The 51,531-nt window shown below is 37.3% G+C and overlaps 7 protein-coding genes across 9 annotated transcripts; 4 read left to right on the top strand and 3 right to left on the bottom strand.

Annotated features, from left to right (window-relative positions):
* Positions 1 to 11,279: 11,279 nt before the first annotated feature.
* On the top strand, positions 11,280 to 15,286 carry LOC137713228 (ubiquitin-conjugating enzyme E2-23 kDa-like). 2 transcript variants are annotated; one of them, XM_068452507.1, is made up of 7 exons: positions 11,280 to 11,418; positions 12,918 to 12,990; positions 13,206 to 13,285; positions 13,543 to 13,657; positions 13,963 to 14,015; positions 14,216 to 14,344; positions 14,899 to 15,286. In XM_068452507.1, exons 2-7 carry the CDS (start codon positions 12,947 to 12,949, stop codon positions 15,030 to 15,032), a joined length of 555 nt encoding a protein of 184 aa, XP_068308608.1. In that variant the 5' UTR covers positions 11,280 to 11,418; positions 12,918 to 12,946; the 3' UTR covers positions 15,033 to 15,286. The 2 variants fall into 2 exon arrangements, with proteins under 2 accessions (XP_068308608.1, XP_068308607.1); XM_068452506.1 differs by having other exon boundaries at positions 11,287 to 11,445.
* A 1,694-nt stretch (positions 15,287 to 16,980) lies between these two features.
* LOC137713226 (probable inactive receptor kinase At2g26730) lies at positions 16,981 to 19,090 on the top strand. Its single transcript, XM_068452504.1, has 2 exons — positions 16,981 to 18,307; positions 18,498 to 19,090. The coding sequence occupies exons 1-2, from the start codon at positions 16,981 to 16,983 to the stop codon at positions 19,088 to 19,090; spliced, it is 1,920 nt and encodes a 639-aa protein (XP_068308605.1).
* A 2,743-nt stretch (positions 19,091 to 21,833) lies between these two features.
* Positions 21,834 to 23,462, top strand: LOC137713227 (RING-H2 finger protein ATL46-like). Its single transcript, XM_068452505.1, has one exon. The coding sequence runs from the start codon at positions 22,301 to 22,303 to the stop codon at positions 23,360 to 23,362; it is 1,062 nt and encodes a 353-aa protein (XP_068308606.1). The 5' UTR covers positions 21,834 to 22,300; the 3' UTR covers positions 23,363 to 23,462.
* A 1,115-nt stretch (positions 23,463 to 24,577) lies between these two features.
* Positions 24,578 to 30,612, top strand: LOC137713009 (RNA-dependent RNA polymerase 2). Its single transcript, XM_068452237.1, has 4 exons — positions 24,578 to 25,189; positions 25,443 to 27,346; positions 29,243 to 29,393; positions 29,545 to 30,612. The coding sequence occupies exons 1-4, from the start codon at positions 24,656 to 24,658 to the stop codon at positions 30,304 to 30,306; spliced, it is 3,351 nt and encodes a 1,116-aa protein (XP_068308338.1). The 5' UTR covers positions 24,578 to 24,655; the 3' UTR covers positions 30,307 to 30,612.
* Positions 30,613 to 32,243: 1,631 nt separating this feature from the next.
* On the bottom strand, positions 32,244 to 32,669 carry LOC137712371 (uncharacterized). The gene has a single exon (XM_068451459.1). The coding sequence runs from the start codon at positions 32,667 to 32,669 to the stop codon at positions 32,244 to 32,246; it is 426 nt and encodes a 141-aa protein (XP_068307560.1).
* Positions 32,670 to 34,737: 2,068 nt separating this feature from the next.
* On the bottom strand, positions 34,738 to 36,381 carry LOC137713824 (protein NUCLEAR FUSION DEFECTIVE 2). Its single transcript, XM_068453181.1, has 3 exons — positions 36,165 to 36,381; positions 35,942 to 36,021; positions 34,738 to 35,409 (listed from the first exon to the last, which is right to left on the bottom strand). Exons 1-3 carry the CDS (start codon positions 36,225 to 36,227, stop codon positions 35,004 to 35,006), a joined length of 549 nt encoding a protein of 182 aa, XP_068309282.1. The 5' UTR covers positions 36,228 to 36,381; the 3' UTR covers positions 34,738 to 35,003.
* A 404-nt stretch (positions 36,382 to 36,785) lies between these two features.
* LOC137713823 (probable alpha,alpha-trehalose-phosphate synthase [UDP-forming] 9) lies at positions 36,786 to 41,683 on the bottom strand. 2 transcript variants are annotated; one of them, XM_068453179.1, is made up of 5 exons: positions 41,442 to 41,683; positions 41,183 to 41,244; positions 37,972 to 40,046; positions 37,585 to 37,858; positions 36,786 to 37,502 (listed from the first exon to the last, which is right to left on the bottom strand). In XM_068453179.1, the coding sequence occupies exons 3-5, from the start codon at positions 39,960 to 39,962 to the stop codon at positions 37,179 to 37,181; spliced, it is 2,589 nt and encodes an 862-aa protein (XP_068309280.1). In that variant the 5' UTR covers positions 39,963 to 40,046; positions 41,183 to 41,244; positions 41,442 to 41,683; the 3' UTR covers positions 36,786 to 37,178. The 2 variants fall into 2 exon arrangements, with proteins under 2 accessions (XP_068309280.1, XP_068309281.1); XM_068453180.1 differs by having other exon boundaries at positions 37,972 to 40,015.
* Between the last annotated feature and the right edge of the window lie 9,848 nt (positions 41,684 to 51,531).

Raw genomic sequence — 51,531 nt, 5'->3', positions numbered from 1 at the left:
GGCCCACCTTAGGGTGATCGGAACCGGATTCCTCATGACGACATCCATCGCTTGCCTATTCCTTGCCCTCTCTTGTACTTTGCAGATGCAGTTTATGTTAAGCGTTGGTTTCTTTGCTGGATGCTGGTCGTCGATCCTCATCATTAGTGTGCTTATTGGATCGGTCCCTATCCCTGGGTTCAACCAAGCTTTCCTTCCTTTCTTTCTTTATCCCTTGATTTTTAAAATTGAAATAATAGAAAAATAATATAAACTAATAGTGGGGCCTCCTGCCTGCATATCTTGGGAAGAGAATCAAACTGCGTGTAGTTCGTGTTATCTTTTATTTTACTTGATTTGGAGGCGCTGGCGGGGGCCCACCTTAGGGTGATCCGGACCAGATTCCTCATGACTACATCCATCGCTTGCCTATTCCTTGCCCTCTCTTGTACTTTGCAGATGCAGTTTATGTTAAGCGTTGGTTTCTTTGCTGGATGCTGGTCGTCGATCCTCGTCATGTGCTTATTGGATCGGTCCTGATCCCTGGGTTCGACCGAGCTTTCCTTCCTTTCTTTCTTTATCCCTTGATTTTTAAAATTGAAATAATAGAAAAATAATATAAACTAATAGCGGGGCCTCCAATGAGATTTGTGTAGAATTATCAAAGAGACGGGTCATACGGCCCACTTCCAACAACACCGATAATGTCCCCAACTTGGTAATTACCACATGCACAATCCATTAGGTGTGGGGTTTTATCACAAAAGGCCTCGATATTAGTTGGAGTGGGGTTATGATATTTAAACTCTTCTATTCTCATTGATTCGGTTGATGTGGGACACGTTAACAATTTGTAAGTGTCGAAAATCTTTGGAATGTCCTGAATATATTTTAGAAAACATGTGGTGCGACTAGAATGACTCAAATTTTGGCTTGTAATGAATCTTGTAAAAGTTTTTTAAATTGATTGGAAAACATGGGTTATATAACTCACATTTTTGTGAAAAAATTGAAATTTTTAGTTTTAGGAAATATTTTGCATGGGAATTAACAAAAATGTTGCAAGACCTTTAGATGTGGTTTTATCCTTTATTAGGTATTGAAACTAATTTTTATTGATTTTAAAGTTGAAAATATTAAAAATAATGAAAGCTAATAGCGGGGCTCCCAAAAAGATTTGTAGGTGTCTGAAATCTTGGGAATGTCCTAAATTAGTTTTAGGAAGCATGTGGTGCGAATATAATGACTCTAACTTTTGCTTATAATGAATGTTCTAAAAGTTCTCAAAATTGATCGGAAAATTGTGGGTTATACATATAACTCACAATTTTTGTGAAAAAAAATTGACATTTCTAGCCTTCGGAAATATTTTGCATCGGAGTTAAGAAAAATATTAATAGACATTTGGACGTGATCCAACCATTTATTAGGTCCCGAAACTATTTTTATTGATTTTTAAAGTTGAAAAATAAAAAAATATATGTAAATTTAGGTTTTAAATCGTTAATTTCAAATATATAAATATGAATTATAATAGATTTTGTACGGAAAAAAATATATTTTAAAAAATATGAATGTTATAGTTTGTTGTTATGGTAAAATAAATAAAAGAAAAAAATATTGAAAAGGGAGGATCGGTATGAAACTAGCGACTTTAACCAGATAAAGGCGCTAGCGTGATAGCGACAACCTTAAAAAATGATCGGTATCAAAGTATCGATCATATCATTTTTTTTTCTTCTTTTTTCTTTTTTCATTGAATTTTTTTTCTTCTTCTTACATTACTTTATTTAGATTCAAATACCTATAGATTTATATCCTTGTTTTTGAATTTTTTGATATGAAAATTTTCACCAAAAATACATTTTGTAGAACATGAAGATGATAGTTTAATATTGTCGTATGGGAAAAATGAAAATTTAACAAAAGTTAAAAAATAAAACATAAAAGATAAAAAAAATTAATGCTTGAGGCGCAGGGAGACGGAAGCCCAAACTCATGCCCTCGGGAAGGCCCAAGGCATAGCAGAAGTAGTAGAGGCCTGTGAGATTAAAACTAAACCCTACTCCATATTGATAGAGGCTTATATATGCTCCACCCCTGGCACCAATGCTTCGTGGGCAACAATGGTGGACCTGTGCGCTCGACCCGCATTGTTTTGCATAGTCGGCCACCTCGTTTTGCATGCACCGACATGTCTCGTTTTTCGTGCATCGGCCCATTTTGCATGCTAGAAGTCTGTCTCGTTTTTTTCGCCCCGTTCTCCGGGCATGAGTTGGCTGGATCTAGATGGGTTAGCCGTTGTTATTAATCGGGCTCAGCATTTAACTCAAATAACCCGCAATTCGGACCCACACCTACCGCGACCGACCGCATCCACCACCATTACTTCTATTTTCCTCCACTTCCTCGGTCTCTGCTTTCTTCTTCTTCTGGTTTCAAATTTAGGGTTCGCGATCCCCAAATTGATTTGACCATTTTCTTCAATTCTCGCGTTCTGTGTATGGAGAAGATGAGCGAGGCAGAGCCCACTTTAGAAGTATCTTACGAGTTGGGAACATTCTCTGCCTGCAGTGGCTATGTCTTCATTTGGCAATGACAGTTAAATATTAGGGTAGAATTGTGGAACCTATGTCTTTTGTTGAAATGCAACAAAGTTTTGATACTTTGAAATGATACGGGCTCCTTGTTACTTGCTCTTGAAGCCTCAAGCGATAATGTTGGCAATGAAAGTGAGGATTTGGTGACCTCACCTGCTCCTATTTCAAAGCCTCCGGGAAAAGATAAGCAAAACAAAGCAAAGAGAAAAGAGATGCAAGGTCCGACTGGTGTCAAGCTTTCTTCCACAACTAAACAATTTATTGAAGGCGGAAGGGAGGCCAAAATGGTCCAAATGCGCTTGCTCTTTGAGAAGCAAGCGGATTTAAAGCAAGAAAGGTTTGAAATTGAGTTAATGATGGAGGACCTCAACAAGTACACTCCAAATAGGAAAAAGTACTTGCGTGATAAGTAAAAAGAAATCTTGCAAAGGCATGCCGCAAGGAATATCTTTGAGAATGATGATACATAATCTCATGTCTATTTCCCAGGTACACCATGAAATCCACCACGAATTTCACCACCAACTCAACCAAATTATGATGAGTATTACTATAATTAGTAATTGTAGTAATTTTTATGTAATGTTTTAATTATCGTTTTTAATTTTTATTTAGTGTTTTAATTATCGTTTGTATTAGTAATTGTTGTAAGATTGAAGTATATTTGATGAATTTTCATTATTTATTGGAATATAAATATTTTTAGGCTAAAATGTTCTTCAAAATAAATTAAGACAATATACATAAATTTTATTGTAAGAAAAAAAATTACGGAAAAAGAAATTTAGGCAAAATTCATTCTTTAATTATCTTGGACTAAAATTTTAAGCTAAAATTATTGTGAGAAAAAAAATTTCTATTTTTGGGTTAAAACCTAAATTTTATGAGTTAAAAATTTAGGTTTTAACACCAACTATTAGAGTTGGTCTAAATGAGTGATTGCTAGTGTGCTAAAAAACTATTCAAAGAAATTTCTTTTGGTAGGACTTCACATCTAGCTTAAATATACTGACTTTCGGTTTTCCCCAAAATTTCTTCAAAAAAGTTTCTTGTTGCATATGTGATCTCTTTTTAAGAAAGCAACTTACTTGGAACATATTTAATGATACGTAGCGCCTCATGCTATGTAAGTTTTTATCTTCTTTTTGGAGGTAGTTATGCCATTTCATGAAGAACAACATATTTGACACGAGTAGACTTTAATTATGATATTGCATGTCAATGCTATGACAATGTGTAAACTTTTACCTATAGAACATTGTAAGGACACAAGAATGGGGTGCGTTCACCAAATTTTTCTCCACAGGATGATTTTTAATAAAACTAACTGTTGAAATTTAGACAGGTGTAACAATCACACTAAAAAGGGCGTGGTTTCAATACTAGTCTGCTACATTATATTTTAATTATTAATTTAATTTTCATATTATTTTCAATCTCAGTCATTCTTTTTTTTTTACGTGTATCATTAAAAAGTTACAGTAAACACTAGCAAATTATCAAATATCAATTTCTTTATTTGAGTAAATACTTTTTTTGCGCGCATGATGTGTTTTGATCAGTGTCTAAAATATCTATGAAATTGTATATTCGTGTCGAAATATCTGAAAAATCAAAGATCAATATGGAAGGCGAGGGTAAAATGCAAACTTTACCTTATTTCAGTGAGGTATAGGAGCCAAAAAATGATCCTTTGTGTATAATCCTGCATAATCTTGAATGTTATCAGTTCCAGTACATATGATACAATGCAAGCAAAAGTTCCTAGATTCATGGAGATATAAAACAACATATAAGTTATCATGCTTGGATATCCACCATTTGAGTCTCCAACAATTATTCCAATAATTACATATCCAATTTGACTTATGGACGAATACTCAATGAGATTCCCCGAAATTCTTAGTATCATACTAAGAATAGTTAGGATTTCCAGAAGGAGATGTCATTCGTTTGATGAGAAATAAAAAGGAATATCAAAAATTCGAGTGCTTGAAGATGAAGCAGCTACTTTCGAAGTAACAAAAAGAAAAACAACTTGGAACATGGGATCGCTTTTTAAGAAAGCAACTTACTTGGAACATGTTCAATGACATGTAGCGTCTTGTGCTATGCAAGTTTTTATCTTCATTTTGGAGGTAGTTAATTATGCCATTTCATGAAGAACAACATACATGACACGAATAGACTTCAATTATGATGTTGCATGTCAATACTATGACAAAGTGTAAAATTTTCTCTATAGAACCTTGCATCATTGGCAAGGACACATGAATGGGGGTGCGTTCACCAAATTTTTCTCTCCATGACAATTTTAATAAAACTAACTGTTGAAATAGATAGACGTGTAACAATCACACTAAAAAGGGTGTGGTTTCAATACTAGTCTGCTACATTATATTTTAATTATTAAATTTAATTTTCATATTATTTTCAATCTCAATCAGTCATTTTTATGTCACCTATCATTAAAAAGTTACAGTAAACACTGGCAAATTATCAAATATCTTTTTCTTTATTTGAGTAAACACTTCTTCTGTGCGGATGATGTGTTTTGATCAGTGTTTAAAATATCCATGAAATTGTATATTCTTGTCGAAATATCTGAAAAATCAAAGATCAATACGGAAAGGGATGGTCAAATGCAAACTTTACCTTATTTCGGCGAGATATAGGAGCCAAAAAAGGATCATTTGTGTATAATCCTGCATAATGTCGAATGTTATCAATTCTGGTACGTATGATACAATGCAAGCAAAAGTTCCTAGATTCATGGAGATATAAAACAACATATAAGTTATCATGCTTGGATATCCACCATTTGAGTCTCCAACAATTATTCCAATAATTACCCAATATGGTTATGATTTCCATAAAGAGATGCGATTCTTTTGATGAAAAATAAAAAGGAATATAAAAAATTCGACTGCCTGAAGCTGAAGCAGCTACTTTCAAAATAACAGAGAAAAAGCAACATCTAGAGTGGGAGAGTTAGAGTTGAAAAAAGGATTCCTCACTTCTTTTTCTCGTTCAAAACCGTGCATGAAACTCTCATCTCGCACGGCTCCTAAGTGATAAAAGAAAGAAGAACTCATCAAGAATATTAATAATACTTACTGATTGACTACAGAAATTTTGTTGTGGTCCATTGCAGATTTTTACTAAATCTGAATAAGTTGATGTATCGATCCCATTGGAAATTTTCATAATTTATGTCGAGGACAACAGATATTAATATCGATATTTCTATAAATTTACATATCGATATTTTTAAACTCTGGTTTTGATTAATAATTTAGAGACGTGCCCCACTAGTTGGGCCTAGGCATGAGTTGGGCGGATCTATATGGGTTAGCGGTTGTCATCAATCGGGCTGAGCTTTTAACTCCAATAACCCGCGAATCGGACCCCACACTTAACCGCCACCGACCGCATCCACCATCTTTACTTCCATCTTCCTCCACTCTCTCGGTCTCTGCTTTCTTCTTCTTCTGATTTCCAATTTAGGGTTCGCGATCCCAAATTGATTTGACCATTTTCTGCAATTCTCGCTTTCTGCGCATGGAGAAGATGAGTGAGGTGGATCCCACGTTAGAAGTATTTTACGAGGAGAAGAAGCGGGTCCGCAACCCTTGGGTACCAGTTGGTAAATTCCCACTTTGATTCTTTCACTGTCTTTCGGCAATTTGTTTCCTGTGATTGTTTTGTTCAAATTGTGAGGTTTGATATGAGTTGATTTATGCATATGTGATCGTAAAGTCTCGTGCTTGTTTGAATTTTTGGTGATTTGGGATTTTATATAAAGCTAATAATTTGGAAAAGTTAATTAATTAGATGATTAAATTCTGGTGAAAGGGTATTTGTAAAGCTTCTTTCTTGGTTAATCTATCATTAGAAATTAAAATCAACTATATATTTATAAATTTCGAAATTTATTTGAACTTCATTGCTTTAACTGTGGAAAATAGAGCTAATTCTTATCTGGGTTAGGTTAGTGGAAGTTAAAGTAGGAGCTAATTTACTCTGGTTTTTGAATTGTTGGCCATTTGGATAGAATGTAGAATATAGTTTTCAGTTTAATGTCAATCGTCTCTCGTAAATTCTCTGTCTGCTGTCTATGAATTTGGAGAAGTCTTCGGACATTTTTGTTAGTATCCAGCGCAGTGGCAACGTCTTCATTTGGCAATGACAGGTGAGTATTACAGTAGAATTATGGAACCTATGTCTTTTGTCGAGATGCAACAGAGTTTTGTTATTTTGAAACGTCACGGGGTCCTTGTTATTGGGGTGCTGACCGAGTGAAGGTTAGGTATGAGACTGACATTTAGTCTAGTCTTAAAAATGAGATATTACGAGAAAATTGAAGAGAATGCAGAAGTTTTCCAAGGAGAAGTGCTACTTGGATTGCGAATTGGGAGTCACTTGGGTCCTAGAAAACTGTAGTGGTGGAGATGAAAACAACTAGGGACATTTGTATGCTGGATATTATGGTACGGGTCTGGTTCAAACTTCAGAGTGTATTCTTAATCCGGAGCTTATGGATTGTCTTTTCGTTTTAAATTTTCCTTTGAACTTGATTAAACGGAGAGAAAAATGTTTTCTTTTGTGTATGGTTTCAAGCGATAAATGTGGGAATCAGATCATCTCCGGATCTGTGTCCTTCGGATCATGCGAATCAAGTTTTCTTGGCCGTTTGATTCAAATCCTGTGCTCAGAAATCTATTTTTCTCCCCTCTTTTCTTTCCCTTCTTCCTATGGTGCAAACATCTTTCTTCTTCCTCTTTCTTTCCCTTTCCTCTTCCTCTTTTTCCTTCCTCTTCCTCATCCTCAAAGATTGCAACCTTAGAGTTGTTTCTTAAGATGTCGGCAAGAATGGCGCCCCAACCGCCGCCATCATAGTACATCTGAAAATGGAGGATCTGAACAGAACAAACACAGGCCTTGCCGGTCCGACCATCTCTCTCTCTAAAATCACGGGAATGTACGAGGAGGAGGAAGAAGATGAGCGGAAGGGAATCTGCACCAGAGGAATAGGAAGGGAGAGAAAAGGGGCGCGCGCGGGGGGGGGGGGGGGGGGGGTGGTGGAAGAAATATTTCGGACTGCATGATTTGAATCAAACAGCTAAGATAACTTGGTCTGCAGGAACCGGAGAGGATCTGAACCCATAAATGTTTAATTGCAACATTTTGATAGTTGAATGATGCCAAATGGGTGTGCTTTCTGCTTCCTTGTCTGTCAAAATTATTCTTGCAGATTATTCCCTAGTGTTGAAGCTGTGATTTGTGTTGCTTTTATTAGTTAAAATGAGATTCATTTCGGTTAATTCTTTAAAACTAAACTTTTCAGGTGCGATGTTGACTGCTGGTGTGCTCACCGCCGGCTTAATCAGTTTCAGGCAAGGCAATTCTCAGTTGGGCCAGAAGCTAATGAGAGCTCGTGTCGTTGTCCAAGGTGCCACTGTGGCTCTTATGGTTGGCAGTGCATACTACTACGGGGATAATCCGTGGAAAAAGCCAAGTTAAATTATTCGATGGTATTATTGTTCTTCGTTATTGCAATTACATTGTTGTTTCATCCATGTTGAAGCGAAATTAGGTGTCCATGAGTTGCATAGCTTGCGCTAAATAAATAACATTTTTCGAAGGAAAAGTATGGAGGATCATTGTGTTGTATTTGTAAGCCTTGTTCACCTTGAATGTCCATATAACAATCAAATAGTCGACATTCAAGTCTTCAATGTTCTTATGCTCGCGGGTCACTCGAGCAGTTTACGCATCTGGTGCATGTTCGAGTTTTCCAGGTGTATGATATCCACACATCTCATTTTACTTCTCAGACATTTTTTTAATTTTCGACCGTCGGATCGAATGAATTGAAGAAGATCAACGGACAGAAATTATTAAGGGGTGTGTGAAAAGTAAAATGAGGTGTGTAGATAGCACACCTCTTCCATCAATCGTCCGTTTTCAAGCCTAAGGATCGGATGCTCGATGTAAACTCAAGGATGTGAAAACTTTTGGCAATTGGGTTACAAAGATTAGTCGACAAACTTTTCATTGTAACCTAACACGAAGGCGTAATGTTACCGATCTAACACGACTGCGTAATGTTATCGATCTAACACCACCGCGTAATGTTACCAACTCATTCATGTGCAGTAAAGATCTTTTGTAATATTTTTCAACGAGGAAAAGATTTGGGAAAGAAAATATAAATGCAAACCAAATCAAGTAAGGACTTTGTTTACTCATTTCACTAAAATTAGAATCAAGAATTGAATTAATTAAGTTATTATTGGATAAGAATATATATGGACGTCCTAATATTTTTAACAAATTAAAATATTTTAAACAAAAAAAAAATCGTGAATATTTTCATTATACTAATCTAATAAGAACACTATAATATATTCCATTTTCATTTTGTCAATGTAAATTATATTAGTTTTGCTTTTATTGCAATTGTTTTTGCAATTATGTTGAGATACATGTCTTGTATACATTATTGATGAATGAGGATTGTCACATCACGGACTCGATTCTACCATAGAACGATATTGTCTGCTTTGGGCCCCGGCTACGCCCTCACGGTTTTGTTTCTAGGAACTCACATGATAACTTCCTAGTGAGTGGTAATTGAAATTGATTTGAAAAGTTTTGTTTCGCTCACTCACATTTTCTATTTTTGCACCCCTCTAGGTTCTAGCAGTAGAGTTCCGTATCGACGAGGATTCATGGCGCCTTTCAGTATAGATGTCTTCTTATGATGGTATAATTATTATTTTACCTTACTGTACTATACATATACTCTGTATCATGCGTGAAATGGATACAGACCCGCTCATCGCACACTCGTGTACTTAAGCACCTTTAGGTTTTAATTTATTCACATTTTATACACTATCACACTTTATGGCTTCGTCACCTTCTAGGTGTCGGCCAGCACAGCTCGATTCGGGATCCTAGTGGACACTCCGGGTCGGGGTGTGTCAAGGATCCTCTTTGTGAGGATCTCGGAGATCCTCTAATCATATTCGTTCATCATACATCGTGCAACCAGTTTTCGTCAGTTATCTTATTGTTTATATTTAATTTTAAATAAAAAGATTTACAATCATTTATGGCCGTACGATATACGATGAACGAATGTGATTGAAGAATTTCTGGAATCCGAAGAGGATCCTCACAAAGAGGATCCTCATTCATTGTTGATGTACTTTGAAATGTTTTATGATAAATTCTTTTATTTAATTATAATAAAACAAACATATAATAAATACTTTTTAAAGATAAAATGATAGCAGTTTTATTATAATATTAAAAGCTAATACAAACATTAACGAGAGCATTCTGATTAAAATTCAAGAGGTCCTCAATCTAAATAGACGATAATAATAGTTAACATAGAGAGTTTTGGAATTAAAAGTTAAAATGGTCCGTATATTTATCAATTTTTGTACAATATTTATGTCACATCCTGGCCCAGGCCGGACCACTTCCCGGTCCCGCTCCACTACCGTAGCACGATATTGTTTGCTTTTGGGCCCCAACCACGTCTTCACGGTTTTGTTTTTGGGAACTCACAAGCAACTTCCCAGTGGGTTACCCATCATGGGATTGCTTTCGTGCACTACTTGCTTAACTTCGGAGTTCCCATGGAATCCGAAGCCAGTGAGCTCCCAAAAGGCCTCGTGCTAGGTAGGGATGAGAATATACATATAAGGATCACTCCCTGGGCAATGTGAGATCTTACAATCCACCTCCTTTAGGGGTCCGACGTCCTTGTTGGCACACACGCGACCAGGGTTAGGCTCTGATACCAATTGTCACATCCCAGCTCAGGCGAGACCACTTCCCGGGCCCGCTCCACCACCGTAGCACGATATTGTCCGCTTTTGGGCCTCGACCACGCCCTCACGGTTTTGTTTTTGGGAACTCACGAGCAACTTCCTGGTGGGTCACCCATCATGGAATTACTCTCGCGCACTACTCACTTAACTTCGAAGTTCTCATAGAACCCGAAGCCAGTGAGCTCCCAGAAGGCCTCGTGCTAGGTAGGGATGAGAATATATATATAAGGATCACTCCCCTGAGCGATGTGGGATCTTACAATTTATCATTGAGTAAACTAAAAAAAAAGTTTTTAAACACTTTCTTTTTCATATTAACAAAACATCCCCTTTTTCTTCGCTCTTCTGGAACCAATAATAAACTTACTTAGTGCTTACGCTAAGGAATTCTATCCAATGTTTTCTACTTTTAAGGAAAAACATACAATGAAAATAATATATATGGTTCAATGAACAAGAAAAAAAAACTATAAAAAATACCATAATTGAGGAGATTTACTTGGTAATTATGAATCGAATTCATGTACCCTAACAATATTAAATTTTAATTTTAATTTAATTTTGAATCAATGTCACAAGATTAGCTTTAATTTTAAAGGAAAACTAATGAAAATGACTTGAAAACTTTGAGTTTTAATGATAAGGAAAAAATAAAGGATAAAGTAAATAGTACCAGAATTGAATTTTTAGTGTAAAAATGTGATTTTTCGTTAAAATTAAGAGTATCGTGAATTTTTCGGTAAAGCTCTTTAATTTTAATTTGAGACCGTGCGTGCCACGTAATAACGCTATTATTTGAACACGTGCGCCTGAACATGTCGACATTCACAACCCCCTTCCCCAACTCTCTCTCTCTCTCTCTCTGCCCCCCTCACCCTCCTCCTCCTCCTCTCCTCCACCGACCCGTTGTTTCTTCCTTTTCTTCTCCAATTCCAAATTTTCTCAATTTTCTGTTCGGTTCTTGGGAATCTTCAGTCAGACAAGAAAAGGTTTGCCCCGTTAAATAAGTAGCTCTTGTAAGATACCCAGTTCCCATCCTCTCTCTCTCTCTCTCTCTCTCTCTCTCTCTCTCTCTCTCTCTCTCTCTACACACACACACACACATTTATCTATTGTTAATTTTATTTTTCATCGACATTCTCAAAGAACAAAACTTTTTCTCTTTCTTTGTATATGATTTTCTGGGTAGGTCTTAGATCTTCAAAAGATTGCAGCTTGCTTTTAATTGTTAGACTTCAGAAGCACTTATGACATTGATTCACAAAATCTCAGTATTGGTTTCATGACAACATTCCAATTTTTATTGAATTTTTGATAGGGGGAGTTGAATTACTATAATGCCTCAACTGGGTGTGTCTAATAAAAGAAGAAAATTTGGAATCCCATTTTGCTCAAAGTTTTTATTTTATGCTGTGGAGATAACAGTTGCATTGCATTTTTTTTTATCAAATTGTGATGACCCAATTATAACTTTTAATCCTGTTGTGTAGTTTAAGATTTCCCATGAGTGTGATAGTTCAATTTTTTTTTGCTTTTTCAATTGTGTGGCATGTCTGTTGTTGTTATAAATTGTTAAGTATGCTTGCATAAACAGACTTTCAGATGATAAGTATGTTAGATTTGCAATGTAGTTTATCGACTTGCGGGGAGCTGGGCTTTAGGCGTTTTGGTTAGACTTAGGGTGAGTGATGAATGGTAAACATTCGTGTTCGACTTGGGAACTGACTCTCCAGGTTGAACTAGTCATTTTGACTGTAGTTTGCTATGGTTATGGTCCAGCTTTACGGGAGGCAATGTCCATTTTAAGGAGAGGCCGTAGTTTGTACATGGTGGCGAGGCATAGTCAATGCATTTAGATTCTGCAATCTGATGTCATTGGCGTATGGTATTAGTATATGTAACAAAAAGCTTTACCTATCAGATGGAAGATGGTTCGGTGACCCTTAAGTTGCAGTTATGGAAATCTAAGCTATAAATCATTTTTTCTTTTCTACTTTGTTTGTACAGTTGATTGATTCTGTGGGACTAATGAACGGAGAAACTGGGTTAGTTTTAATTGAGGTGGCTTTCTTTCTGCTGCATCATCCAATGGGTATAAAAGTCTCTAACAAAACGCACTACTATATATATAGGCTGGTATGGCTGATACTGTAACATATGGCCGTTTCTTTGATGGTCATGGTTTGTGAAGAACGATCCCCCGTTTAAGCAGACTTATAACTTATTTCGGTTGTATCACTAATTTTGCTTATGCAATCTACAGATAAGTGTTTACCTTGATTTTGACATCGATTAAATCTGAGTTTTTGTTACTTCTACTTCTGCTTCACCATTTGTTTTTGCGAATCTTGTTGATTTCCAGAAGGTCAGTGTACCTTGTTTGTTGTAAATTAGACTGTTTTAGTTTCATCCATATGGTTTTAACATATTTAATTTCTTTGAAATTTGTTTCCATGAAAAGTTGATCACTTCGGTACGTTTGTGACAGGTTTGGGATTTTCATTTTAATAAGCTAAGATGTCTTCTCCAAGCAAGCGGAGAGAGATGGATGTCATGAAGTTGTAAGTTGTTTGTTACTTAATACCTCCAACCTTTGCAATGTGGGTCTTATGTTTAATAAGATTGGTTTTCTCCTTTTGGTTTACTGAGCGGGATGCAGTCTTTTAGGTAGAAGTATGTATAATCAGGTTGCTAACTTCATCTCTGGAACGAAATAAAGCTTTTGAACACTATTTCTAATGCTTTTGTTTTCCATTCTTTTCTCAATGATATTCAGGATGATGAGTGACTATAATGTGGAGACAATAAACGATGGGCTGAATGAATTCAATGTGGAATTCCATGGTCCGAAAGAAAGTAATGTCTGACACTCCTGCTTATACTTCATTGCATAAATTTTCTATATGTTTATGTGTGGGCATGGTGGCACACTTTTAACTGAATTTGGTATAAGAACCTGTGCAATCACTCAACTTTGGAAAGTTTTTCATCTTTGTTTGCCTTGTTGTAACTTTATTACAGTTTGCTCTTAGATCGGAACTGCATCTTGCTTCCTTTATTTCCACTAGGCTTTTATCAGCTGAGGCTCTTACAGTGTGATGATATGGTTGCAGGCCTTTATGAAGGAGGGTTTTGGAAAATCCGTGTTGAGCTTCCGGATGCTTATCCATATAAATCTCCTTCTATTGGCTTCATGAACAAGATTTTCCACCCTAATGTTGATGAGCTGTGAGTGTTCTTCAGTTTTAAAATCAAATTCACCTCACGAATAATCCAGTTTAGTTACCTGTAGGAACTTTTAAATTCTAACTGCTACTGGTGGCACGCTGGCAGATTGGGTCAAACAAAGGCAGAAGTATTAAGTTTGTTTAGAAATTTAGAATGCTGTAATACTGCTGTTGATTATCAAATGCTTTGAATTAGTCTCTGGTTTTGAAAAATATGATTTATCTTTAGTAAGCCGCAGGACCTTTATTTTTTGGTTATTAATCTGGTTTGTACTACTGATTTGTTTTTTTTTTGTGTGATTGCAGATCTGGTTCTGTCTGCTTAGATGTAATTAACCAATCATGGAGTCCAATGTTTGGTAATTATCGTCCCGTTTTAGTAAAAATTCTGACTCTCTTTTTTCATTACACTGCTGAATTGTTGGTTTTGTGTCATTATACTCTCTTCCATGAGTCGGTGATGTTTCGCGGTTCTATTATGTTTCACTTTTCTTTTTCTTTCTTCATTTGGTTTTTCTTGGATTTCTCACATATATGGTCATGTTTCTTCTTGATGCAGACCTCTTAAATGTTTTTGAAGTTTTCCTTCCACAACTGTTGCTTTATCCAAATCCTTCAGATCCACTCAATGGTGATGCAGCGTCATTGATGATGAAGGACCGAAAACTCTACGATCAGAAGGTCAAAGGTAAAACTTCATCTGCAAGTAATATACCTTTCTTTCAGTAAATATGCTTTAAACCAATAATGCCTAAATTTTTGAAACTTCACCGCAAACTCTCTCGCAAATAACTTAGGTAAATTAGGAGATGGACCTTCCAAACATGAGCATATGTGTGCAAGAGCTCTTGCTTGTAATTAGATAGTTCCATACTCTTCCTACTTTTTCTTGGTTCCCTTGACGTGTCTTGAGTTGGAATTCCAATACCGTCCCATAGCTGTGAGTGTGACTTCAGCAAGATGGTCCATGGACCATGGCTACTCGAATTACAAGTCTATCTCCGGTCCCTTATTCAGTGCTTTCGGCTAACACTTACATACAAGATTCCACTTAATTTTCATAGTAAGTTAGTTCCTTCAGCTTCGAAGATGTTATACAGGGAATATTCTTAGAACGCAGAAGCTATTTTTCCTTGGTTGCTCACAGAGCATAAGCTAGCAAGGAAAATGTTCTTTATTTTCGCGGGATTTTTATCATGTAAAGTATTCTGTTTACATATTCCCACTGTGATTTGTGGACAGAGTACTGTGAGCGATATGCAAAGAAGGAGCACATTACCAATACAACACCAGACGAGGAGAGCGATGATGAGAACATTAGTGATGAGGAAAGCAATTCAAGCGACGATGATATTGCTGGACATGCAGACCCATAGTGAACTGCAGGTGCAGGGGGAAACTTTACCTATGATTAAAAACCCACTTATAGTTATAGCAGCAGCATTGTAATCCCCCATTACACGCTTACGATTTGAATTAAGTTTACTACCAATATTTGTATGACTAGATTCGAAAAGATTGCGTTTTCTTGTAAAAATTATGAATTGTGTCAAATAATCTACTTCTGTCGTTGGTTACTGAACTATTTTAATGTTATGAAAAGAGTCCGAGTCACATCGGATGATGAACATGTAGAAATGATCAAGACACAACTATTTTTTGTGTTCTTTCCAATTCTATGAGATGCATATAGAATTGTTTGGGTAGACGGACTTTCATCCTTCAGATTGGTCAATTTTCTTAATCAAGACAAACAATAGCATACCAAGTGTACTGTTCTGAAAATCAGCCTAGGTGCTAGGTGATGAAGGCTCAATGTGATTTAGGCCAAAAAGTAGAGGAAGATGTGGTAAGAGCTAGGTGGACTAGGCAATGGTTAGGCGGTTCATGATTTGGGGTTCCATTACTTTTTAATTTAAAAGAACTCTTCTCTCGCCATTTCGTGTTTTCTCTTCTTTCTGTCTCTCTCTCCTAGCCATCGCCTAGTCCACCTAGCTCTTACCACATCTTCCTCTACTTTTTGGCGTAAATCACATTGAGCCTTCATCACCTAGCACCTAGGCCGATTTTTAGAACAGTACACTTGGTATGCTATTGTTTGTCTTGATTAAGAAAATTGACCAATTTGAAGGATGAAAGTCCGTCTACCCAAACAATTCTATATGCATCTCATAGAATTTGAAAGATCTCTTCTCTCGCCATTTCGTGTTTTCTCTTCTTTTTGTCTCTCTCTCTCCCTCCCCCCCCCCAAAAAAAAAAAGAACAGGTGGTTGTGATGATGGCTTAAGGTCAATACACATGTTTTTTTAGTGTAAGTAAGCACCTATTTATATGTTATATAATAAATTGAATTAAATCCGTCTAGTCTAACTTGTCGCCCGACTTGCATCTAGTGTTTTCTATAGACTCGAGCTTCTATGTTTGGATTTGTACTCGAGATTTTGTGTTGAGATCCAGATTCAACTCGAGGTTCTGTGTTTGGATCCATGCTCAACATTGCGTGTATAAAAAAGAAACGAAAGTCTGCAACTTGACCCGATGATTACTCTACTTGTGTGTTTGTACAACGTGCAACACAATAAGGGAGAGCATGATACCTTTATGTGCCATTTGCCATGCTCATCCATGGTTGACTTGTCTTCAACTTAACCCAGTCAGTCACAATCTTATACAGTTATACCTATTTTTAAGTAATTATAAAACAACCTTAAAACTAATTGAAAGTTACAGCCTTGGCACATGGAACTTACCATTTTTAAGTAATTATAACAAACAGTACTTGATTAACATGTGGCATTACCAGGACCATTTTATCATCTTTAATTCCAAAAAAAATAATACTCGGCTCCTTACATTTAAAAAGTCATTCTACGTTATAGACCAATAACCGTTTGATACGTGCAGAAGCTTTTCATTATGCGTTTTTCATAAGAGATGTATGCATTTGTTCAAAATGTATTGTGATTCGTAGGTAAGTAGGAATAACCGTGTTATTTTTAGAAAGGCTTGTTGAAAAAGACATGCCATCAAAAAATTTGACCGTTTAAAACTGCCGGCAAAGATTTCTTTTTAAAATTGTTAGACTTTAGTGCCATCTGTTATGAGCCCTACATGCACCCAGAGAATGTTTCAAACTCTCTGTCAGTGTTCATCCAATCGGCAGCAAGTGATTCCATCAACCGACTCCAACATTTCCATTTGTTCCTTTCTTCTTGTTTCTCCAATTCCAATCACCGAATCCCACTTCATAAGGAAGAAACACCAAACCACAGAGCCATTTCCCACACCCAAAAAAATCCAATTTGTACATAGAAAACACGAAAAATGGATGGAATTCCCATTCGGATGTTTGCCATTTTGATCCTTCTCGTAATCTTTCCAGTGGCATATCCAGAAGATCAAGAGTGGATTCAGATCAAACAAGCGTTGGTGCAGTTCATGAACAAACTCTCACCGGTCAATGCAGCGCCCATGAACGGAAATTGGGGTTGGAACATGAGCTCAGACCCCTGCGGAGATAAGTGGGAAGGTGTGACATGTGATGGAAAGAATTCTGTCAAGAAAATAGTCCTCGAAACCTCAAATTTTGCGGGAATTCTCGATGCAAACTCTCTCTGCACGGTGAAGTCTGTTGGTGTTGTGAGTCTGAAGAACAACAAGATCACTGGACAGCTCACAGAAGACATTGGAAACTGCAGAGATTTGACTCACTTGTATATAAGTGGGAACCAGTTTTCGGGTGATCTTCCGGCGTCTGTTTCGCGGTTGAACAATCTGAAAAGGGTTGACATCTCTAACAACAACTTCAACGGTGAGCTTCCTGATTTCTCAAAGATTTCTGGCTTGATAGCTTTTCTTGCTCAGAACAATCAGCTTGATGGGAAAATCCCCGATTTTGATTTCTTCAACCTCAAGGAATTCAATGTCTCCAACAACAACTTCAGCGGCCCTATCCCCGATGTCAAAGGCCTATTCAAAAATGATAGCTTTTTCGGTAATCTTCAGCTGTGTGGAAAGCCACTGCAAAATGCCTGCCCTCCTGCGCCACAAACTTCCAGAATGCCAAAGAAATCGAGAAAGTCCTGGTTCGAAAAGCTTTTGCTCTTATCAGGATATATAATTCTTGGCCTGGTTGTTGTTTGCTTCTTTCTCTATAAATTTGTCAGCAAAAAGAAGATCAGAGAAGATGAAGAAAGGGGCAGAAATAAAAAGATGGCTGCGAATGATGCTGCTAGCACTGTGCCTAGCACTACAATTTCTTCTAGTGTGAAGGATGGTAGTGGTAAAAACACGGCAGAGTACTCGGTATCATCTGTTGAAAACGGAATGGCTCCACCGCTCGTGGTTCTCACTAGTCCATTGCTGGGGGGGTTGAGTTTTGAGGAGTTGCTCCGAGCTCCTGCTGAATTGCTTGCCAGAGGGAAGAATGGAAGCCTCTACAAAATCATGCTCGATGGAGGGGTTAACTTAGTTGTGAAGAGGATCAGAAACTGTGGGATTTCGAGCCAAAAATTCAAGACTCGGATGACACAAATCGATCAGGTTAAGTGTCGAAATGTCTTGCCAACTGTTGCATTCTATTGTTCCACACAGGAGAGGCTCTTGTTTTATGAGTATCAGCCTAATGGCAATCTCTTTAACCTTCTTCATGGTAGGTTACGCTTGATTTGATCAATTTTTTGCTATTTATATATATCTCAAATCATAAACAGAACTGGTTATTCGTACTATTCTCTCCACACGTTCTGACGCGCTTGAGAATAGGTTTTTCTTACTGCGAGTATTTTGTTTACGATCAAGTAAAATTTAATCGAATTGCTCATGGGTTTTTGGTAACACAGGATCTTCAAACGGACAAATATTTGACTGGGGAAGCAGGCTAAGTGTTGCAGACATCATTGCTGAGTCATTGGCATTCATGCACCAAGAGCTACATGAACATGGCATTGCTCATGGCAACCTGAAGTCCATGAACATTTTGTTCAACATGCCCATGGAGCCCTGCATCAGCGAATACGGCATAATGGAAGTCGAAAATCAAGATGGGTCACTCCTTTCGCCAAACAACGGGATTGAAAGTCCGAATACAGGCCATGCAGATAGCACGTTCAATGCAGATAGTACGTTCAAGGGTGATGTCTATGAGTTTGGTGTGATACTTCTCGAGCTTCTGACTGGGAAGCTGGTGCAGCAAAACGGGTTGTATTTACCAGGGTGGGTGCACTCGGTGGTTAAAGAGGAGTGGACTGTTGAAGTTTTCGACAAGGCTTTGATCCAAGAAGGTGCAAGTGAAGAAAGGATGGTGAGCTTGTTGCAGGTAGCATTTCAGTGCATAAATTCAACTCCAAATGATAGGCCAAGTATGAGTCGAGTTTCGGCGATGATTAAGTCGATCAAAGAGGAGGAGGAGAGATCCATATCCTCTGATCCATGAAAAGTAAAACAGTTCAGCAGTTGCAGCTCACTTGTTGGAGCAATTTGATATCAAAAATGTTTGTTTTTGGGTAAACCTATGATGTTATTGTCCTTGTCACTTGTTCATATGAGTTATGTTACATGAAAATTACACTTGGGAAAAGGGAATTTGTGGCAATAAAAAGACCATGTAATAATAATATGTATGCATTCACTATTTTTCGTTTTCCTTATCAACAGGGGATAAAACAGTCGATTTAGATTTTTTTTTCAAAGTTAAGAAGAGAAGTATCACTAGATTAAGATTTAGTTGATCTAGGTCGAATTATTTGGTAGAAAATTTCTCACCAAATTGCTTGGAGACTGATGGAACCGACTCACAACGGATAGTCTTTTTTTTCACAAAAAATTATTTGATTTTGGTCATTCTGTAGAAAAATCTCTGTTAAGTTGAGGGTATTTTTGTTAAATCAACCTCTCCACTTGAACTAGTGATTTTTTTTTTTTTTAATTTAACAGATATTTTTTTATAGAATGATCAAAATGATTGATGGTAGACAATCTCAATGACCATTTATATCGATTTTAAATTTCAAAGCCAAAAGTGAAGAGTTCTAATAATTTCAAATACCATTTTTGCTAAAAAACCGAACATAAATTGGATCACAAGATAGAGGCACAAGAGAAATTATTTTGAGTATTATGTTGAACACTATATGCATTCGTCTTACATAACGTGAGGAGAAGTGGACTGACTCCAAAGACCAAAGGGTAAGACAAAATGGACTGATTCAATATCCACAGGGTGTCCAAAATGTCTGAATATGTATCATATAATGTACAATCCTCTAGCTTATATAATTGATTAGATTATATATATATAAAAAAAAAAAAAAGAGTGTCACACCATTAACATAATCTGCAACAAAATTTATTAACAGAAAAAAGTATATTTTACATCTGATTGTATACAATTATGCGTTTATTTTTCTCGTCATATTGTAACGTAGAAATTAGTAAGCGGTCACATTCGACCAGGTAAACTCAAGAATCTCTCCTTTGACCGGCTTGCCAGTTGGTTATCAACTAACATCAGACAAAGATTGTCAAACAAATAGAGGTAAGCATTACAAAAACATGATTAGTCATAATCACATGTGTTTAGTGGATACAATCATGGATATGATTAGGTGCTAATACGTGCCAGGAAAAGCAAACGCAACCCCACCGTTACACACTCATTTTTACTTTTTATATGTTTTTTGATTTTCTTCAATTCATCGATCTGATAGTTGAAAATTGAGAACCGCGTGTGGAAGATAAAAATGAGTGTGTAGATAGCACCACTCTTTCTATTTTGCCACCATTTCATAGCCAGGAAAAATCTAGAATAATGCTACTTACACACTCATTTTTACCTCACACACACTTATTTTAATTTTTGTTTTGTCACTATATCTGATGGTCGAAAATTAAAAGGATGTGTGAAAAGTAAAAACAAATGTATAAACAGCGTTACCGGAAAAGCTAATATAGTACGATAAAAGATTTGCATTGGTACATGACTTTTTACCTACAAAGAAGAAGACATTACCTACTGTTTTTTACTTACCCATTTCATAGTTACTGCGGTAGATCATTCAGATTTTCAGTCTAGAAGTGGTTGATAGTGTGTTTTCATGCCAGGATTGATGAAAAAGAAGTCACACTGATCACTTTGGTCAATCAAAACTGGATGGTTGGTGGACCTCCTTCAGCTTTTCAAGTTTATGTGACATATAGGTCCAGATCACCACACATAATGAGGGAGACAAGTATAATGCTTTTCTTAGGTTTGTCTGGTATGGTGTCCTACAATTTTAGTTTAGCCAAACATGTGAAATTGATGTACGATAGAGTCACGCAGTGGAGGTTAGAACGGTTTAGCGAAAGCGAAAACGCATAAAATTTAGAATGAAGTAAAGATAACTGAAATCACTCCATAAGACTTGCATCTGTTCTTTGCTTCACATCAGTAATTGAAATTTGGAATCACTACAGATAAACTCCGACCACAGAAAATAACTCAAACTTTTTATTCACAAACTCATATGTCCTCGTCAAAGGGGATCCCTTCAACAATTCAACAATTTTGAAGAAAAAAAACTCAACCATCACATGCCACCTGACGAGAGATTTTTTTTCCCCTTCATTTCATGCAAGTATTGCGTTATGCAAAACTGCTAAGCTACTAGGAGAAAATCTTGGGCGGGCAACCCAACCTCGTCTTTGTGCGATCTCACAAAAAAGGGATTGTGGCATGAATGGCGTGGTCAGACTTCTCCATCTAAGAATTTCTCGGCTGCTAGCCCTATCGTTGTAGGCCTGTAGAATTTCAATTTTTCTTGAGTACTTACAGATACTCATTGCCAACACATATTTTGCCAATAAAACTAATCTAATAACTTAAATTGAGATTTCTTTTTAGTGTACATTAGGCACCAACACATATTTGACGATCAGCTTTGATCCAACCACCTAAACTTAAACCAAATCCAAGAGTTAAATATTGTATAAACTCAAGAAAAAATTGTAAGTTTGAAGGGTCCTTTTGTATCACAATGGGCTCAAGAGCCTATGGCTTTTTCAATGTCGACAGCACACTTCACGCTTCACACGTCACAATCACACCAGTCTATATCAAACACAGCAGTACTAGAAAACCTTTCTTTCTCACACTTGTGTTGTTTCTCACACTTGTGTTGTGTGGCGCATAAGGAATTCAAATCAGACGGTGCAGACCCCATCATCACCAACCCCCATAAACCCTCAGTTTCGTACCCTCCACATCCAAAGGTATGTCCTTTCCAATTCTACCAGCTTACTAATTCTTCAAGACCCAATTTTTATTCTCTCAATCTTCCACAAAACAACGCTGCACACAATATGAAATATTAATTTGATTAGGTTTCTGGTCAGCATTGCTTTCTTAATTTCTTCTATATATTCTGCATTTTCCTGAATATTTTAGTGTCTAATCTGAGAATCCCTCCGAAAAATTTGCTTTTGAGCAATACCCATCTCATAAAATCTCTAGAATTCTCTTTTGGGTCAAGCAAAAAGATGGTGATTTGGTATATTTTAACCCACGCTCCAAATTTTGAAATTGTGCATTTTATTGAGAATTTCAGTGTATAATCTGAGAAACCCAGCAAAAATATTTGCTTTTGAGCAAAACCCTTCTCCAAAAATGTCTAGAATTCTCCATGGATGGCAGCAAAAAGATGATAATTTGATATATCCAACCCCCTCATTGATAACCCCACCATCATCATCTCCTTCTTCATCTACTGGCAGTATCAGTCCAGTGCTTCTTTTGGTTATAGTAATTGTAGCTGTTATGTTTTTTATCTATGGGTTTGCTCATTTGCTTTTGAGATGCCTCATAAAAAGGTCACCTTCCTCCTCAATCTTTCAATCCAATAGATTCCCAGAAACCTCTGGGTCTCGAGCTATCCAAAGGCAGCTTCAGCAGCTTTTTCGCCTTCACGATTCGGGCCTTGATCAAGCCACCATTGATTCTCTACCTGTGTTCTTCTGCAAAGACATTGTTGGTTTGAAGGAGGAGCCATTTGATTGTGCAGTTTGTCTGTGTGAATTTTCTGACCAGGACAGGCTGAGGTTGCTTCCTGTGTGCGGTCATGCTTTCCACATTGATTGCATTGACACTTGGCTTCTCTCGAATTCGACGTGCCCCCTTTGTAGAGGAACCATTTTGGGGTCTGGGATTTTGTTGGAGAATCCGGTGTTCGATTTCGGTGATTCTAGGGAGATGTCAGATGGGGTTGTGAGTGATGGGGAGAACATGTGTTCGAGCGGTCGGAAAGGTTTGGTTGTGGAGGAAGGTGTTGGTGAAAAGAAGGTTTATTCTGTGAGGCTTGGGAAGTTCAAAAGCCTGAATGAAGGGGATGAAAGTGGAGGGAAAGTGGGGGAGAGCAGTAGGTGTAATTTGGATGCCAGGAGATGTTACTCAATGGGTGCATATCAGTATGTGGTTGGCGATTCAAATCTCCAAGTTGCATTATCCCCCGACTGTGATGCCAAGCTTGCCAAAGAGGGAGTTAGAAATGGGAGCTTCTCAGTTAATGAGAATTTGGAAGGGAAGAAAATCAGTAGCAGACATAAGGGTGAGAGTTTCTCGGTTTCGAAGATTTGGCTTTGGTCTGCAAAAAACAAATTCCCGGGTTCTTCAAATGCTCAAACCGGTTTGCCTCCTTTTCGTGTAATTTCTCCGATCAATGCTGAAACATGAAATGTACAATTACGCTTAGTAGTAGTTATGCTTTTTTCGCTATTTCGTTGTATAACAGATGCTTAATTGTATGTTCAGTTTAGCAAGAATTTTGTTCAGTAGCGATCTTGTAGAATTTGTACTAGTTTCTAAGTGTTTGGAGTCCAGAACAGAATACAGAAAACAATCCTCATTTGTTTAGCAACTAAGATAAGCGCTTCTTTTCGAAAGCAAGAGCCCTTTCTTCATAAGCAAGAAACATGCACACAAGACCATGATCAAAGTATCAGACACAAGAAAGAGGCAAATGATCAATTCTTTCTACTACTTTCCCTCATTCTGCAGCAATCTAATCGTGATGTAAAAAGATCGCGAGAAGCGTATAACCGAGGATGCAAGAAATGCCAAGTGTTTCCTTTTCCTTTTCCCTTTTTCTGGTAGGGAATGGATAAAAATTCTTTGGAAAATGGTATCGAATTCATGATTTGCTGTTGAATGGACAAAAAACCCTCAGGAAAATGGTACAGAAACATTACTGTTCTGTGGTGATTACATACACATGGAAAAGAAAGTGTTTGCAACCGATAAACATTGTTGCAATTTGCAGAGTTGATATGAGCATATCCAAGACTTTTCTTCCGAACGACAAGATGAAGCTCGCTCAATACTTTGCCTAGTTGTCCTTTGGCTACTGACCGTGCCTCAACCTCTTTGAGGTATTTTGTCAAGCATCTCATCCCATGGTAGCCATATTCTATGATAATACTAAACAAACATTATGCCTTTCATGCCAGGAGGATCCTTGCCGGATCCTCTTTATGAGGATTCTCAAATCACATCCGTTCATCATATATCGTGCGGTCAAAAATCATTGTAAATTTTTTTATTTAAAATTAAATATAAACAATACCTAACAAACACTGACCGCACGATATATGATGAACGAATATGATTGGAGAATTTTCAGAATTCTCGTAAAAAGCATCCGTCGAGGATCCTCTCTCCCATTCGTATGGATTAGCGGGCGATTGCATACTCTTGACTCTTATGTGGATTTGTCAAATCGCTACGAAAGAGCTTTGGGCCTAATGAATGGGCTAGCCTTATAATGTTTGGTTGGAAGTTTTTGGGCTATGTACAAGTGAGGCCCAATTGTTTTTCATTCCCCTGAAACCCACGACTCGCCTTAGTCCCCTTTCCGCTTCCTTTTTCCCTCTTTTTTCTCAGTCGAGAGTCACAGCCTCCCAGTCCTCTCTCTCCTCTCTCTATCTCGCACTTTCTCTCTCTACTGTATCAGTCTCTCTCTCTGTGAAAATGGGGGTGGCAGAGCGACCCACAGTGCGAGTGACAAACATTCCGCAAACCGTCACAGCCCAAGAGCTATTAACGTTCCTCGAGTCGAAACTCGGCCGTGACTCGATCTTCGCCGTCGAAATCAGCAGCGATCACAAGAACTGGAAGTCACGTGGCTTCGGCCGCGTCCAGTTCACGACCCTCAAGGCCAAATTGGAAGCTCAGTCACTCTCCCTGAAAAACGACCTCGTTTTCAAGTCCGAAAGCCTCCGCCTTTCCGAGACCTACGACGACATCATCCAGCGGCCGGTGGACCAAAAGCGCCGGGTAAACGGCACCGTTTTGCATGTGGGTTTTATGGTGAAGGAAGATTGCATGAATGTGCTGGAGACGTGGGAGGACGTGAGGGCTTGGGTCATGCCCGAGAGGAAGCGGGTCGAGTTCTGGGTATGGCGGAAAGACGAGTGTTATAAGCTGGAGATTGCGTTTGAGAATGTTATGGATTCTGTTGGGTGCTGCTTGGGTGGCGAGAAAGTGAATGCCCTGCTTTTGAAGGTAAATTTCTCTCTCTCTCTCTCCCTCTCTTTTTTTTTTTTTTTCCTTTCTGAATTTGAATAATTTTTGAGAAATGTGAACTTAATTGCTGTTGTTTGTGTCTGTTTGGGTTTTTTTTGATACAATTAGAGCTGTTTTTGTTTCAAAGATTGTTGCTTTTGTTTGATTTGGTTTAGAATTAGTAAATTGCTGGTATTTAATACTTTGGGTTATTGGGCAAGATGTTGAGACAGTGCATTTTGATTTTTTTCAGCTAAAGTTTGGTCCGAGGATCTTTCGAAAAGTTTCAGGACCTAACATAGCTGCCAAGTTCAGCGCTGATCGTTATCATGTTTGTAAGGAGGATTATGATTACCTCTGGGTACGAACTACTGATTTTTCGGACATGAAGTCCCTCGGTTATGCTACTTCATTCTGCTGGGAGATTGAGGAGGAGTTTTCTGTGCCGGATGTATTCGAGTGTTTCCCGTTCTATAAAGATGATGATGTGGTGGATCTCATTTTAGAGGACGGTGAAAGATACTGTTTGCGGTCGGAGACAGTTCCACTTGTGAACTGCGGATCAAATTCAAAGTTGCCATATGAGGTCCTTTTCCAAATCAATGCACTCGTTCATTCCCAGAAGATTAGTCTTGCAGCGGCGGACTCTGATCTGATTGAGTTCCTTAGTGGTTTAAGTGTAGACACTGCTAATGCGCTTCTTGAGAAGCTGCACAAGCGCAATACCATTTGCTACGACCCTCTATTATTCATAAGGATTCAATCACATGACTTGGAAGGAAAGTCTAAGAGTCGTCCCTCAGCCCATAAAAGATTAGTGGAACATAACGTAATGAGTGTTCATAGAGCCTTAATTACCCCATCAAAGATTTGTTGCTGTGGGCCTGAGCTTGAAAAATCAAACTATGTTGTGAAGAACTTCGCAGACTATGCTTCCGATTTTATGAGAGTTACATTCGTTGATGAGGATTGGGGTAAGCTTTCTCCAAATGCTCTTTCCACAAGCATCCACAAAGGTATGTTTACAAAACCCCATAGAACTGGAATATATCATCGGATATTGTCTATTCTTCGAGATGGGATTGTGATAGGGGAAAAAAAATTTGAGTTTCTGGCTTTCTCGGCTAGTCAACTTCGATCCAACTCTGTTTGGATGTTTTCTTCTAATGACAAAGTAAAAGCGGAAGATATTAGAGAATGGATGGGCTGCTTCACCAAAATCCGGAGCGTATCTAAGTGTGCAGCTAGGATGGGCCAACTATTCAGTTCTTCTACACAAACTCTTGTTGTTCCTGCACAAGATGTAGAGGTTATTCCTGACGTTGAGACTTCTTCTGATGGAGTTACTTACTGCTTCTCGGATGGTATAGGAAAGATTTCTCTATCTTTTGCCAGGCAAATTGCTCACAAGTGTGGTTTGGATCATATTCCTTCAGCATTTCAAATTCGATATGGTGGATATAAAGGGGTTATAGCTGTTGACCGTAATTCCTTTCGGAAGCTATCTTTGCGTGGCAGTATGCTCAAATTTGAGTCAAAAAACAGAATGCTCAATGTTACCAAATGGACTGATTCCTCGCCCTGCTATCTGAATCGAGAGATTATTATCCTCATGTCTACCTTAGGGGTAAAGGATGAAACATTTGAGGCGTTGCAAGAGGAACAATTGCGTCTTCTGGGGAAAATGCGGACAGAAAGAGCTGCAGCGTTGAGTGTCTTAGAGGGATTCAGTGGGGCTAGTTCCAGAAATATTCTTGTAAAGATGTTACATCATGGTTATGAACCAAATGTGGAACCTTACCTCTCAATGATGCTTCAGTCATATTATGAGAACTACTTATCTGATATAAAAAGTAGATGCCGCATATACGTCCCAAAAGGCCGGATCCTGGTTGGGTGCTTGGATGAAACTGGAAGTTTAAACTATGGTCAAGTTTATGTTCGAATAACCATGACAAAAGATGAGCTAGAAATGGGGGATCAGAGTTTCTTCCAGAAGGTTGATGAAACAACATGTGTTGTAACCGGGAAGGTGGTTGTCACAAAAAATCCTTGTCTTCACCCAGGAGATGTCCGGGTACTAGAGGCTGTCTATGATGTGGTACTGGAGGAGAAGAATTTGATGGATTGCCTTATCTTTCCCCAAAAAGGAGAAAGGTATACATCACACTATTAGTGTACTTATTTCATCTTGAAGATTATGATTTTTGTTTTCACCAATTATGGTATGCTTGTGACAATATTATTGGAGACGTTGCATTGCTTTTGATTTCCTTTCCCTGTATAATCCACTCTTTCTATTTGCATCCAAGTTATTAAATATAACGTTGACAACAATATTGAGAGGTGGAAAACACGAAAGTATTGACATTGATGATATCATGAGAAGGATGACAGAAGGTATGAGAAAAACATGGAAATTTTGACTGAAACATCAAGAGATGTTTATTAATAAAATATCAGCTATACTTTAGTTAAAATTTCTGCAAACTTATTTGCATAATTGGATTAGGTTTAGGGTGAATATAATATCCGTGGACACATTGTTGTCCAATAATATTAAGTAGTCCTTGAAATCTTACTGAATATAACAGTTTGAAATAATCTGTATGGTACATTAAACTGGTAGCTTACTACCACATAGAGTTCTTCAAATGCATAATCGTACACTTATGCCAACAAACTATTATATTGATATGATATGTTAAGTAACAATATTAAGAAAAAGTAAAACTTTAGAGGATTAAGTATTTAGAATTCATTTACTTATAATGTCATGTGTATAACGTATCGTTCAAGTGTACTGTGTTTTTAGTTAATATTAATAAGTATAATAAATAGGGAATAATGGACAAAGGACAGGTTAGTTGGAGTGGCCCTCGCAACCTTAAATGGAAAGCGGGCAGGGGTTCGAGCCCCCAGTAGATGACTAGCAGATTAATACCAATATATCATTCAAAGCAGATGACTAAATTATCGTTGAATTATGGGCACTTTGATGCACATATTTAGATGTTTCATATAATATGAAAGATTAGTAAGAAATTATTTTCATTCCATTGGTTACATTTTTCTTCCTTGTTTGATTTGTCTCTCACGGTGCTATTGCATTCTTTATTACCTTTTTTTGGGGGATGAAGTAGCAGTGTAAGTGGAAGTGAAGTTCCTGAATAAGCCGAGGTAAGATATTAGGGGAACTGAGCTTTAAGATAAGAGAAGAAAAAAAGAAGCTCACGGATTTGTGTTTCATCTGGGTGCTTGTAAGACTTGTTTTAGATCCTAATTAGATCTGGGGAGGGTCCCCAAATTTTTATTTTTTATTTTTTGTTATATGAATAAGTGAAGTGCAGCTAAGATATCATAACCTCTAGCGCACTGGTTAGTCAGTGGTTGCTAGTTTTTTTAACAAATAGGACTCAGGTTCGATCCCATATACGTCATGATAGATCCCCTAATATTTCTTTTTTGTCTTATAGGTGTTTGTAAGATTGTAATTCACCAATAAATATCACACTAACGGGCAACTGAAAATTAAATGCTTACGGTAGGAGTGGCCTTTTTGGGTGATTTACATATGGAGAGCTTGGGTTCCATACCTAGCTATGCTGTGTTAATGTTTAAGGTTGTGATTTTTTTATTTACGCGTGTTTAATTATTACTTAATACTTGTATATAACTATATATACAGTTATGTGCAAAGAATATATTATGCATGTGTTTTAATGAGGCTTCAAATCTGTAAACAAATTTTGTTGATAATCTATATACACAGACGTGAATAGAAGATAAAAAAAAAGTTATTTAGTGATGTTATATGTAGCCATGTAGGGACTTTTCTGGTGTTGTCCCAGGCCTCCGAACTCTTAGGGCTGGCTCTGCTCCTAGTCATCAGACTTGTGAACTCCATGTCTACTTTCATTCAATCTAACTTAATAAGATTGTGTGATTCATCAGCTCAAGTGAATTGAACTGGATGTTGTTAAAGCATATACTGTAGAGCAAGAAAACTGTCTGTTTAATTGTCTAGTGATTGTGGTTGAAAACTTTTTGCAGGCCTCATCCAAATGAATGTTCCGGTGGTGATCTTGATGGAGACTTGTTTTTCATAAGTTGGGATAAAGATCTGGTCCCTCCTCGTACTGTACCTCCCATGGACTACTCTGCACGGAGACCTCGGACGATGGATCACGATGTAACCTTAGAGGTAACTTCCTAATTTGACTATAACTCTTCCCCAATCGCAGTGAATATGAGCTTCCATATACATCATCAATCTAAATGTCATTTCTGTTGGACCGCGTCTTAATTGGATTGAAATCCATTAGTTAATATATCCATAATTCTTGAATGTGCAGGAAATTCAAAAATTCTTTGTTGATTACATGATAAATGACAATTTGGGTGCCATCTCTACTGCACATCTAGTTCATGCCGACCGTGAACCAGACAAAGCTTTGGATTCAAAATGCCTGCAGTTGGCAGACCTGCATTCCCAGGCTGTTGACTTTGCAAAAACTGGTGCACCGGCTGAAATGCCCCGGATCTTAAAACCAAAAGAGTTTCCAGATTTCATGGAAAGGTGGGAAAAGCCCATGTACTTCTCGAATGGGGCATTAGGGAAGCTGTACCGTGCATGTGTTGGCTCAGTGGTGCAGGAAAAAAGAGGCTTGGTTTGGTCAGAGCCGATTGCTGAAGCAGCTTACGATCAGGATCTTCAAGTAGGTGGTATCGAGTCAGTTCTTGAAGTCGCAAAAGGTCACAGAGACCTGTACATAGAGAAGATGAAAAGCATAATGAACTACTATGGGGCCAGGACCGAAGATGAAATATTGACAGGCAATCTTCGATATCGTGCAGCATATCTGCAACGTGATAACAGGAGATACGGGGATATGAAGGATCGGATATCGCTGACATTCAAGAACCTACAGAAAGAAGCGAAGGGGTGGTTCGAGAGTAGCTGCAGAGACGGTGAGCATGAGAAACTGGCGTCGGCTTGGTACCATGTAACTTATCATCCACTGCATTTCCGAGAAGACATGCACTGCCTGAGCTTTCCATGGGTTGTGGGTGATATTTTACTGAGCATAAAGTCGGCTAAAATCCAAACAAATTGAACTCATATACCTATCTATGTACAAACCATATGCTTCTAGTAGGCTTTCCCTCAGTTGTAGGTGCATCGAGTAGTTAATTGTGTACTCGTATGTGTTTGTAACTTTAATAACATCGAACTCCATTTTCTCTCACAATTACTCTTGCAGAGTTTCTAGTCGGACTACCTTGCCCTTGCCCTTTCCAAACGGGTGGAATTGCACAAAGGCAAGTGTTATTCAGAGTGAATAGCAAGGGCAACTTACATGCCCGTGCCCTTGCCGAAGATGTTCTTAGTCAGGCAGCGGGTAAGGGTTTAGTGCCTAGGCGTTTAGGCGGGGTTTAGGAGGTTTATCTAATTGTAACTAATTTTTTTTTTTTAACATATGAATAAATGTCTAGTTATATTTAAAGCACACACAATTACTAGGGTATATAAATTGCAAAAGAGAATGACTATAAATTATAAAGCACTAGAACATGTTGAAAACTTCATTCAAGTATCTAACAAGTCTATTTCAAATTAATGAAAAAATAAAATAAAAGTTATCAATTTTCTATTTATCTAAGTGAGCGTTGTGACTTAAGCAAGCTAAACGTCCTTTCTTATTTTTTTGTTTAGGTGCCATTTCTTATTTCAAACGTTTTAAGATTAATCGTGGCAGTGATCAACCGCTTAACACAGGGCCTAGTCTGTGCTAGCCTTCTAGGCGGGGTAGTTCACCTGTTTCATAAACAGTTTTCTTTGCAAATTGGTTGTTATGGGACAAGTTTCTTGCTTCGGCAACAGGGGCTTCGTAAAACGTCTTGTGGCAGTCATTTTCTTTGTTGCGTAACATTGCAGTTGCCACAAGAGAAAGCCACTAAAGAATAGATAATTAATTAAGTGATTTAAAACGCACACTCAAATTAAGTTTGACTGTTTCAGAAAACTAGTACATTGATATTTTTATATTAAGAGAATGAGAGGTCAGTTAAGCTACATGATGAGTAGCCTAATTTATTATCGAATTCGTCATCCACAAGATTTGAACCTAAAACCTCATTTTCAAGTGAAAAAAAAAATATCATCAACCAGTGAAACCATGAACTTGTGCTCAGGCTCAAATTAAATTAACAATAGAATGGAAATGCGGTGGTGGGCAACAATATCCTTTACTGAAAATGAAATACTGTACAGAAATTAAAAATTAAAAATCATTATATTACATATTATTTATTACTATATTACTTCTATTTTGTGTTCGGAGGCAGATTCTATGCCCTTTCACTTCTCATGATCTTCTGTTTGTGTGGTCATAATTAAATCACGTCAATATTTTATATTACTATTTCTTTTTATCTTATTATAAAATATTGACATGATTTAACCTTCACCACATAAAATAGAATATTTTATATTACTATTTACTTTTATCTTATTATTTTTATAAAAAATAATATAAAATATTAACATAATTAAAATAGAAAGAAGAAATAAGATGACAGAGAATCTACATCCTTTGTGTCCTTTCTTACTGAGTGGCAGAAAATGACACTTATATTACAATGCCAAAAAAAAGTAATATTAAAATATAAATAATATTTATTAATTGATAAGGAATCATCCAAAATCTACAAGATATTATTTCATCCTCATCCTTAGCTGGTCTCATAGTATTTGACAATTTTGTCCTTCTTAGTATCTGATAATTTTGTAATTAAATACACCCAATCCCAACCACGTCACCATCCAAAAGACCAGGAAAATAAAAATCAAATAAAAACCTAACATTCTACGCCATCGAAAACAAAAACGATAAAAAAAAAAAAAAAAAAAAAATGAAGTGACGGCGCCATGTCAGCGTTACGTCACCCTTTCCACCTTCCACGCCAGCTCATTGACTAGCCATTCCAGCAAAATCACAGTTTTCACAAAACGCCACCCCTGGCGCACGATAGCTGTAGCGGCGCAGTTTCTTCACCCGTACACCGACACTTCTTTACCCGATTCCGGCGGCCCCCCGGACTTCACCGGTTGCGGGATCGAGGCGAACCGGGCCGAGAAATCGCGGAACCCGCCGGGTTCGTCGTCTTCGTCGACCGGTCCCTCGTCGAAGTTCAGGGCGTAACTCAAGGGATCGTATTGGAATTTCCCGTGCCTGCCGCCGCCGCCGGAACCGCCTCCGCTTCTGGTTCGGTTGAACCGGCGGATGAAAGTCTTCCACTTGGGGCCGGCGACGATCTCGGACCACTCTCGAAGCTTGTAGAGGGCCTTGATGCCTCGGGACCACCACCGGTCGTCGTTTTGGGAGGTCCGCACCCGCGACCATGACGAGGGAATACAGAAGCAGCAGCGCGAACTTGATCCTCCATGGCCTATTGCCTCCAAGTCAATGTCTTCCATCGAAGAGAGAGAGAGAGAGAGAGAGAGAGAAAGGTTTGGAAAACCCCGGTGGAGAAATTGCCTTTCCCTCTGCCAAATGGGGTGTTTTATACAAGTGGCGTTGATTGGTGGAAGTTTGTAACGGAAACATGAGGTGACCGGGGATTGCCGGTGGCCATTGTGACTTTCTGTGTGCGGAACGACCTGTCGTTTGGTGTGTTTCCGGTTTTGCCTAATGATTAAGAGTTTTTATTATTATTTTAATATAATTATTGATAATTATCCATTATTTATGTTTTAGGGAGCGGAGGAACCTAACTTATAGGCATAATTATGGAAAAAATAAGAATTAAAAAAAAATCCGAAATTAAAGAATAGTGCCGTTGTAGGTGACGCTTCGGGCGGGAACGTGCGGGTCCCAGGGCTTAGGTGGGACCGAGGAGAAACTTAAATACAAAGATGAACTGTAGAAACCCTCTCCAACCGACTATGATCAATTCCAGCGCTGCCATAGAAGGAACTGGATCCCGTCCGGATCTAAAAAGATCTGAAACCAACGAGCAGGGCATTCGGAATATTGAAATTTGATCAAACGGCTACAATTATTATAACTTTTAGAAGGACTCCTTATTTGTAGTTGTTTGATCAAATTTTAATGATCCAGATGCACTACTTAGTCGGCTCAAATCCCTTGGATCCGGAGAGTATCCAATTCCGCCATAGACTAGTCACTCTACCATCTTCATTCCTTTTTTATTTCCCTTTTAGTAATTTAGTTATTTCCCTTTGGCAAATTAGCATAAATTAATATGGTCCTAAATCTTTAAGAAAATGCGAGACTCTTTATGAATTTTTTGACATTACAGTTCAACGTCTATTCTCATGCCAAACACTTAAATACCATGTAAAATACATAAAGCGTCAGAACATTCACAAAAAATTGCACTTTTGAGTCTTCTAAGCATTTCGCTAAATCTTTTAAATACGGCAACATATTTATCTAATCAGAAAAATACAAAATTAATGCTGTGTAAGGTGGAGGAATATGAGAGTAGAAAAAAAGTAAACAGATTGGCACCAACCATGTTGATTGAGAGAATCTGAGATAATGCTTCTCTATGAAGGAGGACAAATTGGCCACTCGGGCCTACTGAAAACGACATCAGTCAAGCTTCTTAGTTTAAAACGATCAAAAGGAAGCAAAAATCTGATGCCACATACGACAATTCAAACTAAGAAAAATCTTATTCGAACACGGGGGGTGAAGGGCTGAAGGCTAAAAGTCAAGTCTGATGTCTAATAACCTCTAATCCATCAAAATTTCTCAGCCTGTGACATACCAAACAGGCCCTAAGAGATTCGGTGCGAAAACAAACGAAGAAATTTCATGACGACGGAAAGAAGGTAGAGAAGTTGCGAAACTGAATCGATCCAGACATTTCGTGCTGGGAGTTGATGCAGCAGCAACACAGATTATATCGAGAAATGATGCACCGGCATGACACTGAGTAGTGAAGTGAAAAGCAGAAGAAATGAAAAGTGCTTCAAGAATAAGTGATGCTAGGCCTAGGGCATGATAATCACTTTTCCATAGACCGTTGATCAAGAACAGCTCAAACAAAGTTGTATCACAATCTAGCATATATGTTCTCCCATAATCACGTAAAGTAAGAACAGAACCAGTGCACTTCCATAACAAGCATTTCCGGCGTTCGAGCAAATCCAAAATGTTCTCAAACTATCAAGTATTGAAAAACGTAGTTCGTTAAGTAAAAGCAAAAATCGAGACACTTTAGTAGTATGATGCAACATATACCGAAGAAGAATATAAAAACACAGTCGATGGCTCATATCCTGCATCTTTTCTGAATCTATATCCGAGGGAATGTAGAAAAGATAGACATTCAAATCAGCTCCTAGTAAACAAGTTTCCAACAAAAACACAGTTGAAGGCAAGTGGCTCTTTACCACAGTAGTGGAAAGGAGTTGAGCCCTTGCATGACGGTGTGGGTTCGAACTCCGTCGATAGCTAATCTAACATCTAATCTAACAAAATCTATCGTTTGACAAAAAAAACACACAGTTGAAGTACAGCTGAAATACGAAATGCCCTTTCTTTCATCAAACAAACATACTAGATTAGCAATGTTTTTCGCACGTACGAAATTACAAGTAGCATAATATTGTTTAGGGACAAAGGCACAAAGTATTCCAAATGACCGATATTGTCAAACCATATTAACAAACAGAAAGATCACAGCAAACCAGTCTCTCTGGTACTAAATTAAATCCCACAAGTAGCAGCTAGCACTCTAGCATAATATCTACTGAGAGCTGAAAGGGAGCGAGCTGCGCTTACATTGCAAGAGCTCCTCCAACTTGGCCACCATGAACACGCCAAAAATAACTTCCAGCATCATCAGCCTTCTCAGTATCAAGAGCAATTGCACCAAAGACCGCTCTGAAAGCCCCACAAACCACCAAGGGAGTTGAAGAATCGGTCTTAGGAGAGACTCTAACCACCTTATGCAACCCCAATTGCTTCCCGTCAGTAGCACAGGAAGATTCTACTTTTGAGACCTCAGAAATGCGGCGGTTCAACTCTTTTGCAGATATCTCAAGGTTGTTTTCAAGTAATCTCATAGAGACCAATGTTTCTATGACATTGGCACCCAAAATGCTCAGTGCCTTGTTGTTCTCTTCGGAGAAGGAGGCATGGGTCATGGCACGGCGCAGGAGACTAATTTTTTTGAACTTATACCTGAAAATTATACAAAGAAACACAATAACAGTACATTTCTCCAATGTCAGAGAGACACAATCAACATGCATACATACACGCACAAACAAACAATGCACATACACCGATACACTTAAATGCAATCAATTTTGATATTTAAAGCTATTTGTTTGGTTTCACAGTAGTGCCCATATGGGACTGCTTCTCTAGAAAGCACTTGTACTCATAAGCGCTTTTAACAGTGTTTTTAATAAGAAACATGCTAAAGTGATTCACGGAAAAGCAGTTGAAAGTGCTTCGTAAAGAAGCACGTCCTCATAAACTGCTTCTATGACATAGAAGCATGCATTTTTACGTTTTTCTACCAACTATAATCGATGACGCTTTTGGCTGTCGGGAAGTATATTTAGCCCTTCCGGTGAAGGGTCCCAACTGATGATAACATGGTTAAGAATTCCTTTCCTCTTCCCAAATTTTCTCGGAAACCAAACAGATTCAATGATCCAGAATTACAAGACCACAACGAAAGAGAAAAAAAAGATGGAAACTTTACCCAATTTGCACCTGAAGGGTTTCGAGGGCTGTTTCGAACGGCGATGATCGTACGGAGATCTGATCATCGTTCGCCAAACCCTGCACAAAACCAACAGCGGAAACTATAAACTGAAAGAGATGAAACAAGACATAAAAAGAAACGAACGTTCGATAAATCTGTATTTAATATTCTTCGGCATTTTCTCAGGAACCAAACAGCGGTTTAGGGTTTAGAAACAGACCTGAATATGAGGAAGGATTGCGAGGACGAAAACGGCGACGAGGGCGAAACCATGACGAGGCATTTTTCACTTTCTATTGTTTTTGCTTGGTGTGTGATCGGAAGAGTGAAAACCCAGCAACTGCGGTGATTTCGCTTCCCCCTTCCCTTTTCTTTTAGGATAGAAGAGAGAGTTTGACCATAGGTCAAAAGGCAATGGTGTTCTTTGAGAAACAGTTTCGGAAAATTGGGTTTAGTAGAAAATTCACCTAGTCTAAAGTATTACTCGGTACATCAGACGTCAGATTATACGTGGTTGAAAATTTATTTTTTAAGTGTCTAAAATATTTGTATTGTGACACTTGTACAGATTTTTATTTTTGACGCACTAAAAATTTTCTGTCCTTTTACGAACGCACCAAGCAAAACTAGCCACACTCTCAAAATGTAACTTTTACTAGTCCTCTATAACGAATTGAAGTCCGTTTTTTTTGTTTAAGATTTCAATTAAGATCAAAAATGAACATTAGCATTTTGTCGAGCGGTAATTAAATGGAGGGCAAGTGTAATTTGGTATTTTAAATAATAATTTACCGCACTCCCATCTCCATTGAGAATGTAAGCAGTAATTGCCATAGACAACTTTCAGTAAAAACTATGATTTCACAAGAAGAAAAATAATCGAGTATCAAGAGCCAGTTCAAATTTACAAACAAATGATGCCCTTTGTATCTATCTGTGAAAACTACTAATGACGAAAGGAAAAACAAGTTTTAACCTGTGAACTAAGAAGGTAAAGCCCATCTGACATTCCAAATCCATAGTAACCCTTCTGTGATCATCGTTCTCTTCGAAAGAAACACCCAGAGCAGCATCATGTCCGGCTTTCCACCATGCAAAGAATATGTTAGTGTATTGAAACATAAAGAGTTAATCCGCGATTCCTTTGTGTATGCTTGTATCATCAGAAGAAAAGCATCCATCGATGTTCTTCGCTACCCTAGGCACGTTGACAAACAGTGGCACCTCATTCATCTCAGATAATATTCTCGAACGGAACTTGAATTTCCCAATTGGACCTTGCCCTGAGACTTGAATCGGTTGCCAGGCCTTTGAGCAAAGTGATGACATCCGCCGTATCATCGAGGTAGTACCTGGCTTTACTAGGTTTTTGTCCGACAGTGCATGCAAAGATCTCGGGAGCTGCAGCTTGAGATGAACTGTATGTTGTGCTCGATATGCTTTCAAACATGTCCTCGTCTGATCTATCATCCCCGATGCACAGCACAAAATCTGGCGCATTCCCATTACCAATCATCATGGAAAGAACTTTCTGTGCAACTATTCCTTTAGTAACTCCCTGCGGTTTAAGAAGCAACGTGACATCCTTTAGGCTACTATACGAACAAAGAAACACAAAAGCGTGGAAAGAACATAAATACCTGTGGCTTTACTTCGACGATATGCTGACCCTTTTTTACAACTACAGGCTCATTCGCAAGGACATTTTCAAGATGATCCAGCATTTCCATGGCCTGGCATGATCCAAAATCAGGATCAGCATCTAGATGGTGCCACACCAAGGCACTCTCCTTGGTCTCTATATAGGAGCCATCGGTTGCCTCTGTATATAACTTCATCACAGGTTCTGCAATTTGCTTCCAATCGAGATCTATGGACAACGAACTGGTTTCCCAACTGGATGCACTACTCCATCTGTGATAAAATAATATTGAACGCAGAATCAATACAAGTATAGACAATTGCCAGAAAACAACTAGTCACATTGAAGTATAAAATTACATTTATAAGCGCACGTAAGAAAGTACCTTATGAAGTATCCATGCTCAGCTGCTATACCGAGATTCTCACATTGAGCAAACCATTCGCTAAGAGAGCTTTGGCCCCTTCCACTGACAATAAACACAGTGTTCTTGGGGTCGCTGCAAAGGTTTTTCAGAACAGAAATGACTTCGGAACTGGGGGTCTTAACAATAGAAGATTCAGGCATTATTGTTCCATCATAATCCAAAAATATTGCCCTCCTGTTCGTCCTCTTATATACAGGGAGGATATGATCAATTGAAAGCTTCCTAAAACTTGGAGAAAGAGACAAAATTCTGAAATTCAGACCAAAACCGATTCCCCAACAACGTTTTCTGTAATGATCTTCGCACGCTCGCTCCAAATCCTGTAGAAAACTGTGGGACCAGTAAGCCACATCATGAGAGCTAACATACCGAAAATGTTTCTCATGCCGCAACTGCTTTTCCAAATCAGGCATTGTGAGGGCCTCGTTGAGTGCATCAGCTGCAGCTTCAATGTTCCACGGGTTCACCCTGATAGCTCCACTCAAAGACGGTGAGCAACCTATGAACTCCGAGACAACAAGTGTACTTGTACGAGGGGAATTAGAGGCAACTCCAATAGCATTATCGATGTTTTGATTACCCTGCCTGCAAATGATGTACTCGTAGGGAACCAGGTTCATTCCGTCCCTTACAGCATTAACTATGCAACATTCTGCCAAGGAATAATAGGCAGCCTTCTCATGAAAGGGAAGGCTACGGTCAATCAAAACAACCGGCTCGTAGCCTGGGAAACCAAAGACTCGGTTTATCCTTTTGGTCATTGAATATGTTTCCTTTTTTGCTTCCTGAACATCTTTCCCTGTGCTTCTTGCAGGATTTACAATTTGAACCAGGACTACCTTCCCCCGCATCTCCAGGTGCTGCATCAAAAGTTGTTCCATGGCCATCAACTTTAGACTGATGCCTTTAAATATGTCCATGTCATCGACACCAACAATGATTTTCTTCCCCTTGAACTGCTCTTGAATCTCTTTGGCCTTCATGGAAGAAGAGGGATGATTTAATGCAGATTCAAGTTGGCCCATGTGTATCCCTGCCGCCAGAATCTTAATGTACACTGTGCGGCCAAAATATTCAAGTCCAATGTAGCCCCGCTTCGATTCATATTCAAGGCCAAGCATTCTACTACAACAAGAAAGGAAGTGGCGAGCATAATCAAACGTGTGGAAACCAATCAAATCTACATTTAGCAGTGCTCTCAGAATTTCATCTCGGACAGGAAGGGTCCTGTAGATTTCTGATGTGGGGAAGGGGGAGTGGAGGAAAAAGCCAAGTTTAACTCGTGTGAACCGCCTTCTCAAAAACGTTGGAAGAAGCATAAGGTGATAGTCGTGCACCCATACACAATCATCTTCAGGATTGATCACCTCCATAACTTTATCGGCATATGTCTTGTTAGCAGAAACATATGCCTGCCAAAGTTGCCTGTCAAAGCGACTACTATGGTCCGGACACATGGGCAGCATGTAGTGAAAGAGAGGCCACAAATATTGCTTACAGAACCCATGATAATACCTCTTATGCAGCTCGGAAGGAAGGAATGTCGGCACACAATTAAACTCCTCCAGCAGTTTCTGTGAAACTTCTTCTTGCTCACTTGCTTCTATGTCAACCTTCAGAGAACCGACATGTATTACCACAGTACCAGATGGGAAACCGTCTTTGAGTTGCAACGAAAGTGCATCCTCATCAAAACTGAAGCACCATTTCCCAGATTTTGCATCCTTCTGAGCATGTAGAGGGAGAAAATTCGCCACTATGATCTTCTTTTCACATACTTCCGAAGGAGGAACATTTATATCTTCATTATTAACGCCGTCGCTACTTTCTGAATCAGGAATAACTCCTTGAAGAGTCATCACCCTTGGGAGGTTTCTAGGAGTCTGAGGGAAATTCAACATGTCCCCAGATGACAATTCCAACAAACTTAAGCAAGATCTTGAGAGCATGATTGCAGTTATGCGCTGTTACGCCAGTTTAATGACTTGGAGTTCCAAATAATCTACAACCAAGATTTTGTGCAAAGTAAGAACCTATACGAAAGGCAGCAAAAGACCGAAAAAATTTGGTAATTGGTGCAGCATCCGATCCCTATATCTAGACAAAGAAGATTATAAAGCATTGCAGATTGAGCAGATTTGTAATGAAAACACCATTCTTTCAGAGCGATTCGTATAACCATTAGTATCTAATTCTGCCTCTCCGTATTCATACGCAAACTTGCAAAATATGATGCAACGAATTAGCTATCTATTCCAACTAAATTAAAGAAATGAAAACATACCCAATAACAAGAAGAGTTCATAATCTAGACCCATAGACAGAAAAATAACAACAACAACAACAATAATTAAAAAAAATACAATACAAAAATATTAAATGGAAGGAGTTTACTAAAATGTATGCATATAAATACCTCGTTTATTAACTTAAAAGCAGATTCTGCATCAATAGTGTTTTTCACATCCAAAGCCATTTCTAAAATCTTCAATCAACTAGAATGATCTTCAAATCAACTTCTCAGGGCAGCAATATTAATCGAATTATTCTTGAAATCGAAAAGACTTGCAGTCAAAACATCGACTTCACACACACATATGCATCATTTTGGACGTGCTTTTGAAATGACTAAAATCGTTTTTGGTGAAATGTTTTTAAAATCAATCCATGGTAAAAATCCAAGCGGATTCTAGAAAAGTTATCTGGTGCTTCTTGCCCAAAATCAATTTAACCCAAAGCACTTTCAATCGTTTTAAAAGCACTTCCAAATAAACTCACACACACACACTCTTATGCATCAAGCTTATCTGCATAAAAATAACGGAAGCAAGGAATAATTTCAATAAATGTAGGATTCTCCTTACCTCTGTTCATTATTCATACCCTCACACAACAGACTAAATCAAGTAAAAATTAAATTCCAAAAACCATTACTTGTCACTGCAACTTTTGCAATTTTTGCTCTGTTTTCATCAGCATATTTAATTCACAAAGTTTTTTTTTTTTAATATTTTTTAATTTAAAGACTCAAAATCTTATTGATTTATCATTCACCATGATGCATAAATACAGCCTTTGAGCAAAAGATTTTATCTTTCTCGATTAAAAAATAAATTTTCTATACAAACAAACATAACTGGAAGAATTGGAAACAAGTAATGAGGATAACCTGAGATGGAGTCGGATTGATCCAACAACAAAGCTATACGATATCAGTGAAGAACAAGTTTCCTGCGAAAACACCTTACACATTCAGAAAACAACAAGAAGAGGTTTCTGTTTGATTGCTGAGAAAATAGTGAAAAGAGAGAAGAAAACAGCCGTGTCATTTCAGAGAAACTGAATCATAAAGTCAACCCCCAACAACCCAAAAAAGCACAAGTATTGATTTCCCTTAAATTCTCAGCAACCCAGAAAAGAGAACTCACTGTACAACACAGAGCTGTGAACAAACTCGCAGAGAGAGAGAGGGAGAGAGAGAGAGAGAGAGAGAGATACGGAGATATAGATGGATATGATGAGAGAAAGAATGTAAGACTGTCCGATATTTTTTTATACGGGAAAGTGACGAAGAGGAGGAGGTGTGTGTTAGGTTGGAAACCGGCGGAATTTGTGAGAGTTTTTAATGGTTTCGAAACCGACCAAATAATTTAAGGAGTACATTGGAAAGAAATAAAGTGGAAAATATTGGGAAAAGAATTTTGGATGGAGCCTCACTTTTTTGTTTGTTTTTTGGTGCTTAAATTGTTTCGTTCAACCAAGAAGCTCGTGGAGTCTCGGCAGACGGATAATAAGCGTACAAAGTCAAAAAAGAAGATAGATATGGAGAGATTTAGAGAGAGAAACAAGAGAGAGAGAGAGAGAGAGACTACGGTTTGGAACTTTGGATTGCAACTCCTGGTTGGTCTTACGTTAATCCTGTGCTGTGCCCTTCATCATTAAATAATGCCACCACCTTTTCGTCTTTATTTCATATCTATCCCTTACTCTCAATTTTCTTTTTTCTTTAAAAAAAAAAACGATATTATCTATATTGAAGAGTTGAAAGAGTAGACTGAGTCTGACAATGAGCTAGCAATAACGTAATAATGTGGTTTAAATTTGTCTTTGTCGATAATCGTCTTATTTGTAAGGTAAGAAAAATGATACTAGACCGTAATATTAAGCGACCTCCTTACTCTCATTTATGTTATGTATTTCTAATTTTTGTTTTCTGAGTACGTTTGACATGTAATGCTATGCTTTGATCTAAATCATTAGTCATCATAAAACATTTTAGATTATTCCTTCTTTCTTTTTTTCTTTTTTTAAGGAAATTAGGGGGTGCAACACGAAGACTTCTAAGAGGTCACCCATCTAATACCATTATCGCCTGAACTTACTTAACTTTTTACAGTTATGATGAGATTCGGTATATGTGAGTTGGTACGACCGCATCAATTTTAGATTATTCTTTCATTTTAAATACAAGCAATGAAAAGGGTGTAAATCGATAAATTCTTTAGTACGAGAATGAATATTGTTAATCAATTAAACTACAAACCACGTACTTCCAAGTTATTTATAATTGACCGTTTATTGTTTCAACATAAAGAAAATTTTTTAATGTTTGTGTATGAGAAATTCTAGTTCATTATCTATGATGGAACCATATCCGCAGGTCTTGCGCCCAACTTCAACTAATAGTCCTTGTTCAACTTTTTTTTCATATATTTCCCTAAGTCCAATTAATGCGATGTTTTCAGAATTTGGTATAATCATGGTAATATTCCACCCTCAATTAGTTTGGCATGTTACATAATTAGACGATTTATCTAAATTATAAATCAAACAAGTTATGATTGTGTGAGACATGAAATTACCTTATAATTAAATATTGTTTGTATCAACGTTGAGAAATTTTTTTCAATCTCTTTATTTTTGTGCATGCGAGAAATTCTAATTCATAATCTAATATGTTGGCATCATATACATCCAAAGGCTAGTGAATCATAACCAAACCTACCACTAATCCTCTCTACACAAGAATACAAAAATTACAAATGAGTTTGCCAACTATGTATGTATAAAATCATTACGGAGTGCTTCAGTGGTTGGGACGAATTCCAAGTCCGTATTCCTAATACACATCTTAGGTTTAATTCTTGCCGTGTGTGAATCATACAATAGTAGTTAGAAAGAGGCTGAAATGTCTCTGTCAGTCTTTTTGTCTCCTAAAAAAGATGTGTCGTGATGAAGCTATCAGCTAATCATTTTAATATAAACGAACTATTTATGTATATTGAGTAACCTACAAATACACAACCCTTTACCTAGATAAACTAGCTTGGCCTAAAACGTAATTACAATGGCTTTTGTGGGTTTAACCCTAATTCTTTAGGCACCGAAAACGAAACCTAACTTTTTAAATAAAATTATAAAACGATGTTATCCTTTAATAGTAGTGTTCTTTGCATTTACCAACTCTTTAAATAAAGTTTGACCACCCCTTCATAACTTAAAAAACAAATTAAAGATGGCTTGGGATAAATTAATCCTTGCATGCGGACAAACCTAAAATAGGCCCACAAAAAATAGTGTTTGGGGTCAATTTTTTTTAATTGGATTATTGGCTACGTATGTAGAAAAGTACTACTATGATTCCGGGGCAAAAACCGTTGCGTAAGTTGTCAAGAAAATTTGTGATATGTTCTGATTTTAAAATTAAATTGGTTACCGTTTCTTAATCATTTCCGATTAATAAAAAAAGAAAAGTACTACTATTATGGTCATCATATTTAATCAACAAAGTGACCTTTCAATTAGTCACATTCATGTGGCATTATTATATACATCCAACAAGAAATTACTTAGCCTAAAAGACCACGACGACGAGAGAGGACTGCAACCGTTGGAGTTGCTTGCAAAACAATAAAATTCCACTGTTGGTAAATTTCCTAAAATACCCATCTACTTATCTATAGCATTAAAACACTTCTTTGCTTTTAAGTAAGACTTGATTACAAGTTTAGAAAAACTTCTATATGTTGAGTTTTTATGAATAATATGGTGTGCTACAATGTCTCGTGGTATTAATATCTCGTATTTGTAGTTATATAATTTATCTTTTTTGTAGCAGTTAGATCTCATAGTTTAAATCTGGCCATTTATTTTTCAAAATATATACGCTTTTTTGCATTGTAGAAAAATTGTATAAATACATATAAATAACCTTGCGCCTAGTCCTAAACCCAATTCTCGCTCCAACATTGATTGATAAATAAATAAAAATAAAACTGTACAAAAAAAAAATATTAAAAACATTGTTTATATGACGAAAATACCCTGCATTATTATTTTAGACAGCTTTTGAACTTTTTTCTTTTGAGGGCATTGTTGTTCAAAATTTTTTGGTGAAGCCAGTAACCCCAAAAGGGACTGTTGGCTTTATATATACATATTTGATTGGATAAAAGTAAAAAAATAAAAATTTCTTAAGCATCTAAATATTATCTACATGTCTACTTATGACGCTTTACAAACATACATATGATATGAAAGGAAAAACATGTATGATGTAAGGCACATGGAAGTATTATCCCATTACCTTGAGAAGGAAGTGTATTCTGTGTTTTCACATGATTTTTTCCCTATCTTGCGGCAAGATTTCTCGAGCAACATTTGCTCACTCATGTGCGAGTGTATCTAATGCATTGTATAACTCACTCACATGATTACATCAATGCCAAGTAAAACGCACGCTTAAACGTCTATCCATAATAATACATACATAAGCCATTGCCCTAACTTTTTTCTTTTTATCCGAAGTATCGCGATGGGGTAAAAAGTTAAAGAATCAAAATGAATTGTGATTCAAATATAAAATTTGTACTGAAAATAGTAATCCAGTAATAATTCTCTTCGTTTTGAAATGAATTGTTTGTTCAAATTTTGTAAATAACGAGTTTGGTATTGCTGAATAAAAAAAAAATTGGAACCTACAATTGATGGGGAGATGATCATTAGCAATTGAGTGGGCAACCATTTTTACCGTGGTGGGGAGATGGGCAGTAAGCGCGGCTGCTCGACCACGAAATTTTCCTTCTGTCACGGTGTCGCCCATTTGGATAAGATCGGTTTTTTGGCGTTTTTACTGTTTTGCATTCGCCAATTTCACGCTCGAGTAAGTCGGTGCGTCGTTTGTTGGCCGTTTGGTTAACGAAAAGCCGTTTTTATTAAGTCATTATAAATAACAATGCAAGAAGGCAATGGAAAGAACCTTCACCATACCCTCTAATTTGTATAATTAAACACCCATACCTTGTACGTCTTATATCATACATACCATTTGATCCCAAGTGATAACTCTTGTAACTCAATCATACCAATTTCCCCTTAATTAGTCATCTTGCCTGAACTCTATAATGCCAGTCCCGACTACCTAAAAGAAATTGTGCACTGTGGGCTTACTTGGTACCTAGTACCTACTAAAGTTTGCTCAACTATACAAAAAATCATTTTCATTTTCCTCATGTTCATATTTCGTTTCTCAACCCTGGAAAGTCTAACTACATGACACATTATGAATGATTCACAAATAATCTTAATTCATATTTCACATATTTCGCCAATGAACAATAAACAAATGGTAGGCTTGCCTGAGACTTGATACCAGCTACGAGTTTGGCAACTACACAAAAAGATCATTTTTCATCACCTCATTTCCATAATTCCTTTCTCAACACTAGAAGTTCTAACCACATGACACATCGTAAATGATTCACAAATAATCTCATTTCATATTTCACATATTTCATCGATGAACAATATTCCAAACGGTAGCACAATAATCAATAAAAAATAAGTATCCAACCAAAATAACCAACCAATACGATCAACATATAATATAGCACTACACGAAATTTAATAACATCTATTTCCATAAAGCAAGCATGCAATATTCTTCACCAACACGTTGATTAAAACAAGCGTAGCGGTAATTGAAATCCCTAGCCAACAATTATTGTCACTCACACGAGCTTCACAGTTTATCCAGGTTTTTGCTTTGACGGATGCACCATTCACGTGGTGTAGGGAGTGATTGTGCAAGTGATAGAGTTTAGTAGATACAGGGTGCTTCTTGGTTAGCAGGGCAGAGATCAGAGTGCTTGGAGTGAGTAGATTACTCTTGTACCTTTTCTTGTATTTCTTTTGGATTGTCATTTTTTTGGGAGCTTATGGGCACAGTACTAGTGAAGGTTATGTGTCTCCTAGAAGTTGGTTAGCTACTTCTCATTTTGTTCTAGGATTCTTCCTATTCGTAGATCATTTATGGCACGTGGGAAGGGCTCAAGACCATTTGCACTTATTTCAATAAAGGAAGAGCGGGTCTCCTCGATAGAATAAATTTTTTTTCTTGGTCCCAGTTCAATAGTAAACAGTTGTTTTATTTTCCCATTGAGCCTGAACCTAAACCTGTGCTCGAGATATAGAAAAGCTTCCTTGACCAATTGGATATATCAAGAAAATAGTAGTGGCAGCTGCAACATGAGCTTTTTACGCTCCGTAATTCTTCCTCAGCCAGGCTGGGGTAGAATAGTAGAGCAAGTGCAAGTATTAGTAACATAGCAAAAATACGTTCCTCGTCATTAATATGTTTGTTCACAGTAATTTGTGGCACATTTTGTTGTACAATTGTTGACTATATTTATGGGAGAGACACCACTAGTATTCTTTATTTTGAGTTCCAATTTAGTATTCATTTGTATATCTTGTGTGTATTCTTGGCACCCCAACATCATAGAGTCACGTTTCGACCTTGGATATATCTCAGAATCGCAGCGTAACATGTCCGTATTCCTGAAAATACGTTATGAGTTATCCTACTTAATCTAGTCCCAAACACTATGTTTGGTATGTGAGGAAGGGAGTTTGGGAATGAGAAACTGTTGTGTGTTTCCCATGTTTGATAAATCTAAGCTTGGAAAATTGTTTGCCTAAACACACTTTGGTATTCATTTTCCTTCATCATGGAAAACCAAAAAACAAAAAAAGGAATTGATTGTCAATTTTTTGCAACAACTACATCCTCATTATATCCTAAAAAGTAGTATTTTCGATGCAAACAAAAACGAGAAATCAATTTTCTTGAAAAAAAGTTCATGAAAATTGTAGAAACGGTCATCAACTATACATTTATGATCATTGATCTCTTAATTTACTAAAATACACAATTATTATCTTGTTTCAATAAAAAATAATTAAAAGATCATTGCTACAATTTTCTTATTATTTTTTTTTCCGTCATTCCTGGCGCAGCCCAAACGTAAAATTGAAGGGAAATGGCAGGCAGATGTAATAAGGAGAAAACATAGGTCCATCCTGGAGTCACGCAATTCAAAGCGGATAAAATCTAGGAGACAAGGATCTATATATTAAATCCAATTCTCTTTCTCTCTCTCTCTCCCATCCGTTTTTTCCCCTCGTCCTATATTTTCCTATTCCATTCCTTTTCCTAACTGGATTGGATTTGGACCCATTCCCACCCCCATACTTCCATTCCCACCCTTCTTCTTTTCCAGCACGCCAACATTTTCTTTTATTTCAATCCAGTCCAGCACGCCTAACTTATTCCAGTTCCCTCTGGCTTCTCTTTGACAATTGACATTAATCCACGTGGTCACACTTGGTTCCTCGTGGTTGGTCGCTCCTTCTTGGGCCCCGCGCTACTACGCTACTAAGATAGTAAGATTTGATTTTTCTTCTGGCTTACCCCACCACCTCTTGTTAATCTTGTGCACAAGTGGAATACAATCGTGTGGATTTATGGTTGTGTGTATTTGTACAATACCATTCCCAGCTGGATGTGATGCAATGCCATCAATTAGTTGCAAGGCCCTACGCCATTCATCTCTACTTCTTTATTTTCCTTTTTGTGGCAAGATAATCTATCACGAAAATGGGAGGACAAAGTCCATTACTGATAAGGAACAAATCAAATAATAGTTTATAAAAGATTGGGTTACTCTTTATATCAGAGTAAGTTGGCTCGTATGTGAAACCCAAACAATCACGCATGTTTCAGGTCAGCCTGTTTATGTTGTTCATGTTTTAGACTAAGGGCTTATATATAAGAGGTTTGAGCTACTTCTATATTACCAATTATTTTTATGGTAGAACATTAATTTTTTTTCACGTACTCGTATTAGACATAAGTTTTCAAACAAATATTTTTTTTATAGAATTTTATTTTCATGACTTTTAAATGTTGTTGGTTCTGTTTTAGTGTACTATTTAACTTATGACTAAAAATAAGTTATCGTGTTATGTAGGATGGGGACTATATAAAAATTAAATTAATCTGACATCAATGGGTAATGAGATAACTCCTAATCCAATTAAATACATAATAAACTTTAAACTTAATTCGTATCAATCGTCTCATAATAAAAAAAGTTTCATGTGAAGCCTGGTCACAAAAATAAAAAAATCAATAGAGATTTCAAAAGTTAATCTTGACTAAATTTATTTGAGTGATACATGTATTACTAACTAATTTAAGATAGATCCAAGATATTTCATCAAATCATTAATAAAGAGATTCGGCGTGATCTTTAAACCAAACTTTTATCAGAAAAAAATTGTATAAAAAGAATCGTGGAAGATGGAAAGTTCTTATCGAGTCTTTCACATTTCATTATAGTGACAATTTTTAAAAACTAGTAAGTCAATTTATAATCTTTAACACCAACTTTGAATTTGTGTTAGTCTTTGTTTGCAGTGATATAAGTCATTTCCTACAACTTATCAATCAATAATTATCACAAGAAAAAGGTCTACACGACATAAGTTATGAAGTTAATGAAATGATCAACAAATTCTTTCTCTCCTTCACATCCAAGAAACGAGATTTCAACATCTATTTTTATGAACATAGACGGTAATGTAATATTTTCAATTTTATGCGACAAAAGTAGTCATCTTGAATTAAAAAAATTCAGATTTTTAACGGATACGGAGAATTCGGGTATATCCGATCCTCCACGTTGCTATCACTAGTAAAGAGGTGACCATAGTCTACCATGGATATTCGGATTAGCAAGGGAATTATATGAAATAAAATAGAGAAATTTAACGAAAAGTTTTTGGTATTGTTCGTTTTAATGAAAAAGTACATTTTTACACTAAAAAATCAATCATGATACTATTCACTTTACCCTTTATTTTATCATTATCGGTAAAACTCAAAATTTTAAAATCATTTCATTAGTTTTCCTATAAAATAACTCACTTGTCAACAAATACTTTTTTTGGAGTAGAAAATTAAAAAACGGAAAGGCAAAATATAAAATTAGAAAAAATAAAGTTGCATGCTGAATTAAGCCCTAGTTTGGTACTGAGGTGATTCTAAAAAAAAGTGGCTATCAAAAAGACCTAGGAGCTTTTTTATGTTTGGTAAACATTCAGCTTCAGCTTTTTTTCATAATTTTGGGTGAAAAAAAAAGCTAAAAACACAAAGTTGCAAAACCCAGCTTTGAAAAATCAGTTTTTTTTCACATATGTTTTTAGATAAAAATTTATCAAACACTATAATACTTTTTTTTTTCAAAAGCATTTTTTCAAAAAAGTTTATTAAATAATTTGCTGCTTTATTTCACAGCTGCTTATTCTCACAGCACATCAGAAATAGTTTTTTTTCAAAGCACATCAATACCAAATCACCCATAAATCAGAGAAAATGGTGGGGCCTGCGTTATCTGGTTTCCGTGGTGGGCCAGCCATGTATATTAGTCTCGTGCCGTGTCGCGGGCGGAGTGAGGGCGTGTGGGCTGAGTCAGCCGATTGCAATTTCGCGATTGCATGCAGACAGAGAGAGAAAGAGAGAGAGAGAGAGAGAGAGAGTCCTTATCCGTTAAAAAGACCAAGAAGTTGACAAGCCGGCTGGTCCCACCGTTTCTCCGCGCCCGTTGCCGATTGGTATCTTCCGGTTCTTACGCGTTCTTTCTTTCCGCCTGACGTTGCTAAAATAGGTGATGACGTCATTTCAAGTTGGGGATTTTTCCAACCATATAAGTAAGGAATTTGGTGAGGAATTAGAAATATCAAACACAGGAAAGAAACATTGCTTCTTGGAACTTATCTGTTGATTTATTTGATAAAAATTAAAACATATGGTTTTTTATTAAATTGGTCAATGGGACTGAGACGCGGTCCATACTCCAACAAGAGGCAGCAGTGGAGAATTTTCTGCAATGGGCGAAAGCCTGACCGAGTAATGCCTGTTATGTATTGACTTTATTTTTGAGAGGCCAAGAGAGTGGAGACCAACACTGTGGCGGATAATTGGTTGGACTTGTTTCGGCTTAGGTATTGGGCCTAGACGTGGGTAAAGTCAAAGAAGTTGGGTGAATGAGTCCACAGCTCTTGACCTCCATAGAAACCCAACTTTGAGGGCATTTCCCACTCGTCTGATATTACTGGTGAAGTGGAAGGTATGGAGTCGATAAATATTGGGGTTACATTGAATTTAATTTTACCATTTACAACCGTTTCAGTGGAGTTAACATTTTCCGTTATGAATATTATTATTAAATTTTCACTTCATAACAAATTGAGAGATACATGGGCAAACATGTTAATTGATTTTTTATGTTTTTGCTGATACATTTACACTTCGAGCCGCATGAATTTCTAAATCCGTCAATGAACATGAACACGATCAAGGTCTTGGGAATTGGGTTGTACAAGATTACCAAAAGTTTGACATTGTCAAGTCTCCCCTCCCCACCTAACTAGATCTAGATTATAGGCTTGGTGCAATATCTACCTATAACACAAAAATGAATTTGGTTAAAAGCAATTGTTTTCCCACTTTTTTTTCCTTAATGTGGAAGAAAACTTGTAATATTATTCAAAACCTATCCAAGAAAGTTGAGACTACATGACCTTTCAATTCATGTCGTAGGTTGATAAACACCCACCAAAAAATCATTAGACGTTTAATTTGTTCCAGGTTAATTTCAGAGCAATGATTCATTTGTAACAATGAACCATCGATTTATTTGATATATTTGAATGGTTAAGTGATTTTCGATTCGAATAAATTCTTTCGTAGGAATAATGTTTAAATTAAGATTAATAAATTAGACGGTTTCAATTACAAAGTTCCTACAGTTTAAAAAAAAAAAAAAAGTATTTGAAAGTAGGAGAATGAGCTTGTCCCCAAAAGAAAATGCAAGTGCTATCCATCTCGAAATGATTATAAAATATGAAAATGATGGAACAAGAGGGTTCTACCAGAGGTGGAATGTGAGTTTTCTTCATTGAGAAGTTCCTCCCATAAGTCCATACACATCAATGGTGAATCCTAAGCCCAAAATCTCAAAACTCCGAAACTCAAAAGCCGAAAAGTCTGGCTCTCTCCTTTGGGGGTTGAGACTAAAGCAAGATCGGAACTGAATCCAAGTTAATCCTAAAGTCGTAACCCTTTAGATGAGACATGTAAAACACAATATGCTTAACTGATGTTCAAAAATCATA

Source organism: Pyrus communis, chromosome 13, assembly GCF_963583255.1.
Source record: "Pyrus communis chromosome 13, drPyrComm1.1, whole genome shotgun sequence".
NCBI classification, from domain to species: domain Eukaryota; kingdom Viridiplantae; phylum Streptophyta; class Magnoliopsida; order Rosales; family Rosaceae; genus Pyrus; species Pyrus communis.
The sequence above is the reverse complement of the archived record's forward strand: the minus strand, read 5'-3'. Positions and strand labels throughout refer to the sequence as shown.

Bases quoted from the DNA above. Each gene is read 5' to 3' on its own strand.
- LOC137713228 (XM_068452507.1), top strand. From the start codon at position 12,947: ATGTCTTCTCCAAGCAAGCGGAGAGAGATGGATGTCATGAAGTT. The intron at 13,286-13,542 runs GTAATGTCTGAC...ATATGGTTGCAG, and splicing joins ATTCCATGGTCCGAAAGAAA to GCCTTTATGAAGGAGGGTTT. The intron at 14,345-14,898 runs GTAAAACTTCAT...ATTTGTGGACAG, and splicing joins CTACGATCAGAAGGTCAAAG to AGTACTGTGAGCGATATGCA.
- LOC137713226 (XM_068452504.1), top strand. From the start codon at position 16,981: ATGGATGGAATTCCCATTCGGATGTTTGCCATTTTGATCCTTCTCGTA. The intron at 18,308-18,497 runs GTAGGTTACGCT...TTGGTAACACAG, and splicing joins TCTCTTTAACCTTCTTCATG to GATCTTCAAACGGACAAATA.
- LOC137713227 (XM_068452505.1), top strand. From the start codon at position 22,301: ATGTCTAGAATTCTCCATGGATGGCAGCAAAAAGATGATAATTTGATA.
- LOC137713009 (XM_068452237.1), top strand. From the start codon at position 24,656: ATGGGGGTGGCAGAGCGACCCACAGTGCGAGTGACAAACATTCCGCAA. The intron at 27,347-29,242 runs GTATACATCACA...AACTTTTTGCAG, and splicing joins TTTCCCCAAAAAGGAGAAAG to GCCTCATCCAAATGAATGTT. The intron at 29,394-29,544 runs GTAACTTCCTAA...TTGAATGTGCAG, and splicing joins ATCACGATGTAACCTTAGAG to GAAATTCAAAAATTCTTTGT.
- LOC137712371 (XM_068451459.1), bottom strand. From the start codon at position 32,669: ATGGAAGACATTGACTTGGAGGCAATAGGCCATGGAGGATCAAGTTCG.
- LOC137713824 (XM_068453181.1), bottom strand. From the start codon at position 36,227: ATGCCTCGTCATGGTTTCGCCCTCGTCGCCGTTTTCGTCCTCGCAATC. The intron at 36,022-36,164 runs GTCTGTTTCTAA...GGTTTTGTGCAG, and splicing joins CAATCCTTCCTCATATTCAG to GGTTTGGCGAACGATGATCA. The intron at 35,410-35,941 runs GTAAAGTTTCCA...TATAATTTTCAG, and splicing joins ACCCTTCAGGTGCAAATTGG to GTATAAGTTCAAAAAAATTA.
- LOC137713823 (XM_068453179.1), bottom strand. From the start codon at position 39,962: ATGCTCTCAAGATCTTGCTTAAGTTTGTTGGAATTGTCATCTGGGGAC. The intron at 37,859-37,971 runs GTACTTTCTTAC...ATTTTATCACAG, and splicing joins GAGCATGGATACTTCATAAG to ATGGAGTAGTGCATCCAGTT. The intron at 37,503-37,584 runs GTATTTATGTTC...CTTAAACCGCAG, and splicing joins TCGTCGAAGTAAAGCCACAG to GGAGTTACTAAAGGAATAGT.